At 41.8% G+C, this 72,089-nt stretch overlaps 2 protein-coding genes across 2 annotated transcripts; one reads left to right on the top strand and one right to left on the bottom strand.

The window, feature by feature from the left end:
• Positions 1-20,095: 20,095 nt before the first annotated feature.
• ITM2A (integral membrane protein 2A) lies at positions 20,096-32,549 on the top strand. The gene is made up of 6 exons (XM_024204763.3): positions 20,096-20,259; positions 24,589-24,720; positions 25,015-25,203; positions 26,846-26,956; positions 28,730-28,880; positions 32,159-32,549. Exons 1-6 carry the CDS (start codon positions 20,176-20,178, stop codon positions 32,245-32,247), a joined length of 756 nt encoding a protein of 251 aa, XP_024060531.1. The 5' UTR covers positions 20,096-20,175; the 3' UTR covers positions 32,248-32,549.
• A 35,143-nt stretch (positions 32,550-67,692) lies between these two features.
• Positions 67,693-68,673, bottom strand: GPR174 (G protein-coupled receptor 174). The gene has a single exon (XM_024204782.1). The coding sequence runs from the start codon at positions 68,671-68,673 to the stop codon at positions 67,693-67,695; it is 981 nt and encodes a 326-aa protein (XP_024060550.1).
• Between the last annotated feature and the right edge of the window lie 3,416 nt (positions 68,674-72,089).

The raw sequence follows: 72,089 nt of genomic DNA, 5'->3' as shown, positions 1-72,089 counted from the left end.
CATGGACCAGACTGGGTGATGGGAGGAGGCATGTTGCTCTTACCAGTTTTGGAAACAAAACTCCTCTCTATCTCTCTCTCTCTCCTGTGTTATTAAAATTGATTCAAACTTAGTTGAGAAATGTGAAACATTTTCCAGTTCTAAATCAAACAATTTTGAATCCAAACCTCTGGATATTCACTCTTTCCACATGTTCTGGGGAGCTGCTGACAATCTCTTCTTGGCTTCTTCAGTCATCAAGTTCAAGAGGAAATTAAGTCACATTAACTGATGAATGCGTGAGATGAAGGACGAAATCCTACCCTGGTCAGTCTAAAGTGCATGGTTAGTTCAAGAAAAGCTGTTGCTAAGAGCTGGCTGCGGAACTGACATCTCTGCCAACTGACCTAAAACCAAATATAAGAATAGTTATTTTGTTCTGGTGCTTGCTTTGCTTTGCAACACAGATGTAATTTTAAAATGGATATAAATTATGTTAGACAAGAGACCCCAGCCAGCACTGGACAACAAAACTTACATTTTAGGTGCAAGTAAGAAAACTATCATATAAGTGCACTCAAATGTAATCATATTAGACTGAATTGCATTAGGTGGGATTCTCCAGAGGTTTGTTGGTTGGACAGATGGTTTTTGCTGTTGCCTACAACAATCTTTTGTATATTTTTGCATTAACGGTTTATGGCCACATGCTCCCTTGGATGACATGCTGATAAGGACAGAGCTATTTGCTAGAATGGCTGCCTCCACATTCTACATACAAGCTACAGTCTCCTGCTGCTTAGGATATTGCCACTGGTTGCAACTCACAGTGCAAAGTGGCCGCAACCTGAAGATGATAAAAATCTTTGCAAATGCCCGGAAAAGGGGGTGTGGTCTGCAGAAATGAGGGAAGAGTGAAGGTGAACACAAAGTATTATACAGCCTGCTCTGGAAAACAAATAAGATCCTGATCCTGCAGAGGGATCCACCTATGCAGAGCCCCACTGAATTAATTGGGACCCACCACCAATTCTCCAATTACAGAATTAGAGCCAATGACTATCTGAGTTGTTCAGAAGTGACAAATGTCCCTTAACTTTTTTCAGCATGTTATTTGAGGACGTGTTACAAAATTTTCACTACATTTTCCATGTTCCATAAAATGTTCCAGGTCTGAAAAATTAATTCATTTTCATCTGAAATTCAGAATTGGACCATTAAAAATATTGTACTTTTCATGCAGAAACAAGACCACTTTTCAAAATCACAATAAAGTGCCAAAAACACTGAGCCTGATTTCCCCACTCTGCTAAACCAGCTGTATCTTGGTGTAAATCTTTTGATTTGAGTTACACCCTATAAATCTGATGTAACACAGACTGTAGGCCCCTGTTTTCAAGTAATGCTTAATTTCATTGTGAAATGTCTGCTTGTTTTTTGTTACCCCAAAACAGTGTGATAAGGCTTACCGTCTTAAGTGTGGGCTAGCTGCCCTCATAAATACCCAGGGTCCCAGTTGGGCTCGTACAGCCTGTGCAGAAGCCCATGCTTTCACAGCTTCACTGCTAGTGGTACTTACCCAAGCTAGCTTTAATCTAGCTAGTGCATGTCTACACATGCTGCAGTCACACCTCTGATTGCAGTGGAAACATATCCTTAGTGAGGGCTTCTCTAAGCCACATTAACTTGCTACCAACAAAAAGCCACAACTTGATATGGCAGAAAAGAAATATTTTTGTTACTGCCTAAGCAGATAGGAATCATCTGCAAATGGTGGGTGCATATCAGACTGCAAGGGGAAAATTTACTGTACATTACCATATTCCCTGGCTCCTTACTATGGATTCTACCATATGTGAAGCTGTGCAGGGCTCAGGACTCACATCTCATTGACTTCAGTGGGACTACTCATGCACTTAAATTTAAGCCCATGTGTTAGTGTTTGTAGGATCAGGTCTTAAATTATTATAGAGAAAGGAATAGAAAATGAGAAAACATAAACATTTGATCTTCATACTAGGTGAATTTGCTCTACTTTGCCACAAGATGGAGCCTTCAGATTAAATTGGATGCTTAAGAAAAAGTTGATTATTATACAAAGGAAAGAGGCCATTTTCAAAAAGCTAAATTAAAGGAAAATGTTTATTCATTTTTCTCAGATAATTGTCTGTGTGCCTTTATGAACCATGAAACTAATTTTCACCATACACTATAAATTAGAGGCTGGGCAAACTGTAAAGCCTCTTCCAAAAGTAGTGCACCTCTGTGGGATTATTCAGCAAGGAAACCACTGAACAATGTAGCTTTTGTTTATTAACAACAAATCATGCTTTGATATAATGACTTCAGGGGTAGGGAGGGGTGGTAGAAGAAAGGACAAAACTCCTGCAAAATCGACAGGAATGAGTGATAAGAGAGACATTTAGGGAGCCAGTGGACATTTTTCCCATTTGTTTTTCTCTTTAAATTTTGCATTTGCATGTCCTATTATTATTTCTGAACAGTGATTAAAACAGATATTGAAAGGGTTTACTAGGTTCTACCCCTTGTAAATCTTTCCGTAGTTGTTTCTACTGAACAATAAAACTTGAATCAAGACCAACAGTTCTCAGCTTTATCTATACATCCACGCATCCTTCCTTCTTTCCTTCCTTGTTATATTCTTACATGACTCCCATCACTAGGATATCTGGGCATCTCCAAAAATATAAAGCATACTTATAAGGATATACGGTATTTCTCTTTCTGTTTCATCTCTCTTCAGCCTTGAGGGCCTGGACAGTTTATTGTGTATGGTTTCTTTGTTGGTTGGGTGGGTGGTTGATTGCGTTATTGTGGGAAAGCTGGGAAAACAAGTGAAGTCTGGATTTCTCTTTGAAGGTGCTTGATGTTCCTGGTCATTCTGAGAGTTTGTGGGAGTGAGTTTCACAGTTATATGCCATCCACTGGGAAAAATGTGCATGTGAGTCTCGGTCTTGAGACTGATAGTTCCATTGTTCCAGGGCAACACAGCAGTTATGGGAGATGGTCCCTCAAATAATTTGGACCAATCACATAGAAGACTAGAAAGATGGTGTCCAAGACTTTGAACTTGACCCCCACCTCAGCACTCGTGTTTGGATCTCCGGGGAATGACCCCAGCTCCCGATTTGTAAACTGACCTGTCTCTTGAAAGAGACCCAGCAAAAACCCTGCTAGAGCCATATATAACATATATTTTGTCCTTGGTGGGAGAATGAGATGTCATATCAGGACACTAACTTCTGATAGCTATTGGACATGAATCTGATACATTGCTTTAGTGGTGTGAACTTTTTAATGTACTATAATTAGAGCTGCTGACCATTCTGTCTCCCATAATTTAGCAAGCCTGTAAACAGAGTATCATCTATTCCGGAAGGTGTTTGCCTAGAAAATATTTTATATTGAAAGTGAGATGGTTGCCTTCTGACGTGCAGACACACAGCTCTGCGTGGAGAAAGTGGATTACTCAGTTAGGATCTAGTCCTGCTTGCACTGAAGTTAATGGGAATTTTGCTATTGACATCTGTGGGAGCAGGACTAGGCAAGTTTCTTGCGAATATCTTCCTGCAACATCTAGCAATATGTGCAGTTATTGTGTAATTTTTCTTGTGGGGTAGGGTATTTTCTTATGTGGTGTGTCCACGCCCTCCCATGTGGTATATTGTAGCACGGGATAAAATGAAAAGATTTTTGTCTTTTACACAAAGATATTGGTGCACAAGCAATAATAACCCTGATATATTTGCCTGCTGAGGAGATAAATATGTTCTATATTTCTGGTTTAAATAACAAGTGCGTCATTATTTTTAAATTAATTATTTCAACAGTGTCTTTGTCTTCTACTGTCCATTTTGTGGTGCTTGGGCTCTTGCTTGCAATACAAACAAAGCACCAGAGGTTCTACCATGGGCAAAATCCTGACTCTGTCAGTCTGAGCTGCAGGGGGAAGCAAAGCAGTGACTGAGTCATGATGAGTCCCTCACACGGGGCAGAATGGCTCAGGGCTAGTCTACACTACCCGCCCGGATCGGCGGGTAGAAATCAATCTCTCGGGGATTGATTTATCGCGTCTCATCTAGACGGATAAATCGATCCCCGAATCGACGCGCTTACTCCCACCTCGTCAGGAGGAGTAAGTGCCGTCGACGGGGGAGGCGCGGCTGTCGATTTGCCGCTGTCCTCACAGCGGGGTAAGTAGAATAGGATACGCCGAATTCAGCTACGCTATTCGCGTAGCTGAATTTGTGTATCTTAAATCGACCTCCCCCCCTTAGTGTAGACCTAGCCTCAGAGAACATGGGGGGAACACATCTGACTGCTATTCCTAAAAGGAGCAGCATGCATCACCACCTCCTTAGAGCAAGCTTCTGACTGTAGTGCGTGCACAGTGCTGGGAGCCTGGCCGTGCCCCTGAGACCGGACCATCCGTGGGTGCACTAGCTGCTTCCTCAACCCAGCACTCAAGAGAGCACTAAGCTGGAATCTTACCCAGCTAATGTGTGGGTGGCTGGGGAGTAAGAGTGCTTGTATACTGCTGTGTCCTAATGTGGATCAGAATTCCACTTTTTGCTACTTTTTTTTTTTAGTGGGTTGTCTTCTAAGTGTTTGTATAGCACCTAGCACATGGTGCAGGCTACCATCATAAATTTTATTAAAAAACCCAGGTCTCACCTACACTAATGTAAATCTGTAGTAATTCCATTAACGTCTCCACTGAAAGAGACTAAGGGTATGTCTACACCACAAAATGAGGTCGATTTTATAGAAGTTGATCTTTAGAAAGTGATTTTATACAGTCGATCGTGTATGTCCCCACTAAGCGCAATAGGTCGATAGAGTGCGTCCTCAATACCATGGCTAGCATCGACTCACAGAGTGGTGTACTGTGGGTAGCTATCCCACAGTCCCCGCTGCCCATTGGAATTCTGGGTTAAGCTTCCAATGCCTGATGGGGCAAAAACATTGTCACGGGTGGTTTTGGGTACATGTCATCAGTTTCCCGTTCCTCCCTCCTTCCTTGAAAGCAATGGCAAACCATCGTTTCGCACCTTTTTTTCTGGGTTACCCATGCAGACGCCATAGCATGGCAAGCATGGAGCCTGCTCAGCTCAGCGCTGCTGTTGTGAGCATTGTAAACACCTCGTGCATCATCCTGCAGTATGTGCAGAACCTGGCTAGGAGACGCCAGCACAAGGACGATTGTGATGAGGACATGGACACAGATGTTCCTGAAAGCACGGGATGTGGCAATTGGGACATCATGGTGGCAGTGGGGCAGGTTGATACAGTGGAACACCAATTCTGGGCCCAGCAAACAAGCACAGACTAGTGGGACTGCATAGTGTTGCAGGTATGGGATGATTCCCAGTGTCTGCGAAACTTTCGCATGCGTAAGGCCACTTTCCTGGAACTTTGTGAGTTGCTTTCCCCCGCCCTGAAGCACAGGAGTACCAAAATGAGACCTGCCCTAACAGTTGAGAAGTGAGTGGCGATAACTCTGGGGAAGCTTGCAACGCCTGACTGCTACTGGTCAGTCAGGAATCAATTCGGAGTGGGCAAATCTACTGTGGGTGCTGCTGTGATCCAAGTAGCCAAGGCAATCAGTGACCTTCTGCTAACAAGGGTAGTGACTCTGGGAAATGTGCACGTCATAGTGGATGGCTTTGCTGCAATGGGGTTCCCTAACTGTGGTGGGGCGATAGACGGAACGCATATCCCTATCTTGGCACTGGACCACCTTGCCAACCAGTACATAATCTGCAAGGGGTACTTCTCAATGGTGCTGCAAGCACTGGTGGATCACAAGGGACATTTCACCGACATCAACGTGGGATGGCCGGGAAAGGTGCAAGACGCTTGCATCTTTAGGAACTCCAGCTGTTCAAACAGCTGCAAGAAGGGACTTACTTCCCAGACCAGAAAATTACCGTTGGGGTTGTTGAAATACCAATAGTTATCTACTACTGGTAGGGTCCCCTCCTAGAATGGCATGCAGCTGATCATAGAAGCGGCATGTATGGTGCTCTGACCCTGAGCGATCGTTTGCCTCTTTTGTCTTGTAGTAGGCTTGCCTGAGCTCCTTAACTTTCACGTGACACTGTTGTGTGTCCCTGGTGTAGCCTCTCTCCACCATGCCCTGTGCAATTTTGGCATATATATTAGCATTTCTTCTTTTTGATCGGAGTTCTGCCTGCACAGATTCTTCTCCCCATACAGCAATCAGATCCAGTGTCTCCAGTTCGCTCCATGCTGGAGCTCGTTTGCGATTCTGGGACTGCATGGTCACCTGTGCTGCTGAGCTCACCACGCTGACCAAACAGGAAATGAAATTCAAAAGTTCCCGGGGCTTTTCCTGTGTACCTGGCTAGTGCATTGGAGTTGAAAGTGCTGTCCAGAGCGGTCCCATTGGAGCACTCTGGGATAGCTCCCGGAGGCCAATACCGTCGAATTTCACAACGCTGCGTCTACACTACCCCAAATTCTACCCAAGAAGGTTGATTTTAGCACTACTCCCCTCGTCGGGGAGGAGTACAGCAGTCAATTTTAAGAGCCCTTTAGGTCGATGGAATGGGGTTGGTTGTGTAGACGCTTTGCATATAAAATCGACCTAACGTGGCTAAATTCGACCGAACCTCGTAGTGTAGACCAGGGCTAAGGAAATAGACTCCCAGCAGTCACATGCTCCCTGCTCATGCTGGCCTAGAGCCCTTATTCTCCCCCATTCCTGCTCAGGCATGGGTGGTGAAAGGGCTGAGTGCTGGATTAAATGGGTGACTGTTGAGTATGCTTGGTGAGTGAGTGAGCCATGGTGGGGGAGGGGCTGAGTGTGGAAAGTGGGTTCTAGGTGAATCAGGGGCGCACAGAAACACAGGGTGGAGTCCAAGGAGTTGTAGGTTGAGTGGATGGAACTGCTGAGATTATGTGAAGGGGAGTGTTAGGCCAGGAGCTCCCTGGACACACACCTGGATATGGTGCACACTACATGAACACACACACACACACATTTATTTCCACTGAGTTTGCTGTAAATACTCCCAAGTCTTGTATACAGATTAGGGCATTCATAGGTTTCTTAAATATTTTTTGGAGGTTGTAAACAATTCTCTTCTGTACTCTCTCCTTTATAATGCCAAATTTCAGTGTTTTCTTAGTGGAACACAGCCCCAAGGACAGAGATGTTCCAAACTTTTGAACTACCAAGGAAATAATTCATTAGCATAAACAGTACTCAGAAAAATCTCTTCATTCAAGTGATGTTTGGGTGACTGGAATAACTTGCACAAGGAAACAGAGGGGCAGAATGAATGTCAAAAGGGTGGCACATACGGTTTCTCTAATTGCTAGGCCCTTTTCCCTACTCTACGCCCATTTTCTCTGTTATCTTTCTTTCTCCACAAAGAGCTTCTAGGTTCTCTTTTCTCCTCTTCTCTCTGACACCTCCGTTCTCTTTATTCATGCTGAATAAAACTTGTCGAGCAGCTTCATTTAAAAAAAAAAAAAAAGTCTGTGCAATATCCTCAGCTGAGTGCTTGTGTTCAATGCCTGCATGACGGAATCCAGGCCTGAGACTGCACCTTCTCTTTTCAGCACAGGAATTGAAGAGAAACTGGCCTCAGTTAATATTAATCTCCAATATATTTTGAAATTGGCCAGAAACATTTCTGCTCATTAGGATGAAAGTGCAGTTGTATCTAACAACTACAGCTGTGCTCCTAGAAAACAGTCCTAAAGATATTCCTATTCATTGCCCTCTGTCACTTGATTATTCTCACTAGATTTTACAGGAGACAGTGGGGGACCCTTTAATGCTATACCTAGATCAGTGGCAGCTTTTCAGACTAAAAAGGAATGCCCAACCCTGTCTAATGAAAATAGCTAATATAGATGTTTCAAATGCTCTGTATAAAGAGGATTCTTTGGAAATACAGGTATTATCATAAGGGACACTCACATAGTAAACTACCATAAAGACCTGCTTTACCTGTATCCTCCAAAGATCAGGACTATCTGAAGAAAATTCATACCCATTTTTCTTGTAAAAGCTATGGTGAGATACTAAACACCCATACTCTATAATCTATATTGCAGTACTGAGCATTAATTATATACATACTGTCTGGTATTGCATGGGCCAGCCTACTGGAGTAGTAGCAGAGCAAAGCAGTGTCACAAGGAACAAATCCGTGATCACACCCAGAGCCCAATGCCTTGCTCCCTACACCTGCAAAGACTATGCACTCACTCTCTGAAAAGCTGTTTCTTGTGAGGGGCCATTTGGGTGACACGTGGAGCAGCACAAATTCTAGAGGGATCCTACGAACACATCCATTCTGTCCATCCTACGGTGTAAAAACAGAGAAGAGTTGCTGCAATGTAGAGGTGTGGGGAGTGGGGAAACCCTGGAGGACCCCTCAAAAATAAAAAGCATGCAGCTGCGTTGTGGATGATGAGCATGCATAAGAGAGACAATTATCCAAGTTCCCAGTCAGCTCTCTAGCAGGATCAGGACAGGCTGGCATGAATCAGTAGCATGTTCTTAGAAGTCAGGACCAGCAGGTAGCAGCAGAGTGGTGATATCTGAACACAGTAGTCATGATAAAGGTTTAGGGTTCAAGATAGCATGGTATCAGTACATCAAGGACAGGATATGCAATAAAACATGCGGATGGATCCACTGGGACAGAATGCCTTCCATAAATCTGAAAATCTATATTTAGGAAAGACATGGAAGGGAGGAGTAAAGTGACACTCAATCTTCCCCAACCATCCTCCTGGAGAATCTGAGAAAATTATGCTTAGACGACTTTAACTTTCCTGCTGAGCCTCCCTGGGCTGTGGAATCCCCGCCATATACCAAAGGCAGCTGTAGGCTGGGAATGGCTCTACCAAAGCCACACTGCCAAGGGCTTTGGAGAGCAGCAGAAATCCTGGAGCCAGTGCAGAGACTCAAGGCCTTTGTGTAAATGGCCCTGTATCTACAGTGAATCCCCAAGAGCTGTGCAAATTTCAAGGCCTTTGCGTCTTCTCTGTGTGTAAGTCAGGGCAGAATTTGGCTCTGTTTATCTGAGGGTTAACCACAGTCGAAAGTATTACAACACAGCTGCTGCTGTTTTGAGAGCTCAGAAGCATTTTGTGATGATGAAATCCCTGCAGAGACTGAAAAGCACAAACATTCTAACAACCTTGTATGGTACTTTCTTTAGAAGTAGGGAATCTCCAGGCCAACAAATGGGACTAGTCAGTGCAAATTATTTACGTTTTAGACACTGAGTTCTAACAATGCAACCAAAACTGCAAGAACCTGACACCTGCATTAGTTTATTTGCATACAGAGGTCATAAATCTCTACAGAAATCGCTCTGCATTGTGTATGATCTCTATATTTTCTATTTGCTCAACTGTGCCATGTAGGTAAATCCTGGTGTTAGAAGTGGTACAGAGTGGCAAACAGGGGAAGCATGGCCTCTGCTACACCCCTTCCAAGATGTAGCTTATTCCCCCTACTGCACCATTCCCACTCTGAAAACTTGTGTGGAGGGGAGAGGGCACTGCACAGCCCCTTCTCTGCACTCTTTGGAGCACAATGCGCCCCAGGGGAGTAGGGAGGGAGCAGTCCCTCTTTGCCTGGAAGGTAGAGATGGCAATTATGCCTGACCCTTACACAGGCTCTACAGTAGAGGAGACATCCACTTGCACACTTTATCCCCACTGCACACTCACGTAAGGTAAGGGCCAAGCACAATCTGGTTCTGTATGATCTTTGTATATCGACTAAATAAAGATGACATATGCCTCATGTCAGCAAAGTCATAAGCCAAAGTCAAAACTTTATTGAAATTCCAGAAGTAACTTTTGTCCAATATATTGCATGGCCTTTTGACTCTTAATTGTCTAGGTGTTCAAGTCTGACCATACAATATATGCATTCAGAATCTTCCAAAAAATGAAGTGTGTGTATATGTATACACACACACACACACACTTGCATACCTTTAAATACAGGATTTTTGTACTGAATTATATACATGTATATTCAGTACTAAACTCCTGTATTTAAAAGTATGATTTAGATTTTGAAACAAATCAGCAAAATACAGTAGATTCAGAGGAATGGGTGCCACAGAGCAGCTGTAATTTAATGAGGCAAAGAATGATCCAGTGTCCAGCTTAGCACAGCTTCTACAGATTTGGTAGAAGGAGGAGCTCCCTGGTAGATGAGAAAATTCTGCCCTAATACCAGATTGGAAAGGATGCTGCCTCAGACCCACATTAAAAGCTGATTGTTGGAATCATTAGTGGGCATGGATTTAAAATGTGTAAAAACATGAAAGAAGAGTAAATCATATCAGAGAAGAGACCATATGCTGCACTACTTTAAGGGGTGGCATAGAGCTGCACACCCCCTATACACCTTGAAGCTATGGGAGGCATTGCCACTAACTCCTGAGCTTCCGCTGGGCAGTTGCATCCCTGCACCGTCCCAGCACAGGGCCCCTAATTAAATAATATAGGTCAGCCCTTAGTATCTTGTAAAAAAATATTAGGTGGAGTACATACAGTAGAGATTCAGCCCTATTACAAGGAGCATTCTGTCTTTATTTATTTTAATTACATGGTCCACTATTAAGTGATGACTGCGATAATATTGTAATTTGAACCTCACATTTGATGACTTCCTTCTCAAAATGGCTGATTTGAGCATGGCATATATTCCAATAATACATACCCATGACAACCTAGGCCAAATTCAGCCCTGGAGATTAATTTTATCCATGGGGTGATTAAATGACTTGCTGAAGAATAGACAGCAAATCAGTGACAGAGGTGAGATTAGAACCCAAGAATTCCTGGCTCCTGCTCCTATGCTAGTCTACTAGACAACATTGCTCTGCAAAGTTCACACACATTCTATCTTTTGGCATTGATTCAGGACAGCATTTAATCATGTGCTTAACATTGACTTAAATGAGACTGACATACATTCTCAAGTGCTCTCCTTAATAGAGGCGCTTTCCTGAATCAGGGTCTTTATGCAGAAGTATGATGGAAGTAAACAGTAAGAATGCTCTAGATTTTTCTAATTCTACTCCTTCAAAAACCTAAATATTATGCACTATGCTTTCTGCTAGAGATGCAACACCTTTAAAGATAGCATTGAAGGGGCCTCATCAAAGACTTCTTAAATCACCAGGTGTTTCCTAAGTATGAAAACAAATTCTATGAAGAGATTTCTTTCAATGCAAAATTAAGATGCCACAAGTAACTTCCTGTATCATTATCTTGTATCATATGGTTTCAAAACACTTCCTCCTGCACTAAACTTTGTGGCCTAAAATGATGCAGACAGAGAACTTTATGTTATTTTAAAATTGGAAGCATACACAGGCTTATACTCAAAACAAAATTCAGTGTAAGACCTGCTCCTTCCCCTGTGCACTGAAGAGAGGAAACCTGAGCCATGCATGATAGCTTAGGTCTTAGACAACTGTTATCCTTACTCATGAACAGAAACCTGATTTTGTTGCGGCTTTGGCGCTCATCGCATTGTGAGTCTCTTCACTCATGGAGATAAATATCACATCAGAGTGAAGCCAACATACGTTCTGTTCCTTAACAGAAGATATGCACCTCATGTGCAACTTATTTTACTACGTGTAAATAAAAAGATAACAAATCCTTTTAACTGAAAATGGTTGTACTGTAAGCTGCTGTTATGACAGGTGTTCTCTGGTATTTCTATTTTTGACATTTCAGGTTTAAAACAGATTAAATACAAAAGCCACCTGTACTCTACAAAAAGCCCACATGAGCTGAGAAGGATAACCCTTCATTTTCCATCAGGGTTTCTTATTTAGGGGGGTCATATCCTTTCATTATTTAAAACAAAGCAGAAATGCAGTAAATTGGGGGTGCATTCTCACCCAGATACAAATAAGAAGGCATTAATGGACTGAAATTTGGTATTTAAATTGCCTCTAGAATTAAAAATATTCTTTAAAAAAGTCTTACAAATGGATTGTATTTGTATGGTACCTAAAAATTTGTTTACTTTTCTTCAAACACTTTGTGGGAAAACTCTACTCAAAAATTAACTGGAGACATGGAAAAATTGTCAGTAACATATGCTGCATGTTGAAGGGAATTTATTCATGTTGGCAGAATCATACAATGGTATTATATATTTTCCACTAAACTATATCCTTTTGATTCAAATATAGCTCTGTATGGCTAACAAAACATTTAGCACGCTCTCCTCAATTTTTCATCCCAGTTCTGCAAACTTCTCCAGCTCACTAGCTTCATATCATAGACTTCACAGAATGGGCTACATTGTAGACTGTTTCTCAGCTGTACTTGTAAATGAGGATGTATTGTGTGTGAAGTGTTGCAAACCAATAGATCCATCTTTAATGCCATATTAACAGGTATAGCTATGCAATATGCAAAAGAAGCAACACTGTGCAGCAAACTGGGAGATACAAGAATTGGACTAAATGAGAGTTCTTATTACTCAGGCTGCCTGTAAAGTTTTGACTACAATGAGAAAATTAACCAGTACTGATCTGAGTTTAACAGCTTGTAGACAAGCACAAACCATGTTCAGTGTTGTTTCAGAAAATACAGTCATACAATGATGAACGTGGTTTGCCCTTTTCTAGGCTTGCAGTTAAACCAAGTTCAAGCTGCACTAGTAGCTCAATTGCATTGTCAGCAACAGGTAATTTTCCTTGTGTAGACAAGAGAGGCTGGAGATTGCAAATACCTGTAGTGGTAGAGTGCAGGTCTTGTCACTTGGTTGCACTACATTCCAGGTGATTTGTGCAGCAGTTAAACAAAGTATCCACTCTCTGGGCTAAAGGTGAGACACCACATTGCAGTTGTTCAAGCAAGTGGAGCAAAAATATGACCAAGGATAAAGGGGTGGGGTTAACTCCACTCTCTTTCCCATTTAGGGAGTCCAAGAGGACAGGCCTTTGCTCAGCCCTTGGGCCAGGGGGTGGAGAGACACTTGGCGTCAGTCTAGAACAATCCCCACCCTGGTCAACACACAGAATGGTGTTGACGAGCCATGGAGTGAGCCGCGTCCAGCCCACTTCAGCCAGAGGGAGAATTGCTAGGGCATGGAGCTACTGAGGGTGGTTGTAGGGGGAAATGTAAACGAGAGAAAAAAAGGGGGACCTCAGAAGACACCCCACAATGCAAAGGTAAAAAACAATACGTGTCCACCAATGTGTATCTGGTCAGTTCAGCAGGAGAGATCTTGATCTTTTGGTGTTTCTTGGGTTTCCTCTAAGAATAACATTAGCAATGTTTATTTTGAATTGCCAAAAGAGATTCTAGACTTAATTCAACTCTGATGAAATTCCACTGACTTCATTAGAACTACATCAGAGGCTAATTTGACCCTGTTTATCATTACTGGTTGCTGCTTGTTCTGCAGATTTTTGGGAGTTTTGGAATCTCTTGTGGAGTTTTATCTTGTGAGTCAATTGCTGTGTGGGCAGCAGAGTTCCTATCCAGTCTTGAGTCTGAACACAGTAATTAGAGGATTTGTTTTTTCACTCTGTTGCTTCATCAGTAACCACCTCTTCTTCTGAGTCTCCTTCAAGCTTGCCCTTCTGGTAAACAATTCCACGGTATGTCACTGCATACAGAGAAAATGGACTCCTGTGACTCTCCCCTACATGTAAATAGGTTCTTTTCTCTTTAACTTACTTTTTTGTTGTGCTTCAATAACAATCAAAAGAAACCTATAACATTTTATGAAGAGACAATCAGTACAAATTATATCCACAAACTCCTTAAAATAATAATCATAAGCTTTTTGCCAAAAATATTAATCCACTCCCACTACAACAAAAAAAACACTCCACTTGGTATTGGTAATGGGAGTAGGTGGAGTGAAGGACACTCGGTAATTACTGCACAGAAACAGGCAGTGCTTAATTTGTAATGAAAAGGTGCTGGGCTCAAGCAACTAGGTGCTGCGGCTCAAGCAATTTTTTTTACATTTGTAACTGATGCGGCAAGTCCAGAGGTGCTGGGGCAATGAACTGCCAAGCCTAGAGGTGCCAGGGTTCAGCCCTGGCACAAATTAAGCACTGGAAACAGCTATCCTCAGTAATAGTTACAACTGGAGTGGGCCAGTAATAGGCCAAATTCATTCCAGTCATAACTTCATTGAAGCCAGTGGAAGTGATCTTCCCTGACAATAGCTTATATTTGAGAGACAATGTAGGTGAGTAATATCTTTTATTGAACAAGACTTCTGTTGGTGACAGAGACAAGCTTTTGAGCTTACAGAGAGCTCATATTCAGGTCTCTGTGTAAGCTCGAAAGCTTATCTCTTTCACCAACGAAAGTAGGTCCAATAAAAGATATTACCTCACCTTCATTGTCCGTCTAATATCCTGGGACCAACATGGCTACAACAACACTGCAAATAGCTTATATGGGCAGCCTTCACCATGATCAGTTTCAGATTCTAAAAATATGGATGGACTGCTTACTGGGAGTCTTGGATAAGTGAGAGAGAGAGAGAAAGGGTCTAGAGGCCTGGTTAGGGAATTAATAGAGAGAGAACATATCAGAGCTGGGCAGGAAGAAAGACAGAGTGAGGGGATGAAGCAGGAAAGAGAGAGAGGAAAGGCCTGGGAAGAGGGATGGAAAAGGATGGGAGGCAAAGACAGGTGAAACCTCAAATATCTGGATAAGCACAGATTGAATCATCCATATTTATTGAGGCTTATTTGTAGCAAATCTTTGAGGATCTCCCATTGCTAGGCTTACTAGTGTCCCTTTGATTTTCAGTAACTGGCATTTGCAAATTAATCACTGTTTAACATTTTGCTAATTATTCCACTTCTAAGGACTTTCAAATTATAACTATATCTTACATTTTAAAATAATTATTTATTATAATTGTTATTATTATTCATTATTTGTTTTGTGGAAGCACCTAGAGCTGGATTGAGCTCCCATTGTGTTGGGCACTGTATAGATCTATAAGAAATATTAGCCGCTGCATGTGTAATGTGCATTATGGATGCCAACATAGGTGCCGACTTTCCCTCTGCCCTGTGAGTGCTTGACCCCCGCTCCCACGGCCCCGCCCCTGCACCGCCCTCACCCTGCCCCAATTCCACCCTCTTCCCCAAAGTCCCTGCCCTGCCTTTTCCCACCCCAGCCCTGCCCCCTCCCCGCCCCATTCCACCCCTTCCCCCAAGTTCCCGCCCCTGCCCCACCTCCTCCCCCGAATTGGCTTCATCCCTGCTCCTCCTCCTCCCTCCTAGAAAGTCCTAACTGCCATCAAACAGCTGTTTGGCAGCAGGGGAAGAGCTGGGAGGGAGGGGGAGGAGTGGGGACGTGGTGTGCTCAGGATGGGGAGGGGGGAGGAGGAGGTGAGGAGAGGGTGGGGGGAGCTTGGCTGTCTATGGGTGCGGAGCACCCACAAATTTTTCCCTGTGGGTGCTCCAGCCCCGGAGTACCCACAAAGTCGGTGCCTATGGATGCCAATTCCATACTGATTGAATAAGCAGTTTGAGACCTAAATATCCAATGAGGCCCCAGTCCAGCAAAGTATTTAAATACACACTTAACATTAAGCATGTGAGTATCCCATTGGAAAGTTAAGCATGTGCTTAAGAGTTTTGCCAGACTGCAGCCCTACTCACCAGTGTTTTGTTTGAACTATAAAAATAAAAATTAATCAAGATTATGTATTTATATAGCATCTACTCAAAATCTCAATATTTTACAAACATTAACAAATGGTGCATAATACTATCTCTGTAAGGTAAGAAAATGTCTTCATTTTATAGATGGGGAAACTGAGGCAAGGGATTAGAATAAGTAAGAGTGAGTTTTAAGGCATGTGTCCTAAAGTGTTTCTAAAAATAGTGTAAAAACCCCTTCACACTAAAACAGTTTTAACACAGCTCAGGCTGACCAGAGAGGATGGGCCAAACCACATTCAACTTTTTTAAAAAACCATGCTTTAACTTAGATAATGACAATGTTTACAATCATCTTAAGAGACTCAGTTCTCATCCCACTGTGGGTCAGAAATGAGTCAGAAAAGCAGTAACGCTACTCGCCTACAATGCAAAATAAAATCGGTTTTATGTATTTTATATTGCAATGCTACTCTAACATCACAAACATCAGTTGGATTAAAGGGCTAATTTAGATTCTCTTGTATTTCAAGGGGATAAAGATGATCTCAGAGTAAATACCATTAAAATAGAAATAAGATATTTGGTAGAAAGAAAACCCAAGCTAATCTGGAGTTTGAAATAAACAGATGATAGAATCATAGAAGATTAGGGTTGGAAGAGACCTCAGGAGGTCATCTAGTCCAATCCCCTGCTCAAAGCAGGACCAACCCCAATTAAATCATCCCAGCCAGGGCTTTGTCAAGCCGGGCCTTAAAAACCTCTAAGGATGCAGATTCCACAATCTCCCTAGGTAACCCATTCCAGTGCTTCACCACCCTCCTAGTGAAATAAAAACTGGTCTAGTTATTGTGGGATTTTGTTGACTCCAGGATTGGATTAGAGCCAACAAATTGGGACAGTCTGAAGGAAAGTGGAACCAATGCCCAGTGGAATTATCTGATTCAACAACAGTTTTGTAGTCAAAATGCTAAGAGGTAGCTTTGGAGCTCTTTCACATTAAAGTCAGATCCCCAATATTAATTGATACAGTAGTTAAAGTAGGGCTTTAAGCACAGGCACCGACTCCGTGGGTGCTTCGGGCTGGAGCACCCACGGGGAAAAATGCTCCCCGCCCCCTGTGGCATGGGGCCCTGGACAATTGCCCTGCTTGCTACTCCTTAGCGCTGGCCCTGGATTTTATATGCAGAAAACCAGTTATTTTGGCACACGAGGGCCATGGAGTTTTTATATCATGTTTGGGGGGGCCTCAGAAAGAAAAAGGTTGAGAACCCCTGCCCTAATGTACATGTTCCTCAGCATGGGTTTGACTGCCCTAGTGCTATTGTCCGTTGCAAGTGCTTTACAAAATTTGATCAGATTAATTGGTTTACACATAGCTTCAGATTGGAGTAGAATTTGGTGGCTGAGCAGAGAGAGATTACTAGGTGTGTGTCAAGATGAAAGACGGGTGAAATGGTTGGATAAAATAAAAAATGATTTAGCTGAACATTGCTCATTTTTAGAAATTAAACTTTGTGGAAGTTCTGAAATGTTGAGATAAATGATTTCTTTACATTTGGTTTCAGGCATAGACTAGAAGTAGAAATGCCAAATAAAATCTCACAAGGAAGTTTGTGAGATTTCCACCTTAATTTTGCAAGAAGTTTGGATAAATTTCAAGAAGGCCTTTATACTTTTAGATGCTTACCTGAGTACTGAGCTTCTTGAGGTGCACCCATCTCAAGTTATGAAGAACATGGAATTTAGAGAGTGATCAAGTTCAGACATGCAAATAAAAGTCCAGATAAATTGCTTGTCTCTCTTAGTTTTATCATTTTGGAATTCTGCTGTTTTATCAAGAAATATAGGAGTATTCTCTCTCTCAGACAAAGATAATAGATGCTGAAGGAGAGATAGATAAAGCCAATTTGGGTAAGAAATACTAAACAAAGAAATTGTACTAGATAAAGGTTATGCAAATTATTCATATAAAATATAAAATTCCAGATTAAAAGTAAAGTACATGAGAGTGAGGCTTTGTGCAGGTCATACAATTGCTGCAAAAGGAAAATGAACATGGCTGTGGTACCTTTCTGTAACAAGATTTATCTAACCTGATTTTGGAGCTGTGTTTTTTATGAACGTTGAGGGGAACATGGCTGAATCCATTCCTGACATGCTAAAGCTAAGAATGAGAAATAAATCCTTAGCTAGTTACTTGGTGAAAATGAGGAAAGACTGCATTTTGTGATAGGCACGCTTAGCAGACCCAGACAGGTTAAACAGATATAAAGGATTTGATCATCCTCCCTTGAAGTCAAAGGCAAAATTCCTATAGATATAAAAGGAAGCAGCATTATGCCCAGGACCTTGAATGGAAATAACAGTGATACAGCCATCTGTAGAAAGAGAGGAATATGTCTGACTGTTGGAATGCACCGTTCATTTTGTTTACACTCATTTGTAGGCATTAATGATTGCAATATTTGCATAGTAATTAGTTCTGTTTAATTATGATTAACTTGCTAGGATGGCTCAGTGATCTAAGCGTTTGATTTGAAATACCTAGACTCCTTGCTGGAACCGTACGGTCAAATTCCAGCAGGATTGACTCAAACCTTCATCAGTCTAAAGTGGAGGAGTTCCATGTGGTTTGCGCTGTGAGGGTCTTTCGCATGAGGAATTGAACACTGAAGTCTTGTCTGCCCTGTGTGGCCATTAAAGATCCCTTCATGAGAAGGGGTGTCACAGATATATTTTGTCAAAATTTGCCCCCTTCTCTACATTGTTGTGCAGCATGGTGCCCTTCTGGTTGCCACCCACCCATGCCAGAGGTGTCTGCTTTTCATTGGTGAGTGATGTGATACCTATATGTCTATGTCCTAGTAACTTATTATATATGTGTGTGTGTGTGTATACTACCATACAATACTTAGGGCCCTACCAAATTCACAGCCCTGAAAAACATGTCACAGACTGTGAAATCAGACTTCCCCCCTGAAATGTAGCTATTGGAGGTGAGAGAAAGGGGCAGGGCTAGGGGTGCCCCAGACAGGGGCTCCTACTGTTTACCAGGCTCCAGCTGCTAGTCCCCCAGGCTGGGGAGGGACAGGATTTCCTCTTCCCCTGCTCTTGGGGGGAGATCAGATTTACCTCTGGTACCTTCCCTTCCTGCAGGCAGCGGAGCTGGGCTCTGAAGGCAGCGCAGAAATGAGGGTAGAAATCATGTCATTCCCCCCACAACAGCTTTGTGACCCCTCATGACCTCCTTTTGGGTCTGGACCCCCATGGTTGCACCATGAAATTGACCAATTTTAAAATCCTCTGGCTGTGAAATTGACTAAAACAGACCATCAATTTGGTAGGGACCTAACAATACTATACCAAAGAGCAGTATTGCTCCCAATGAATGATGTCTTCCTCCTGTTGTCTTGTCAGGACCGGAACCTTGTCTTCATATTTGCCTGTAAAGTGCCACACACAATTATGGCACTATATAAGTAAACGATACTTAATACTGATGAAAATGTTTGTAAAACACTCCTGCATGGGAGGAAAGTTGCTTAGACAGGACACTGGGGACCTTGCGAGTGGGTTGTAGGGCAGATGGAAGGCTCAGAACAGTATGCACTCCTCAAGGCAGGGAGGGGAAGAGACAAAATTCTGTTTTGTTAAACTGTTAAAAAAACAATCATATGGTGGTGTTATCTAACTAACTCTTAGTATGCCTACCTACCTAGCTGAGGGTTTCCCACAGCCAGCCACCCAAGTAAAATCAACGGTGACAAAGTCCCTAGTGGACTTCATGGAGTCTCAGGCCCATCTCCCTTTCGGGGTCAAAACTCTGCTTGGAGCAAGGTTTTCTTTGTTATTAATTTCCTCTTCTGGGGGTGGGGTTAGCAGGGCGCAGGGGCAAAGGGGGGTGGCCGTGTGGGGCTGTCATTCTTAGGGCCCAAAGGCCTTTCCCAAGGGGGACCCCCTTCCCCAAAGAGGAAGGTGGCAGGGCAGCGCTTAGGCCCTGGTTGAGAGGAGCAACTGACAGCGTCCTGGGCCTGTCCAGGCTGAGACGTGCAAACTAGCGGAACCCCGCCGCATAACTGAGCCAAACAGGTGGGTGTCTGACAGCCCGCGCTGGGGTAGCCCCGCCGGTGTCAGCAGCCCGGGCAGGAGACGGGGGGTTGGGGCTGTTTTAACTGGACTATGGAGTCTGGAGCCCATGAGGCAGCCGGGGCTACTCCCGCTCGGCCTCCCAAGGTAGCCTCCGGCACAGCACGGCACGCGGCAGTATTGTGACGCGCCCGGCCTGCAGGGGGCGCCCCCCGCTCCGCTCGCTTCAGCGCTACGAGCTCGCGGTTTGACTCACTGGACGCGCCGGGCCGCGCGCGCGCGCGCACGGAGTTTAGGGACGGGGCACGCGCTGGCTCCTCCCCCTGGCCGGGGCGGGCTCTAGTCAGCAGCTCGGCAGCGGCAGGGGGATTTGTGATCGGACGCTGCGCAGCTCGGAGCAGGCAGCACCATGGTGAAGATCGCCTTCAGTTCTCCCTTCGCCCAGAAGGACGAGCCCAAGAAGGATGCAGCCGAGGCACTGGTGGCTGACAAGGTGCGGGACGGGCTCTGCGGGGAGCGAGCCTCCTCCGCCGCCGGGGAGCGACGAGGGGTACCGGGCCGCCGCCATCTTCTCATAACGTCTGCTGGCTGGGGCCGGATATAGCGCCCCCAGCTAAGGGCTATAAGGGCTAAAATGGCGGAGGCTGAGGGCGCCCCCTAGGGAGGGGGCTCCCTCTCGACTCCCCCTGCCTTGCTTCCGCCTGCCGGGTGAGGGGGTCATCGCCCCTGCCGCGCTAGGGGGAAGAGGGGCTTCCTTCGGTCCGTACACGGGGGAGGTGCCTGGTCACAGGCACACAGCGGGGCCGGGGCTCAGTGGCTTGCCCGGTGAGCTGCCGCCGCGGAGCGGGGCGCTGGTTGCTGCGGTGCCCTTGTCCTGCCCGGGCCGCTCTTGCGCTTGCTCGGGGAAGCGGACGGGGAGCGAAAAGGAGGAAGGGAGGGATCCATTTTGTGTGTATCGGGTGGGGCAGTGTTATTGTTCCTGTCTCTAATGGAGGCCGGCCGGGGAGTGCAGGGCCTCTCCGCTCTGGCCTCCCCACAGCCATTTCCTTTCCTTTAACCCACTGTCTGTTTGGATGGCGTCACAGATTGCTGGGCCCCCCGCAGGGACCCGAGCTAGCCAGTGTGCGGCGAGCTCCGCTCAACCAATGAAAGCCCTGCTGCGCAGCGAGCGCCGCAGCTCCGGGCTGGGCAGCTAACGGGGGGCGGGGGGTGACTTTTATGGGAATGCAATCGCACATGTCCTGCTTTATGCTCTGTGCCACCCTTCTTGAGCCATGAATCCTCAACATCTAGGAGTACGTCCTGTTCCACCCTCTGCCAGCCCCGAAGTTAGCTTTAAAACCTCTCCTCGCTCCCAGTAAACAGTGTGTTCTCCTGCTGGGGAATGATTACACGGTAATTAACGAGCTGACTGGAGTGTTGTTTTCAAACTCTAATCTCTGTTTTAAACGTGGCACTCTTGCATAAGCATTCATAGTGAAGTTGGCAAAGAAAGTCTGGGAGGACTGAGCCAACTAGCTCAAGCAGTTTTGTATATTTTACCAAAATCATATTGCTGGTCAAAGCCTTTTTGTCACTCAAAATTGGTTCTGTCTGAATATGCAACTGCCACTGCTGTTATGAAAGCGTTGTTGCCAATTATTAGGAAAGATGGAATTGTTGTAAACTGTATAGGGTTATGGCTTGTGATCTGACCTACTTTGTGTTGACTGTATTCTGCCTTTCAAAATATTCTGTCAAACTAAACTACATACATCTATAGACAAACTCCTCAGTCCAACTCCAGGGTAAGATGGTCTTAGAGGTGTGTGAATACCATGCAAATCCACTTAGTCAAACTGAATTCACTTTTATTTATGTTCATTTCCTTTTTGCATTTGCTATAATAGTAGAAAGCAAACAAGTTTTCTGGCACAAATGTTTGCTGAAACAACACATTTTAAGAGAACACCAGAAAATAGTTGTACAGAAAACATTTTAACTCAGATGTCAGAGTTCACACACAGAATCTCTTTCTAAGATAAATAAGCAAACAGCAAATAAGAACATAAGAAAGGCTGTACCGGGTCAGACCAAAGGTCCATCTAACCCAGTATCCTGTCTACCGACAGTGGCCAATGCCAGGTGCCCCAGAGGGAGTGAACCTAACAGGCAACGATCAAGTGATCTCTCTCCTGCCATCCATCTCCACCCTCTGACAGACAGAGGCTAGGGACACCATTCCTTACCCGTCCTGGCTAATAGCCATTAATGGACTTCACCACCATGAATTTATCCGGTTCTCTTTTAAACTCTGTTATAGTCCTAGCCTTCACAACCTCCTCAGGTAAGGAGTTCCACAAGTTGACTGCGCTGCGTGAAGAAGAACTTCCTTTTATTTGTTTTAAACCTGCTGCCTATTAATTTCATTTGATGACCCCTAGTTCTTGTATTATGGGAATAAGTAAATAACTTTTCCTTATTCACTTTCTCCACATCACTCATGATTTTATATTCCTCTATCATATCCCCCCTTAGTCTCCTCTTTTCCAAGCTGAAGAGTCCTAGCCTCTTTAATCTCTCATATGGGACCCGTTCCAAACCCTTAATCATTTTAGTTGCCCTTTTCTGAACCTTTTCTAGTGCCAGTATATCTTTTTTGAGATGAGATCACATCTGCACGCAGTATTCGAGATGAGGGCGTACCATCGATTTATATAAGGGCAATAATATATTCTCAGTCTTATTCTCTATCCCCTTTTTAATGATTCCTAACATCCTGTTTGCTTTTTTGACCGCCTCTGCACACTGCGTGGACATTTTCAGAGAACTATCCACGATGACTCCAAGATCTTTTTCCTGACTTGTAGCTAAATTAGCCCCCATCATATTGTATGTATAGTTGAGGTTATTTTTTCCAATGTGCATTACTTTACATTTATCCACATTAAATTTCATTTGCCGTTTTGTTGCCCAATCACTTAGTTTTGTGTCTCATGACTTGTGTATAGTCAGCACAAACCAACATCATTGGGTTTTTTTTTTTTCTATTATTATAAATTGAAATAAGCACCCATCTAGATTACTTAGGGTACCTTAACAATTAGAACCACAGTATTCAGTAGCACACCAACATGTGATTTAAGTAATCACGTGAAAGGATGGGGAACTATTTAATGGTATATATGAATAGTATCAGTACAGTATCATGATCAAGATAGGCAGGTACAAAATTAAAGTGACCTCAATAAATGTAAGCTTTCTTTAAAAGATGTTTTATTTTGTGCCACAATCTAAATGTCTGTATGGTGAAACAAATTCTCACTACACATAAAATGTAATAATTTTAAAATGATCTTTTTCAACCTGCTACTAGTGGCCATTTTGCTGAAGCAATACTTGTTACACCAGTAGTATGCAAGCAGAATGTCCGATAAACCAGCATCTGACATGGACAGAATTGTGTTAAAACTGATTACTTAAGAGCTAGTTCCTTCCCTATGTGAATGTTCAAGTTTGCGCTCAGCAAAACATGGATATCCCTTTTAAAAAAGGAATTCAGTAATATTCTTACAAAAGGCCCTTTTAATGTGCTTGTTTATTTGTATTCCAGTAGTGCCTGGGGTGCTAATCATGAATTAGGGTCCCACTGTGCTAGGCACTAGGCAAAAACAATAGATGGTCCGTGTCCCAAAGAACTTGGAATCTAAGTCAATAGTAATCTCTTCCTGCACTAACTTGTCATGGGAAATCCAACCTATAGATGTTTTTTGATGCTCCATTTGCTCAGCATATGCTGTTGGGTGTGTGTGCAGTTGGCAAACATAGCTAAGGGACACACAGTCAGTTTAAGATAACACTTATCTGAGACGTTTGCTTCCATTTCTTAGAAGTAACATCTACTGTTACTTCTCTGAATAAAAATATTTTTCCCATTTGTTGTGCATTTGGCAACACTGTGTATAGAGCCCACCTCCTGGTTGTATGGGCCTCTTACACAGCAACAGAGGGAGAAGATCACTTAAAGAATTGGAAAAGGTTATTGAAAACTGGGGGTAATAGAATGACACTGAGATATTTACATAGCATCTGGTGGGCTTTGTTTTGATGCACTCTCTCCTGTCAGGAATAACTTACTAAAGGAGGTCATTGTATTAAACAAAAAACCAAGCTTTAAAAAAGCTTTGATGAAATAAAAATGATCTTGTCTGCTGCTTTAAAAGTTTTTGAAACTTGCTGGAGTTTCTTCAGTTAAGATATTTGAAGAAGGGTAGTTAGTTATACACCTGATAGACAGTTGAGAGGTGGCCTCAAGCTCATTAAATCTGTTGTACCTTGAATGTAAGACATAACAGTGAAATTTTGAATATTTTTCATATTGAGTTAAAAATGGCTACTCTTAAGGTTAGTGGAAATTTTTTTTTTTTTTGGTTTTTCCCCCCCCCCCCCCACTTTGAGTCTACTGTGAGCAATTATTTATTTTGAATATTCTGAAGTGGAATAGTTTTAACTTCAGAGAACGTGCCATTTTTGCCCAATTCTGGAATTCCAAAGGATTTTTGAAATTTCTGCTGCTAGCTATATTTTTACACTAAACACTTTCATTGCACGTGTTTTTTAAAAGGTTGGTCTTAAGTTGCCATGGCATCATACCAGGAAAACCTTTCTCAGATACAGCTTCTTTTTCCCAAGAGACATCTCTGCAAGTGTAGCCATGCCCATAGTGACACCCCATGTGGATCACAAGTCAAGCTTGAGCACTTAAACAGGTAGCAGAATAACGATGACTGTAAATTCTAGGCAACTAAATTGTGTCAAATCTCTCATTCCTTTTTCTATAAAGGATCCAGAAATTGCAACACATGGAAATGAAAATTCATCTGGAAGATGTTTATTGACGCTTTTGGGTCTTGCATTCATCTTAGCAGGGGTTGTGGTTGGTGGAGCCTGCATCTACAAGTACTTCATGCCTAAGGTAATGTGAATATTTATTTGTTTTGTTCAGAATAAATGTTTGGTTTTGTTAACTTTCATATTTTGACAACCCAAAATTCAAAATATTAACTAATTGTAAACAGTACGTTTATTACAGGATTTCTGTCATGGTATTGATAAAAATTCAGGCTTAATAACTGAAATGAGTGACAGGCCTTGATACTTGAAGCTTGAGTAGAAAAGAACTACACTAAATTTCTGATTTAGTGTTAGATTAAAATTTAAAAATAAAATGCAACACCAAAAAATAACAGAGCTGACTTTTTATTTTTAGCATAAGGTGTACCGTGGGGAAATGTGTTACTTTGAAAATGAAAATCAGGATCGTGCTCTAGAACCGTACTTCCTGCCCATTGCAGAAGAAGCTGATATTCGGGAAGATGATAACATAGCAATCATTGATGTTCCAGTTCCGAAGTTCTCGGATAGCGACCCAGCAGCTATTGTTCATGATTTTGACAGGGTGAGTTTAAAACAGGCATTTTAATGCTTTTAGAAAATGGATGGCTTTTACTACTGATGTGTCCTCTGGATGATAGCTTTAAATGTCAGCATTATGTGACTTTGTTTTTGAGACTATATCCTTTCAGTGTGGCACCAACAATTCTGCATCTCGCACTTCTAGTAATGAAATGTCTGTTGATAATCTGCCCCTTGGTGTTAACAAAGTTTACTAGTCTAGATGTAAACTCTAGCTACACTGCTCTCTCTTAAAACTGGAAGTCTTTTCAACCATAAAGTAAATGAAACAGGTTCATTTAACAGAATGGATCTGTCAGCTGCTGTGTGATTTGACAGTGTTGCCCATAAGAGATTTTGTAACTCCTGGGAATGAATTGTGCAATATGAACTGGGGAAAGGAGAGTTTTGAACCTGAATTGGGACAAGAGAGTAAAATCTCTCCCCCTCTTTAATCCCATGAAGTTAGCAGCTTTTGGCTGCTAAAATCATGTTGGGGTTGGGGAGGAAAGGAGAAGGATAATCAGCATGATGTGGGTGTTTTAAAGATGTTTCATGACCTGCTAGGTTTAGCAGGCCAATACAGTGCTTTCAAGCCAAACACTTTTTCCAAGAACGGGCTATAAAAGGGGCTTTCTGATAATGAGACAATTTTCCTCTTCTCTCTGGATTTGAGGGAGTCTTTCATGGTCATATTTCAAGGGAGAGACTGAAAAAGGTTACAACTGGGGTTTCTGTGTAATGAAGTCTACCTGGACTATTGTTGAACCTTTATTGAGAGCAAAAAAAATCATGCTGAAATGCCTAAGGAATTACTACTTACTAAAGACTTAATACATTTTTTTTCTCTTCTAACCAGTACTGAAACTCTCACTATTGTTTATGTATAAACATATCACTTCTATAAACAGAAATTGCTTTGAGTACTTAGCGTTGGCATCTACAGTTGTTAAAGATAGATTTTGGGGGGTTGGGTCAGAATCTTGCCATCAGTTGAAGAGACTAGGCAGCTTATGGTAACCTTAGTGAGGTTCTGCAAAGTATTATGCTAAATTATAGTTCATACAAATACTCTAGTCTAGCTATTTATATTAATAACTACACTGCCCCATGAGGGTTCTGTATCTTATCGCTAAAGGCATTATAATGTAACTGGAAAGTGACAAATCAGGGTATGTTTCCAGAAAACTAAGCCAGAACATGGATGTACTATTTCTGACTAAAGCCATATTTTAATTAGGCTCCTATAATTACAAGAAAACATCTTCAATATACCAAGTCCTCTCCCTGATATTAACTGTCATAAGATGCTCCTTCCTGGTAGGAAGACTCTCTTTTAATGTATTAAGGCTTATACTCCCGTGGTCTGTCTTTCACTTTGAGTTAGGAGGTTCTCTTATGCAAGGTAGAGCTGTAGCCTTTTTCATTTTCTGAAATTACCAACAATAAACTTATTTTTAGTTCCATCACTGCTTGGTCTAAAAATACTAATTCTGTTTTGATGTTTTTAATATGCACTGATCTTGGCCTGCTAGATACTTAGATTCTGTGAAACACAAAACTCATTAACAGTCAGTTGTAATCATCACAAATTAAGATAGCACTTGATTTATTGAGAACAGCTGTTAAACTTCTTTCCATAATAGCTTCTGACTGCTTATCTTGACTTACAACTGGGTAACTGCTATGTGATCCCTCTGAACACATCCATTGTTATGCCACCAAGGAATCTGATGGACCTGTTCGCAAAACTGGCGGTATGTACAACTTCTTCACTACTTTGAATAGTATAGCTAAAGGAGTGAATGGATAAAGAATAAAGAACTTGAGTTTTCAGGGTAACTAAATATCTAGCTTTAAGAAAGCTAAGAACTTGCAAATAACATCAGATCTGGCCACTATGGAGAAACGTGCAGCAGAATTTGGAAAACCGGTCTGAAATTGGAAGTTACTGCAATGGTTTGTGTTGGTTAAATAGAAACTTTCACAAAAGAACTGAATTCACTTGCTCTTCCAATTGTTGACCTCAAATCATTCACTGAAGTGCAGTTGTGAGTTTATTTCATGATACAAACTCAAAACCAGTTGCGTGGTAACTGTTAAATTCTGAAACAAATTGGCGCTTTCAAGGGACTCTGTTTTTTTATAGTTAAAGTAAGAAAAAACTGATTTCTGCCTCCAAATGTGACTTTAAAACGGGGTGAACTTTCCCTGGCTGTGTTTTTATGTAGATATTTTTTCAAAGCCAGTGTAGACTTCTGCAATTTGAGCCACAGATCAGCTTGTTAAATACAGCAATATAATAATTTTTCACCTTCATAAAGACATTAAACTTTCAAATAACCTAAACTTTATTTTTTTTAAATAAACATTTTTAACCCAACAGGAAACCGGTATTAAAATTTGACTTTATCTTAAATTTTAGGGTTTTTTTTTTTACCCAAAACCAAGAAAATCAGATGGCCTTTTGAAACCATTTAAAACTTCTAATATTATTCAGGCCCTCTGCAAACTAAAGAAAAACAATGTGTCATAACAAAGCATTGAAATCAATAGACTGTAGTTATCACCTCTGACCAGAGAGACAAACTTTAAAGGCTGCTGGTTTCTAGGTTTAGTTACATGTGTTGGAAACAGTAATAACTTTTGCTAGGAAGTGCCCATATCTCCATGGAAGCAGACTTTATAATCCTTTCCTATGTAGTATATGTGCGTTTTGAAAAGGAGCAGGCATGATAGTGTCTAATAGCTGGACTGAAGGAAGAGGATCATGTTTTAGCATGTTGCGCACTGCTCTTCTGGTCATGAACATTACTACACCTCTACCCCAATATAATGCTGTCCTCGGGAGCCAAAAAATCTTACCGCGTTATAGGTGAAACCGCGTTATATTGAACTTGCTTTAATCTGCTGGAGCGCGCAGCCCCGCCCCCGCCGGAGCGCTGCTTTACCGCGTTATATCCGAATTCGGGTTATATCGGGTCGCGTTATATCAGGGTAGAGGTGTACTTTTCCTTACGATACCATATGCTATAGTGGGCATGTGAAGCTGCTGCGTCTACAGAGAAGTTATATCTGTCATGTCATTAATATATTTGGAAGCAGTAGCTGCACTCTTTTGTGTATTCATGGTATTTGGAGATAGTTTGCCTCAAATAAGGAAAATACAGAAATACCACTTTTGAATAATGGTGGGAGGTTGAACAATTTGCTTAGACTGTCAGGCTTAATTCAAGCTAGTTGGGGTACTATATCAGGAAAGTTATAGTTAGAAGCTAGACCCACTCTCACAACCCAAGCACATCAAGAAATTAACAATTTGAATGTGACCCTCAATGATGGGTAGGTAATGTTAAAAATGAATCCTGTTTTTGTTTAACAATCTAATGAACAGAATTAACACTCAAATCCAGTGGTGGTCAAAATTATGTATTCTTTGTTATGTGACCATCCAGAAGATTAATACATTTCTTAACAGAACATTAATGAAGGAATTTAACTCCCTTTTCTTTTCTTTTTTTTTTTTTTAGACTGGTTCTTACTTGCCTCAGACTTATCTAGTTCGTGAAGAAATGGTGGTAACAGAAGAGATAGATAATGTGTCTGATTTGGGCATCTTCATTTACCAGCTTTGTGTAGGAAAAGAGACCTTCAGACTGCAGCGCAGAGATCAGAGAGCAGGTGAGTGTTTCCTACAGTATAGGAAATATACTACCTCAATAGAGAGGGGAAACCTAAAAACTTCACTCCAGAAACAGGTAGGTGTTAATGCCCCACTAAACAGGCTATTGCTACGTTTACCTACATTTTTATTTTAATATAGTTTTGTTCCCCTTTAGAATTTTTGAGTCTGAAGATTTTCTCCTCCAATGAGACATGGTCTATTACAGGTTACAAAACCCTCATTGATATGCCCAAAACACCAACCTGAACATGAGTTCACTTTCACTCTTTTGTTCTAGTCAGAGGTCCTGAGATGATAGAGTATTTGGAATTTGAGAAACTAGCTTGTGTATCAATCTTGTTTGCAGGGATGGGAGGGACATCCAAATTTAACAGTCTAGTGTTTGGATAATTGGCCTTCAGATAATAGGGGATTTCTCTTTTGTTTGTACAATTTGTCAGAATGTAACTATTTTAGATGCTCGTTGTCACAAGTAATGAATACTTCGAGGGAATCTTAAAAGGAAATCTGAAATACAGATGCCTAGATGTGCATGTGATACCAATTGACTTTCATGCTTTAAATCCTAAACATTTTGATGCAAGATTCAATTGCAACCAAACTAGAGCACTGCCATCTATTCAGGAATGAATTTGGTATCTAAGTGTTTGAAGTAGGTCTAAATACACAAATATGCCGCCAAAGCCCTAATGATACTGGGAGCTTTCTGGTCATCACAGCTCTTTAAAGCACTCGAGGGGTTTTTTTAATACTAGAATTACTGTATGTAGTTCACAGTATAGTTATATCAGTCCCTTCTAGAAATTAAACCTTTGCATCCTAATATGTAGGGGGTTGGTTAGAGGAAGTTGTTTGCCAAACAATGAACTTGTCCAATTTTCCCTCCCTCTGTGTGAGATTCTTTTTCCCTGCTCCATTTTACAGTGATCCTCCTGTCTGAAGTGATCTGAAAGGGTATTCCTTCACAGCCTGTTGGTGCTGCTCTTTGTATCTTAAATTTGCAGGTGCTTCTCATAGAATCATAGAATATCAGGGTTGGAAGGGACCTCAGGAGGTCATCTAGTCCAACCCCCTGCTCAGAGTAGGACCAATCCCTGGGCTGGCCAGGGAGCAAGGGACCCTAATAATATGTGCTGCTGTTAGGTAACTGGTACAACTCCACCTTGTCTCAACATTTATCTTTGTCTTCTTCCTGCTCCAAATCCACCGGATTTTGCGTGTTCCTTTGATATTGTTGCTATTGGCAGAATAAAACTTTGAAGGATCAGTTGTTTTGTTTCTGCTTTATATGCAGAAACAGGGGAATCTCTCAGTCCCCCTGAGAAGCTTACAAACGTGTGGGGGAGGATGTTAATTTTAACGCCCTTGGTAGGCACACACTTTTTTAGTTCAGATGGATGCTCTGTCCCAGTGAGTGGTCGATGCACTGAAGACTTTGCGTAGTGGACTGCACTTGCCTAAATACGAGATAATCCGTTTTCTTTTGCTCTAGCGTATTAACCCTCCATTAGTGTTGCTGACATGCCATGCTAATGCATTAGCATTGACTGCAGGAGTTCAAATCTGCCATTTACATGAGTTGCTTGCATGTAAATCTTTTCCAGGAAATAAGTAAAACTACTTTACTGCGGTACAGTATGTTGCTGTAATTAAGCTGGTTTGCCCTTACATTTTTTTTTTTTTTTTTTAGGGTTTTGTAATTGTACTGTTTAGAGAATTGCTTGGGTCTAAAACTCTCCATAGAAAAACCTAGTCTAAAAGATAATGTCTTGTTATTGATATGCAGTAAATGCTTCCATACCCTATACAACCAGGGACACTAAAACTGATGAAAATCAAATGGTATATTCTCATTTTGCAAACACTGCTTTTGGGGGAAGAGAAGAGGAAATAATGTGAGAAGAGACAAGAATCATGTACTTAGTAGACCTTCCATTCAACTGTTACTTCCCAAATGATTTCCAGGCCTGAGATTGGGGATTGAAGACACGGTGCCTTTAGTTAGAGGTCCTCGACTCTTGGAGTTCATGTCCTGGATTTTTTTGCCACTCATTTGTTGACACTTCAAACCATGTTGTTTTCCCAGGAAGTTCTTTGGGCTTGGGGAACAGAGGAGGAAGGACAGTAGTGTGTGGCTTGTTTTTGTTGTTCTAGTAAATTTTTAACTGAGACTCCATATACAGGGCAGTTTTATACCCAGTTACAGAACTTCCCACTGACTTTATAAACTTTCTACAAAAGCTATTTTAAAATAAGCTAAAATTCAAAGCGAAGGCCAACTTTCTTGTCAGTTTATCATAAAAGTATAAGCAGACTGTTAGCAGCTAGTACTCTGGGGGAGACTTTCATTGGAAACTCGTGTTCTGTTAAACTATCCAAACAAAACTGTTCCTAATAGTCAGCTTCTTAGCTTTCATGAGGTATCTGACATCACTGAGAGCACTCCACTAGGGAGACTGAATTTGATCAACTATTGCTTTGATTACAGTATTGCCGTGTTTCTCTTGTCCTTCTGTCTAATCGTTTTTCATTAAAACCACGTGGGAGAATCAATTTTGCTACGGTAGGGGTCTGCTGCTGACATGTACTGTTAGTGCTCTGTCAAGTTTTCAATGTATTTTATCCATTGTTAGCAGAGTGGCAATCAAGGGCACGATCATATTCCTATCAGTGAGTGGAAGGTTTGCTATTTTTTTTTTCTCTGGGACCAGGATTGGGCCCCAGAGGAGTAATCTCTGCAATGTTTTGGTGTAAGTGTATCTGGCTGAACAAAAAAGGATTGCGTTCCGCAACACCCTCTCTGCAGCCACTTCAGTTTTCTGAACCCTGGAGGGGAAAGAGGAACCAAAGGGAGAATTTTCCTCAGGAGCTTGGAAGAGTTATGAAGGGCTATGGTTTAGTAGAGGGGCTTATGGCATGACCTTAATTAGTTTAGAGACAGCAGCTTACAGTCTGAAGGGCTAAAAGGGTACTAGAAACAGAAGGAAATATACATTTATTCATAAGCGGTATTTAACACCTGTTTTGTTTAGCCCTAGTATAATGTCAACACAGCTCTGAGAATAGTGGCTTTTTATATTTAATCAGTAGAAACAAGCTTGTGTACAACCATAGTGACAACTAACTGAATGACCTTACACTACTATTGAGTACTTAATTGTATATTGCCAGACCAAGCTAGTCCATAAACTGTTATCTCCTAAGAAATACTTCTAGCTATCTGTAAAGAACACAATCTTGTAGCTTGCTAATTTTACTTTTTTCTTCCACCTAGGTCTCCAGAAGCGCTCAGCTGAGAACTGTCATACAATCAGACACTTTGAAAATTCTTTTGTGGTTGAAACAAAGATCTGTCAACAGTGAAAGACACTGGATGGAAAGTGACTATTTCACATCTTCATTAAAAAGTCTGAGCTTTACAGTTTGACTTCTAAATTAAAATGTGCAGTGATAATCAAAAGCCTTATTATGCATCTCCTGTGTATTGCTTGTATTACAAAACACAAAATCACCGTTTCAGCTTTCTTTGATCCTTGGTATAACAGAATATTTTTAGTTGTCTTACGTAAAACTGAAATTTGAGACCTTTAGAAGAAATGTGTTATCAACTTATCCATTGAATGTGTCTGACTTAGAATTTTTCTGGGAAAGGCAGAAAAAAAAAATGTTAATTGATTCCTTGGTCAGAATTACTCCTGGGGGAATTCTATACCACTATGCATGCACAGAATTTATGTCCCTGCAGATTTCTGTGTTTCCCCGCAGAAAAATGACTTTTTGACGGGGAAACAAAGGGAAACCACAAAAGTGGTCATGCGACCCTCCTCAGCAGTACATTTTGGGTGCCCAGGATAGCCGGCAGAGAGGTAAATCACTGTGAGGCAGGACTGGGGAAGACACAGCTGATGGCTCCTACCCTGCGCCAGGCTCAGCTGCTAGTCCTGGCTGGGCTGGGGAGGATTGGACTTCCTCTTCCCTTGCACGGCATCTGGGGCTGGGTCAGACCCACTCCCAGATTTCTCCCCTGGCTGTAGGAAGCTATACAAACTCTTTCCTCCTCCTCCTTCCCCCCCCCCCCCCCCCCACACACTTCCTGCACCCATTGCTCCTCAGCTGCAGGGATCACTGTACAGGGAGTTGCTTCCCCATCCGTCCATCCCTGTGCATTCAGGGCCCCTCACACCCAGACCCTCCCGCCAAGCCTCACCCTCTCTCCCCACTCTTGGATCCTGCCTTGCTGAGCCTGCCTGCCCGCACCTGGTGCATGGAGGGGTAGGGCTCTGGGGTGTTTCTCGAGCAGGCCCGGACCTTGCGCTGTGTCAGGGTTGGGTGCAGCCTCATCACTGAGTGTGTGTCCCAGGAGGGGGGAGCTGCACAGTGATCTCCCACTTCTGTGCAGCCAGTGGCCTGTGCTCCCCAATGCCATTCTGGAGCCTCCACATTTATTTGACCAAATTTGCAGAATTTTAAGATGTGCGCAGTTTTGTTTTGTTTTTAATTTTTTGGGCCAGAATGCCCTCAAGAGTAGCCGGAATCAATTCTTATACACCTTTTGATTTTTTTTTCACAGAATGATTAAATTTAATGCATTAATAATCTGTGGTTTGCACATTTAGTGTAGTTCTGTAGAATTGCTCTGCACTCAGTTTTCTGGTTTAAAAAACAAAAAACCAACCTTTCAAGATTTATCGTTAAAGGTTTTGTTTTAACTTCCAGGTGTGAAGCATGTAAAATCTAACCTCAGTGATTATAAACCTCTAACATTGCTTTTTTCATTTTGTGCAATTACTGTATTGAACTTGTATGTATATTTGGAACCTTCCCTAAGTTTACATTTAAATTCTTTATACTTTTGTTTCATTTTTGTGGTATTTAGTTGTCATAGATTTAGTTGCTGTTAATCTCTAAAGTTTGTGTCAGTATTTTGGTTATAAATTGGTTTATCTTGTAACTGCTTGTTTCATTAAACCTCTCTTGATATGGCCCACTTGTGGATGTGACTAGCTGTAAATTTAACAACTTTGGCTTGTACAACAAACTTTTTAGATCAGAACTTTTTATGAGCAAGTAGCATTATTACTGCAGTCAGAGTATTGTTCCTTGTGGAGAACTGCAGTATAAAGTTGGTAAAGAGTTGTTAGAGTGCTGCAGATTCAAAACTTGAGTCTGTTTTAATAAGGGACTTTATATTGGCATTATTCCTGCAACCTTATAATAAATGTTTCTCTAGAACTATGGTGTTGGTCTTAAGTGTCAATTAAAATGGTGGCTGGGTATACCATAACGAATGGGGAGGGGGTGTGTGGATTTAGTGTACTGTCATAGCATATTTCTAAAAAAATGGTAAATATGGATGCAGCCTTATGAAGGAAACGCTCCTTTATCTGCCTGATCATTCTTGTTCCTCTAATGTACTAGTGGGTACCTAAACTCAGTGTGGAAGTTTCCAGCTCTTTACCGGTTGTTTTTTCCCTTAAAGGTGCTAGTTTTTGTTTTGTTTTTGGAGGATACAGGGGAAGAGGGCTTCTCGTTGTGTTTTTTGTGTGTGTCCTGCAATTCGGTAGCGAAGAAAACTTTTTGGACTGTGAGCTGTAGTTGACAGCTCCAGTGCAACTAAAACCATAAAAATCCTTTCACGAGGCTCTTTGAGAGCAGGATTAATAAAGATAACTTTGATTTTTTTTATTTTTGGTGGGTACATTGAGACATACAAAGTAATATTCAGTAATTAAATTCCACGCTCCTCAACCAGACAATGCAGATATTACTGAAATTAACAGCACTGTAAGTGAGTACTGATGATAATCATGTAGACTTTGTGGCTTCACTTTGAATTGAGGTGTGTGGGGGTGTGTGTGTGTGTGTGTGTGTGTGCACGCACTGAAGTGTCTAAAATAAAAAGCTCACATAACTGTTATTGCAGAATTTCATTTTTATCTTGTAAATAGAAAATTTTGCTAGCACTTGAGCATGAGGATCAGCATGACATCCCTGAATTTTTACCGTAAGTTTAAGAAAACCCAAAACTGTAAATGAGGTTACATGTGCCACAACGTATGACACTCTGCTATACAGAAATAGGTAAGAGCCACTTTATAGTGGCTTTGTAAGCAGTTACTGTCCCTGTCACTCAATCCTGGTGTTGACTTCTTTAGAAAAAAATTTACCAACCCAGGTTAATGTAGCACACCTCTATAACACTTACATTTCACTTTGTTTGGAAAACGAAATGGTTACCATTCTGCAGACAGAACTGTGATTCAGGAAATGATTCTAGGTAAATGGGTGTTCTGGCGGAAGAGCTGGGAAGCAATTGGTGGTTCCAGAACGCGCTTTTTTTTTTTTTTTTTTTTTTTTAATAAGAATGCATGTTGCAGCCATATATCAGCAGAATTTAACTGCTGCTCAAGCAATGGGATAAACAGATACTGGGGAGGAGGGGGGATAACTTTCTGCAGGGACAGGCTATGAGTTGTGCAGACTTACCTATCAGGTTCCATGGAGCTGGTGATAATGGTCCTATCCCAGGGGGTGGTGAAAAGGGGTAGTGTGACTTTGCCCAGATTGACACTCCCAGAGCTGAGGTGTATGTATCACTGTCTCTGTAAGCAGAGGCTATGCTACAGACTCACAGCTCTCTTCTGCAGGTGTTAGGGCTTCTTTTCATATCATTCTATAGGGAGGAGCATGTGGCCCTGTATGGCTCTAATATTCAGTAAAGCACGGAAGGAAGCATGCTAAGTTTTAAGCACATGCTTCAAAGTGCTTTGAATAGAGAGAGAAGGTCATGCTCATCCTTCAAGCTTGTACTTTGCTGAAGTGGGGAAGAAGTCTGACTTTGTAGGATAGAGTCAAAAGAAGGGGATTCTATTTGTCCCTAGCCCAGACTTGTTAGGGGAAGTCACTCCATCTCTCCCTTGATTTTTTCCTCATGAGTAAGGAGGTGGGGGGCTAATACCTCAGGGGATGGATTGTTTAATTTGTTTTGACATGCTTGTGTGGAAGGACTTAGAATGTTTAATACCAGTCAAGTGGTTATGCAGCACTTAAGTCTCATCTTGCTCTCTGATCAAGATCTTGGTGAAACAGCAATTTACTACTCTACATTTCTAAGTACATTTCCAATAACCCACATTTTTCCAACTTGGCTTTAAGCAACACTGAAACCCACAGCTGTTGTACAATGCTAGCACTGAATCCATTAGACTTGTCACCTAACCTAGAATGCACTGCAAGAATAATAGAGCAGATGAGTGTGTCAAAATACCCAGGCAGCTAAAGCTTCCTCACACTTCAAATGGAGCTACTTACAGATCTAGGCAGACTTCTTTGCTTTGTTTTGGGCTGTCAGCTTGCAGCACATGCAGTGCAGTGGATGGTGCTGATAATCCAGAAACTTGGCTGTAGAGGACTATCTAACCCTTTTTTGTTTTGCAGGATTAATTGACATTTCAGCTGTACACTTCAAAATGAGGCTGGAGCTTATCCTAATGTTTGACAACTCTTGCCCATTTTGTATTAATTGACAGGTATAAGAATGGGAGGATCAGCCTCTAAGGCCTAGATTCACAAAGGGAATTTAATGCCTAACTGTCCCTTGAGATGCCTCAATTCAGCATCAAGCCACTGCCATTCACAAAAACCACTACTCAGCTGCTAGCTAACCCTGTAGGCACCTTAAGCACCTAATTTTCCATTGGTAAAATCCCCTAGGCACTTCAGTTTCTGGTGGTGGGCAGGTACAAAGCCACCTAGGAGGAATGCCTAGTTTGTGAATTCCCCCTAACCTCCCCTGTGGGGCCTGATCTGGTAGGTGTACTCAGAGCCCACCTTGACCCCTCCTCCCCAAAAAGACAGGAGGGCGGGTGGCCTCCTTATTACCAACAACTCAAGCGGTTAGAGCAGTGGTTCTCAAACTAGGGCCGCCGCTTGTTCAGGGAAAGCCCTTGGCGGGCCGGGCCGGTTTGTTTACCTGCCACGTCTGCAGGTTCGGCTGATCACAGCTCCCAGGGGCCGCGGTTTGCCGTTCCAGACCAATGGGGGCTGTGGGAAGTGATGGCCAGTACATCCCTCAGCCCACATTGCTTCCTGCAGCTCCCATTGGCCTGGAGCGGCTAACCGCAGCCACTGGGAGCTGCGATCGGCCGAACCTGCAGACGCGGCAGGTAAACAAACCGGCCCAGCCCGCTAGGGGCTTTCCCTGAACAAGCGGCGGCCCTAGTTTGAGAACCAGTGGGTTAGAGCACTCTCCTGTTGAACTGTTCCACTTTGTGTGAAATACTTAAAATAGTCACTGGGCCAGAGAGAGAGAGAGAGAGAGAGACTACACCCAATGGGTAGTGGGAAACCTGGATTGAAGCAGGGCTTTGGAGAGGAGCCCGGAGCAGTGGAGCTGCAGGTTTTTGCCCGGAGCTGGAGCAGAGCCGGAGTACAGAAAATCTTGACTGCTCCAGGTTTTTTTTTTTTTTTTTTCATTTTCAATCCAAAATGAATGATAATTTAGCAAGAAAGTCCTAAAGGTGCCAAAAAGTTTCAGATTGTATAACAATTGATATTAACATCTACTTTACCACTTTACATACTATGTCACAGTTATTCTCACTTCGGCTGAAATCAAGATTTAATGTACAGATACAAAATTACAAAGTTTTTTTGAGATGTTTTATTAAAGAATCAGATAAATTATCAGACATCTGGCAACACTGCAGACTGCTCCCACCCTTGTGCCAAGGTTAAGCGAGTACGTACTTGCGTAGATTAGTTAGATTAGTATGTGTTGATACTTCTTTTGTAAGGGTTGATCAACGAGATGCGCTGAGTGCTGCGATTACGGAAAAGTTTGATGCAAGACGCAACATAAGATATCACAAACAGGTATATTGCAAAAAAATGTTTTTGTTTATTAATATATTAAGATATCGCAAGAGATATTAACCACTTAAGCTCATATCTCACACGGGCTCCCATTACCGATACATTTGTTCATTTGTACATGCTCCCGTATCACTCTGGCGGACTTATTTTATATGTCATCTGTTCAATGGTCTTTTGGTAGCGTTGTTTGTAATTTTAAATTTACTGAAAAAGTCGTGTGCAGCAGGCATATAAATATACAGTAAACATTTTTGCATAAATTAGGAGTGATTTTTGTGAAATATCCAGAGTGATTGGAAAATGTCCAACACAACTTTGGGGGTGAATCCTTAGGTCATTTTAAGAAAAAACGTTTCTGTGAACACGTGTCCTAAAATTCTTCCTAAGGGAGCTACAGTCCTTTCAAGGAGGTAATGAAAAGTTAATTTTGTGATTAATATCTCAAAAACGCTTTAATATAAAGTAATGCAATTATGTCTGTGTCTTAGCGTTAGTATGTGCTACCATATTACATTATCCAAAATTATTTAAACCATAGGCATCCTGAACTGGTGGTTGGTCATTTTTATTTCTAATTTCAAGAAAGGCTTGTCATTGACTGCCCCGCGCTACGAGCGGTAATATTATGTTCCATAATGAGTTAATTTTTGGTTATTATTTATAATTACGTTTAAAATGTATGGTTCCAAAGTTGAAAAATAAGTAATAAGTAAAATTGTTTGTATCATTCTAAGCATCTAAGCAGATTAAAATTTTTAAACAGTTTTCTTAGAAACAGTTAATTATACAAAATAAATTAAGAGTACCATTTTAATGCATGATTTAGCATTAAATCATATTCCAGGGTCATATCTGTTAAATAGTCGAAGATTTAAAAAATATTAAATAAAATTGGCCCAGTCCCCCCAGTTCACAATGCCTGTAGTTTAAACAATTTTATTTTTCAACCTTGTAACATGTAGCCTCATTACTTCCCAACAGTTAATGTTGTAGAACGGCGATAGCACATACTAACGCTACGACACATACCAAATTTCATTGATATATCTATATTAAAGCATTTTTGAGATATTAATTAAAAGCTTGAAATATTTTGAATATTTTTACTGCAAAATTTCATAAGAAAAACTAACTTGCAATTTATAAATAAAAATGTATATTAATTATGTATGTTAAAAATACTTCTTACTTCATTAAAACTGAAAGAAACATGTTAAAATATTAAAATATACTTTAATTATAATTTTGTGTAAAAAGAAAATGCAATCATTTTTGTCCAGAAAATCCAAAATAAATTCGAAGTACCTTAAGTGGTTAACATACCACAAGCAGGTACATTATAAAAAAAATGTAATGCTTTTGTTCATTGCTTTTAGAAGATCATAACAAGAAACATTTGGATGTGGTAGCAGCACAAGAAGATTTGGCCATGGCTTCAACAAAAAAATCAAATCTGCCCCCCATGATTGGTAGCCGATTTACGGAAAAGGATCTCAACGACGTCTTTACTTTTGAATTTGAAAAGCCCAAATTTGGGCTTTTGGGGAAAAGCAAAGAAGAAATCAGCAACGTGCAAGGTGGAAAAGGAAGTGAATGGCGAGCTCAAACCATGTAGCTTCAAGAGAAGTGAAGCAAGTTCCGTGAAACATTTCAACCTTTGGCGGCATGTAAAACGTAACCATCCTGAAAACTATGTGGCTCTGGTTACAAAAAAGGGCCAGGAAGATGAGGCAAAACAGAAAGCTGACGCGGCTAAATGACGTTCATCTGGCTCTTTGAAAACTCCTGGAGAAAAGATTTTTTGCGGAGCTTCATTTGAAAAGAAACCCAAAATTGAGCAAACAAAACTTGACTCATATTTGAAGTCCTCAAAGGTTACAGTCACCATGGATGCTAATACTTTCCATGAAGGGCTAATGGAAATGGTTTGCTTGAGTTCAACACCTCTCACTACCTTCAGGCTAAAGAACAAAGGATTCCAAAAAATTGCAGGTGAAATGGGTCGGCAGCTTGGCGTTTCGACGGGGCACGATGCGGTTCGTCATTTAGTTGTCAGCACCGCTGAGTCTGGTCGCAAAGAGCTCAAGAAAGCTTTGGAGCAAAAATTGTGCTACCTGAAAATGGATGCGGCAATCCGTGGAAACAGAAATTTTCTTGCAATCAATGCTCAGTACTACGAAAAAGGAAAAGATAAAGCTGTGGTAAAAACCTTGGACATAATCGACACTGAAGGGCGTCACAATTCTTCGTACATGAAAAGTCAAGTAAAAGCTATTTTAGAAAAAATTGGGATCAGTGAAATGCAAGTGCTGAGCATCTGTGTTGACAATGCAGCAAACATGACGTGTGCCATCAAAAATTTCAGCGAGGACAATGAAACCATTTCTACCTCTGAGAACAGGGATATGGACAGAACTGAAGCTATTTTGCCTGATGAAGGAACTAAAGGAATGGATGAAATCGAACTCAACATGGATGCTGCTGCGCAATGGGTTAATGACCCTAGCCTCATACTTCCAACATGGCTTCATGAGGACGACTCAAAAGTCCAACTGATGAGGTGTGGTATTCAAACTCTTCAGTTGGCAATCTGGGATGGACTGAACCAAGAACATGCAAAGAAATTTCTGGCAAAAATTCAACAAGACGTTGTCAAACTACGAACCCCAAGTATTCAAACTGTTCTGCTTGATCTACATGGGGTAACTCAATCATTGGATACTGTGACTCGCTGGGGTTCAACATTTGCGATGACTGATCGGCTTCTTGTTTTTCAACCTTACTGTGAACAAGTGGCTGCTGCTGGAACAAGAGAATTCAAGTTAACAAAAGCTGAATGGGACAAAGTGAAGAACCTGCGAGACCTCTTGGCAAAGCCAAACCAAACAACTGTGAATCTTCAAGCTGTTGATGTAACCCCGGGAGTTTTAATGAAGGAATGGCGAAAACTGTCAAAATTCTCGCAAGAAAACGGTGGACAAATTGCAGAAGGAATTCTATCCTCCATGCAGAAACACGAAGAGAAACTTTTTGACAATATTCATTTCCTTGCTGGAGTTTGTTGACCCACGGTATCGGATTCTTCTTACCTCAAGGGAAATACCAAAGGCAAAGGAAGGGCTCCTTGATATTGCTCGACGACTCGAAAAACAAAATCTATTGCTACGTTTGAACTCGGCGAAAGAGGTTGAAGAAAACGAAACACAACAAAAGGAGTCATCAGTAATCGCATTTGCGGTTTCGGAAAGTTCACATCCTTCAGAAATAGCAGGCTGTTCTCAAACTTCCGTCTCCACTCAGAACTTGTTCGAGTGTCTATCCCTGAGACGTCTTCAACAATCACGGGGAAATGGAGATAATTCAAGCATCAATTCTTCAGAAGATGACGACTTCGAAAAGGAATTGGATAAACAAGAAAGATGCCGGCGAGTTTCTTCGATTCATAATTGTAATGAAGCATTATTCGAGAGAATCTTTCGGGAAGATTGTGAGGCGATGGAGTCTATTGGTAGGCTAAAAGTTAAGTCTGTTTTTGAGGCCATTCACAGCTACCTACACCGCATTCAGGCTGCCTGTAGAATTGCTTCAAGCATGCCAACAACTCAAGCTAGTGTAGAGTGACTGTTTTTGGCTTTAAAGTTAATTTTAAATGATTTGCAGCCGGCTATGAAAGATGACTTGATTGCTGCAATAATTTTTTACAGAATGTATTATGAATGATTCTAGTTTGTATCATTGTTGATGACATTTAAATTTTTAAAAGTCTGAATAAAAATGTTTTTTCAAAATTACAGTATGCACTTTTTTATTTAGTTAAAAATTAATTTGAGTCGGAGCGCGGAGCGGAGTCAGAGCGGAGCTGGAGCAGTCACTATTGGTGCTGGAGCGGAGCAATTCAAAATTTTGATTGCTCCAAATCCCTGGATTGAAGTCCCTGCTCTGAATTGGGCAGAGGAGGATTTGAAGCTGGGTCTCCTACATCCTGGGTGAATGTTCGAACTACTGGGTATAAGGTACTGGCAGCACCCCAATTTTCTTGAGAAGACCTTGAATAAGGCTCCTAACTCCAGGAGAGGATTGACAGCTAGGCATCCCAAGTGACGATAGGTGTCTAACACTCTTTGGCCTGGTCTACACTACGACTTTAATTCGGATTTAGCTGCGTTAATCCGAATTAATCCTTAACCCGTCCACACAACGGAGCCAGTTACTTCGAATTAAAGGGCACTTAAAATCGATTTCTGTACTCCACCCCGACGAGCGGAGTAGCACCAAAATCGATTTTGTTAATTCGAATTAGGGGTAGTGTGGCCGCACACCACTGAATTAATGTGGTTAAAAACCGAATTAATGTGCTTAGTGTGGCCGCGCACAATCGAATTTATACAATCTGTTTCCCAAATTCGAATTATCTAAATTCGAATTAATCTCGTAGTGTAGACGTACCCTTTGAGGCGTGGGCTTAAGGCACTTCCTGCTGGCTAGATTAGGTGATTTCTCAGTCATCTTGCTGGCTTTTGGGACTCCCTGTTTTAGGTACCAATGCTCCCCTTGCTTTGTACCAGCAGCTTGGGCACCTATCCTGGGGTTCAGAGTGTCAATGTGGGTGAGGTAATATCTTCTATTGGACCAACTTCTGCTAGTGAAAGAGAGAAGCTTTCAAGCTACACAGACCTCTTCTTTAGGTCTGGGCTTGTGTAGAAGAGCTCTACAGCTTGAAACTTGTCTCTCTCTCAAGCAGAAGTTGGTCCAATAAAAGATATTAGCTCACCCCCTTGTCCTGGGACCAACACATCTACAACAACACTGCAAATAACTGGGAATTGTCAGTTCCACTAGGTGACAAAAAGCCTAAAGGTTAGGCACTGAAATGTCTAATTGTCTATCTCCAGTCTCCATCTGCTTACTCTGTCTCCTATAAACCTTCTTTCAGGATTTCTTGTTTGCAACCAATGCATCAGTTTTGCTTTACTTTAAGTGTGCACTAAACTTTTATGTAGTAGTAAGTAAACATTTGACCAGTAGATGGCTCTTTAAGCTAATTTTTGTATTTGTTGAAGTCTACTACTAAAATAACTTAGTGAAAGTAATAGTCTATTTTTATGTACTTTAAGGTTTCCCAAACCTCAAGTACTTTATTTAATGTCTCAGTGCAAACATTCTGCTTTACAAACCATCTTACAGTGGTTCTCAAACTTTTTTACTGGTGACCCCTTTCACATAGCAAGTCTCTGAGTGCGACCCCCTTTATAAATTAAAAATACTTTTATATATTTAACACCATTATAAATGCTGGAGGCAAAGCGGGGTTTGGGGTGGAGGCTGACAGCTCGCGACCCCCTATGTAATAAACTCGTGACCCCCTGAGGGGTCCCGACTCCCAGTTTGAGAACGCCTAGCAAAATAAAACATTAGCATCCCTATTTATATATTGAAAGTATAGTGATCTCTCATAATATAAACCGTTTGATACACTGTTTTGGTTTTTAAAAGAAAACTGCTTGTATCTGACATTTATACAGTGTTTTAGCAAGCATCCCATTATCATGTATGACTTTTATCCCTGTTAAAGAATATTTTGTAGAGTGAATGTAAACTACAATGTAACTTCTTTTTAAAAAACTGAACTAGTTGAGACCATTCTTCAAAAATCAGTGTAGTAAGTGAAGTTTATAACTGAAATGAAAACTCTACTCCTGGTCACAGTCATTATTTTATATTGTAGGTCCATGTCCACCAAAACATCTACTGTCAGTGGGAAACCACTGCCCAGGGGATAGGCTGAGATACTTGCTTGTTGACAAGTTGTCTTGATGCTAATATGCAGGCTACATGCCTGACCCCTTAAAAATATCTTCAACTAGTGCTAAGTTTTGAAAATCCATATGCACGCGGGAGGAAAATGTTATGAAATTGCCAAGAAAACTACCTCATGTGCTCATAAATCCCATGTAGTAGATGACTCATGATCTCGAAACCTACTTTTGCACTATTCTGTGTATACTAAAGGAAAGAAAGCTGCTGCTCATAGCAAACTTAAAATAGTTTATGTAGCTGAGGTACTGCTGACCTTTGCAGCAGCCTCTAATAAGTTTCCACTTAACATCCACTTGTAAATGGCCAGGTCAGGCATGTGCTGTTAGTAGTGTTTGTTAAAGCTATATGTGTGAATCTGTACCTTCATCAGAGTGGGTGTTAACCTCATTACCATGTAGGTGACTGTGGAGGTTACAGATACCATAAACTTTTGTGTGCTAAAAGTCACTTCATCAGATGCATGGGGTTTTTTCCACTCCATGCATCTGATGAAGTGGGTTTTAGCCCACAAAAGTTTATGCCCAAATAAATTTGTTAGTCTCTAAGGTGCCACGAGGACTCCGCGTTGTTTTTGCTGATATAAACTAACATGGCTACCACTCTGAAACCTGTCAAAATTATCATATCTTTAAAAAGTAAACTGCCTTGGCAAAGGAAAATTGATGAATCCATGCTACCTCTGTGATCAGATAGAAACTGAACACATCTTGCAAGAGAGTGTGGTCTAGCTCTTATAGCCAAGAACAATGTGGGGACAACTAAAATCAGTGACCTTGACAAGTGAGTAATGTATAGCAAGAGGAAGATCAAAGTGTCTGATGAAATGCTAGGTAGGGGAACCTCACTGAGATAATGGGAGTGACAATAGTCCTTGCATAGGGGACAGACTGGCCTTTACTCTACATGCTACTCCTGATAAAATACCTTTGGCGGAAATGGTGAAGTAACTTCACCCTGATAGAATAATGAATTCTAGGAACTGAGACTTGTTCATAAGCAGGTTGGGTGAAGGATAGGGGGACTTCTTAATTAGGGTGACCAGATGTCCCGATTTTATAGGGACAGTTCCGATTTTGGGGTCTTTTTCTTATATAGGCTCCTATTACCTCCCCACCCCCTGTCCCGATTTTTCACATTTGCTGTCTGGTCACCCTATTCTTAATAGCGAAGAGAAACTATCAGGCTGAACAGGGTCTGCAGTTGGAAAAAGGTGGGTTTTTAAACGTATTGTTGCTTACATGTTAACTAATGGGCTAAAAGCCTAGTCTAGACAAAAGGTTGTAATTAGCTGGCCAAGTTAAACCCTATAGCAGGGATCGGCAACCTTTGGCACACAGCCCGCCAGGGTAAGCACTCTGGCGGGCTGGGCCGGTTTGTTTACCTGCCACGTCCGCAGGTTTGGCTGATTGCGGCTCCCACTGGTTCGCGGTTCGCTGCTCCAGGCCAATGGGGCTGTGGGAAGTGGCGCGGGCCGAGGGATGTGCTGGCTGTGGCTTCCCGCAGCCCCCACTGGACTGGAGCGGCGAACCGCGGCCAGTGGGAGCCGTGATTGGCTGAACCTGCAGACACGGCAGGTAAACAAACTGGCTCGGCCCGCCAGGGAGCTTACCCTGGCGGGCTGCGTGCCAAAGGTTGCTGATCCCTGCCCTATAGCCTTGTCTTCACTCAGCAAAATAAGATGTGTTCTTAACTCAAGTTAAAACCCTAGTGCAGATAAAGCAGTCAGTAATTTTCACGAGTTAGCAAATCAAGGTTAAACCATAGACTCCCCCACAGTCTTTAATTCAACCTTCTAATGTGTTTAAACTACAAACCACTATGTCTTCACTAGGATTTTGCCTTGAGTTAATTAACTCTGTTTTTTTCCTAGTGAAGACACAGACTGGGGGACGGGGGGGGGGGAAGCCTAGAGTTTACCTTGCCCAGCTAACACGTTAATAGATTTAAAAATGTTGTTAAAACTAATGTAAAAATTATATAATACACAGGTTAAGAAAAGAGTGTCTGTACATCTGGGTATAGTGCCTACAACTGCCTTGTCTACACTAGGAAGTTAACACATGTTAAAAACACAACTTTTTTCCTAGTGACGATGAGGCCAATCTGGCCAGAGGGGACTTAATTTTTGAGACGTAATATTTTATTTGCTTTTCTTTGTGATTAAGCAAAGGGTATCTAACCTCACTGGGCTTTGCAGAGTATTCTGATGAGGTACATTATGCCAAGCATTTGTTCTGTTTTACCACCATGCTCTCTCTCTTTTTAATAAATGTTGTTTTAATGAAGACAACTGTCACACTGGATAATTTCACACAGATCACCCCCAAAAGAGATGAAAATTCCTCACCTGCAAGTGGCAGCCTCTTTAAAGAAATTATTTTCATCATAATTAAGCTTAAGATCAAAGATAAAGTATTATGTAAGAGAGAGAGGTTGTTTGGAAAGGTGTTTAAGAGGAACTAGCTGAAGTTATGAAACTCGGGCATGTTATTGTTTTTAAGTAAAGACTCTATGTTCTGGTTTAAACCACTAACAGAGAGTATGCTCAAAAGATTAAAAAATGGGCTAACTTATATACAATGCACATAAAAAATAATAATCAGTGAGTAAAAGACATTGCCAGATGTGTCAGGGAAGTGCTAGAAGGTCAGGCTTATTTAAGAACAGTATCTGGAACACTGTTTTGAACAGAGGAGAGTAATGTTACAATTCTGGGTTGAAGATAAAACTTACTTGAATAAGAGCTTTCACTTGGGTAAAAAGAACAGGAGTACTTGTAGCACCTTAGAGACTAACAAATTTATTAGAGCATAAGCCCACGAAAGCCTATGCTCTAATAAATTTGTTAGTCTCTAAGGTGCCACAAGTACTCCTGTTCTTTTTGCGAATACAGACTAACACGGCTGCTACTCTGAAACCGTTCACTTGGGTAGTATCTCAATATGATCACCTCATGTTTAACTAGTATCACTTCCATATCTTTAGCCTACCAAGAGAAAACTGATACTTGGTTTTACTTGCAAATTTGGATGTTTTATGAGCAGGACAATTGCACCCTCAGGAACCAATCAAGGATGGGTCCTCATTGCATTAGGCACTGCACAAACCTATAGAAATCACAACCCCTGGCCCAAGGAGCTTACAATCTACTTTGTTTATTAAAATACTGTTTTTTTTTAAATATGAGCTGCAAAGTGAAAAATATAGGTTTGTTCTTTTTTTGCTGCTTTATGCTTTAAGGAAGTACTTCTTCACACAACACGCAGTCAACCTGCGGAATGTGTTGCCAGGGGCTGTTGTGAACACCAAAAGTATAACTGGGTTCAAAAAAGTTCATGGAGGATAGGTCCATCAACGGCTATTATCTAAGATGGTAAGGGATGCAACCCCATGCTCTGGGTGTCCCTAATCCTCTTACTGCCAGAAGCTGGGACCGGACAGCGGGATGGATCATGTGATAACTGCCCTGTTCTGTTCATTCCCTCTGAAGCATCTGACACTGGCTATGTCAGAAGTCCGGATACTCAGCTGGATGAACCATTGGTCTGACCTAATAGAGCTGTTCTTATGGCAGGCACAGGAAGATTGAAAAGATTTTTTTTTTCCTCCAAAAAATGTTTCTGCTGATTATTTTACATTATCCTGTTTTTTCCTGGAAGACAATATGAATGACTGGAGAACCAGTAGGATTATTATGACCAAACTACTACACAAGTGAAATTAAATCAAACTGAGAGCAGGAGGGATTTTGATTAAGATTGTTTAGAACTCTTAGAGAATGTAACAGGGTGGCACCTGTCTCTTTAAAAGGCTGTCTGAGGATTTTGCTATTCAGAACCTAAGAAACATCCTGCACCTGACACCATCTCTCTTTGAGACCAAGCAGCTGGGTTGGCTTTTAAAAGAAGAGGTAGCTCCAGCCCAGTCAAGATAAAAGGAAATAGAATGTATTAATTTTCCCACCATGGAGAACAGGAACAAAAACTGAATTTCAAAGGGAAAAACAAAGGAAAAAAAATCCAACAAGTCTTTTAAGGAGACAGACCACACTGTCACAGAGCTGAATTATCATTGCAGCTGAGATGATCTTAGTGGGCCTGAGAAAGGCAGAGTCAAAGGTGTCTTTCTGTTACGTTTGCATCTACTAGGACTGTTCTGTACATGATCTATACAGAACTTAACCTGCTGTGGAATCCAGCATTAGGGACCTAACGCTAGCAATAACTGAAACTTTAAGTCTAGCCAAAATAATTAAATTATATGTAAATATAATTATTATATTAAAATTAGCATCTTACAATGTGTATCTATTCTTGACACTACTTAGACAATGTTAATGGGTGTGTTTCCTGTCTGAGTCAAATAACACAACTGCCATGTTATTGTTTTATCTCAAAAGGAAGTTATTCTGATATAATTTACCCTATCTTTGCCTCATCATATCTTCTATCCTTAAAATACCTTTCATACTTACTTTTGTGTGTGTCAAAGTAATAACATACTAACAGAGGCATGAGGATTACTATCCAAGAATTTCTTAGTCTAACTATAAATTTAAAACATTTGTTATAAGATTTTCTAGAGACAAATTAGAAGTCGTTCCATGTTAAGACTTGTCTACAGGTGAAGTTGTTCTTGATTAAGTCCATGTGTGGACACACTTATTCTGGAATGAGAATGCCTTGATCCTGTTTAGCTTAACTCCCTTTCAAAGTGGATACTCTTAGGCCTGGTCCACACTAACCCCCCACTTCGGACTAAGGTACGCAAATTCAGCTACGTTAATAACGTAGCTGAATTCGAAGTACCTTAGTCCAAACTTACCGCCGGTCCAGACGCTGCAGGCAGGCTCCCCCGTCGATGCCGCGTACTCCTCTCGCTGAGCTGGAGTACCGGCGTCGATGGCAAGCACTTCTGGGATCGATTTATCGCGTCTAGACAAGACGCGATAGATCGATCCCAGAAGATCGATCGCTTACATCCGGACCAGGAAGTAAGTATAGACGTACCCTTATTTTGGCGTAAGGGTGGCCACACATGGAGTTAATCAGGAACAACTCCATGTGTAAACAAGCTCTTTTTGACTACCATGAGCTTCTCATTTGTATCTCTCATTGGAAGGAGGCAACATCACTAACAACACTCCAGTTGTACTCTTTCACACAGGTAAGTAGTTTAGTACTACCATTACCAAGTACAGACTCAAAGAATACAAACCAACTTTTAATATCATAGTTTCTCAAACACTTCCATTTTGGAAATCTAGCCTTCCCCCAAGGAAGAAGTAAAGGGGAAGTAGGAGTCTCCATCCAGGGAGTTCCAGTTTTAGCAGCAGAATGACTTTCATGCTTGTAACATGTACTCATCTCACAGATTATGTAAATATCCCTGGCAGTTAACTTCTCTGCCTCCTCACCAAGTGCTAATTAAAGAAGGGAAATGAACCTCCTTACACTATGTAAATGACAGCATTTTCACGCTTGTGATTCAAACTATAATTGTCAGCCCCTTGCAGCCATGACACAACTATTGAAATGAACACCTCCCTCTTTGAACTGATACTGCACTACAATGCCCCGTTGCACTGCTGCTCTCCTTTACATCCTCCAGTCCCTGCTGCTCTTTTCACCACTACAATATATGATCACTGTTGACTTTTGAATGCAACAACTGCCAAATGATTCATGGGATGGATTTCTAAACAGCTTCTAACCACGCGTGAAAATCCTTGGGCACTGTTTGGAAATATGTTTCATATGGAAAAAATTTGTTGGGATGGAGGTGGTAGCTTTGTAGAATTGTTCTTGTATATATCCTTATATGCTAACCGGTGTGTCTCATACTCTGATGAACAGTGAGTTGGAAGCCCTAGCGTGTATTATTGAGTACTACAATTAGATACATGTACTCTAGTGTCCATCAACACTTCACCAACTTTTGTCTTGTGTTTAGACATTTTTTACTTGTTCAACTCGTGTTTTCTTCTGCCGTTCTTTCTAAAGCATTGTCTAGGTATTTGTTTTATTTCACATACCAAGATATTTCATGGGGCTTAGGTTTGCCTACTGACATTGATGGGAGTGGAATGGATTAGATCTCCATGCTCTTTAAGTGATGCAAATTTAGGTCCTTGATCCTGTATTTGCGTCTATGCAGCGCAAGGGTCTATTTGAGCAAATCCGAATGCAGGATCAGAATCCCCATGCAATGTCACAAATGGAACAGCATTTTATGATGGGATTTTTTAATTCAATTTTGCAAATCTATACTGTTTGTTGTCTACTGCTACAGGGTGTAGTCCCTTTTCAGAAGCCAGACTATTTATTATTTGTCTGGGTCTCTTTAAAGGGCCTTTCTCCAATGGCTATAGGCCCTTTTGCAACTTTAAAAAAAATATAAAAGTAGGGACAAAAATCCAACCCATCCCGTTCTTATGAAAACCTGTCCATATGAAAACCAGCGTGGGAGTTTTTTCCCATGTGTTTTATAAACTTTAAGAAGAAAAATAAAAGTGAATGAAATCTTTTGTGAAATAGCCCACTCGATCTCAGTTCAGCAGAAATATATGGTACTCTCTCATCCTGTGTTTGTACTAATTTCCAATTATATCCTTCTATGGAAGTAGTTAATCCTTTGGCTTTTACTGTAGCTCAATGTAATTCACTTCATTAATATATAAATCCTCTAAGAATAATCCTAACTTAATAGAGTCATAGACAGCAGATCCAGAAAAAAAGAACACGTGAGCTAGTCGGGCTGACCTTCAGCCCTGAGACCAGAAAAAAAACCAGTTGTCTCGTAGAGATGATTTTACTGGAAATTGTGGAGATATTTTTAAATGGTTAATTTAAAAAGGGGCCTGCTTTTTGGAAGTGAGGCCCTTAGTTCAGGGTACATGGTAATCGCCTCATCTCACTTCACAGCACTGCCATTTGCATACAGGTGCTTCATATTCTGCAAGTTAAAAATAAAGAAGTGTTAAACCACAATGTGCATGCTTTTATGAAACGGAGTCCTAAAGCCTATGTTGCTTTAATCTAAGGAAGAGGTTTTCGGAGGTCAGCATCATGAGCATTTCTGTAAAAAGCAATGTGGTAGCGTATGCCTATAAAATACATTGTCAGGCCTTGAGTGTGCTGACACCTTTTTTTTTTTAAACAATGTCCATTAACCATTTTCAACTACAAGGGTTTCTAAAATGCAAAGCATCATGCTGAATCTATCCAGGTTGGGGCAAATAAGACTTCATGCATTTCTGCAATGATTGACCTATAGCCAAGATAAATACAGCTCCCTTTGTGCTGGCCCGGCAGAGCAGTTGCATCTTGAGACTTTTGACTATGACAATCAGTAGGAGACAAAAGGGTCAATGCTGCAAAGGTACTAAGCAATGGTTTAGCAAAGCACTTAAACATGAGAGTAATTCTAGTGAAGTCAATGGGGACTGTGATCATATGTAATAAACTGCTCCATAGATTATTAGTAGGGTTAGAACCTAAATCTACTGATGTGTTTAACATTCAATATGCTTATTTCATATGCCTGCAGTCCCATTGACTTCAGTGGAACTACTCACATGCTTATGTGTTTTGCTGGATTAGGACTAGAGTACTCAGCACTTTGCAGGATCAAGCTCTCGGGGAGACCATGGTGATGAGAGAAATGGGAAACCCATAGATAGATTTGATGGGAGATTCCTCTCATTAAGTTACCGAGACCAGGTTGAGCTGATCAAAAGATTTTTGAATGAAAAAGGTTTTTGCTGAAAAAAGACCTTTTATTCAAACTCAGACATTCTCATGAAAAAATTGTTCGAAATTTGTCCATTTTAAAAATGGACTCTTTCCTCTTCTGTTTTCCTCACTCCCATTCAGTAGCAAATTGGGGGGAAATATTCTAGACTGGAAATTTCCTATAAAAATCTTCTCAAATGTTGAATACATGAAAATCATTCTTTTGCAGAGCAAAACTGACTTTGAAATTTGTAGTGAAGAATGTTTCCCCTTTTTCAGCCAGCTCTCCTTAACGGTGAGCTACAAAGGCAAGAAACAATTATTTGTGCCTATCCTTTTGTTTTGTTATGATGAATTAGGGACCTGAAACCTTCCCCCCTCCTTTTTATTTATTTATTTTATTTTTAAGGAAGTTTGGCGTAGGATTGCCAGGTGTCAGGTTTTCGACCAGAACGCCCTGTCGAAAAGGGATGCTGGCAGTTCCGGTCAGCACTGCTGACCAGGCCATTAAAAGCCTGGTTGGTGGTGCAGTGGGGCTAAGGCAGGCTCCCTGCCTGGCCTGGCTCCATGCTGTTCCCGGAAGTGGCTGGCATGTCCCTGCAGCCCCTAGGCACGGGGGCAATGAAAGAAGCTGTGTGCATTGCCCCCGCCCTTAGTGCCTGCTCCATAGCTCCCATTGGCCGGGAACCACGCCAGTGAGAGCTGCAGAGGCGGCACCTGCAGGCACGGGCAGTCCGCACCGTGCAGAGCCACCTGGCTGCACCCTCCGCCTAGGGGACATACATGCCGGCTGCTTCTGGGAGCAGTGTGGAGCCAGGGCAGGCAGGCAGGCAGCCTGCCTTAGCCCTGCTGCATCACCAACCGGGAGCTGCCTGAGGTAAGAGCTGCCCAGCCGGAGCTTGTACCCCAAATCCCCTGCCCCAGGTTGAAACCCTCTCCTGCACCCTAACTCCCTCCCAGAGCCCGCACCCCCACCCCAATCCCCAGCCCTAGGTTGGAACCCCCTCCCACACCCTGAACCCCTCATTTCTAGCCCCACTCCGGAGCCCACACCCCCAGCTGGAGTCCTCACTCCCTCCTGCATTCCTGCCCCAGCCCAGTGAAAGTGAGTGAGGATGGGGGAGAGCGAGTGACTGAGGGAGTGGGGCTGCAGTGAGTGTGGGTGGGGCCTCAGAGAAGGAGTGGGGAAGGGGGTGAGGCAAGGGTGTTCGGTTTTATGCAATTAGAAAGTTGGGAACCCTAGTTTGGTGCCATGTTTCCAAGAAGTCCCTTGACCTCTGCTTGCCCTGGCCCTCTTTCCCCCTCCTCAGTTCTGCAGTGTGAATGGGGGAATACACAAAAGTTATTGAGGGAGAAAGTGCTTGATGATTGCCATGGTGGTACTTTATGTCTGCTGAGGCTGGGAGATATGTTGATTCAGGGATCTCCCCATGGAGGGACTGCCTCTCTGTGCTGTTCTGCAGGCTCTTGGCAAGCACCCTACTTCCAAAAGGGTGTGAGTGTGTTTAGAAACAAACGCTGTTTCCCCTTCTATTCAGCTGTAGCTTTTCTGATAACCCTCCAAACAAACAATATGAGTAGTTCAGCTGCATCGACTTCTCCCTTAGCAACGGTTACAAATGGGTTTATGCACAGATACAACCAGGAAGTGGGAGGGTTATTTGGGGTCTGTCTAGTAGGTCTAGTGGCTTAGTGACATAATTGCTTCATCACATGCTCCAATGGCTGCTTCCCCATCTGGGGAACACTCTGGCATTTTATACCCTGCTATGTCATGGCCATAACTGTAAAACAGTCACGTGCAGCACACAGTCACTGTGGTAAGATACAGACCTCCGCTTCCTCTTAAGTGACTGATATAGCTACAGTACCTCACTCTTACCAGCAAAAGGGAACTTCTTGACTTTCTTGGCCTATAGATTCCAGGAAAATCTCTTAGCGGCTTCTCTGAGGACTATTCTTTGGACATTCCCATTCTGCAGCTAATTCCTCCACCAGCACATTTTATGCCAGGCAACTTTCTTTGGGGATGGTAAAATCCAAGCTGCAAACATTGATAGGAAGGAGTCCAGAGCTTTCAGTGCCCTCTGGAGAGAACTCTGACTCCCCTTCAGCTTACTGGTGTCCTTAGGGAATGGTGAGCCAGAAAGCAGCTGAAAGTACATACATGAGAGGAGTCAGGTACAACTGAGCCTAGCTAGAGAGGCTGGGCTTGGCTACTTTCATGGGAGTGAGAGACGTGGGGTTGCCAACTTTCTACTGGCACAAAACTGAACACCCCTTCCCCACCCCCTGCCCTTTCTCTAAGGCCCCGCCCCCACTCACTCCATCCCCCAGCCCTCTGTCGCTCACTCTCCCCCATCCTCACTCACTTTCACTGGGCTGGGGCAGGGGGTTGGGGTGCGGGAGGGGGGTGAGGGTTCTGGCTGGGGGTGCGGGCTCTGGGGTGGGGCTGGGGATGAGGGCTTTGGGGTGCAGGGGGTATGGGCTCTGGGATGGGCATGTGGGCTCCAGGTGGGGCCAGAAATGAGGAGTTCAGAGTGCAGGAGAGGGCTCTGAGCAGGGAGAGAGGTTTGGGGTGTGTGTGGGGGGGTGAGGACTTTGACTAGGGGTGCAGGCTCTGGGATGGGGCCGGGGTGAGGGCTTTGGAGTGCGGGAGGGGGCTCAGAGCTGGGGCAGGGTGTTGGGGGTGTGCAGGGTCACAGTGGTGCTTACCACGGCTCCCAGGAAGCAGCTGCCAAGTCCCTGCAGCTCTTAGGCGCAGGGCGGCCGGGAAGGCTCTGTGCACTGCCCTCGCACCGGTAGGCACTGTCCCCACAGCTTCCATTGGTCGTGGGAGCTGCAGAGCCGGCACTGGGACGAGGGCAGCGCCTGGAGCCTCCCTTGCCACTCATGCGACTAGGAGTCGCAAGGATATGGTGGCTGCTTTCGGGAGCCGCGCAGAGCCAGGGCAGGCAGGGAGCCTGCCTTAGGCCCGACCCCCACTGCCCCAGTGCCAACCGAAGCCACCAGGGTCCCTTTTTGACTGGGCATTCCAGTTGAAAACCGGACACCTGGCAACCCTATAATGCTAAGCAGAATCCAGAGCAAGGAACTCTGTGTACATAAGAGCTGCCCAGTGCGCGTTTTGTGTGTTTGTTTTTGTTTGGGTTTATGATACTGGTTTGGATTTGACTGATTGTTGACCTGCAGAAAAGGAAGTGGCCAGGGACTCTGCTGGTTTGTGCTATTTTAGTTGAACAAGAAACCTCTCAGTAAACTGGAAACCCAAGATTGAGTGTTTTTTGATATTGCGTTACATATGTCTCCTGGGAACTTTCTTGCTAGATGCTCAAGGAGCAGCCTGACCACAAGGACTTGCCATTTCTTTAAATATCTGCTTTGTGTCATGCAATAGTCAAGGTGTTCTACATTTAAATCACAATAATGGCTGTGAGACTTATTGTGCGTTCCAAATATTTGAAATTTGCTAGTAAGCTTAACAAAGATAATGTTTTTAAAAGCACCACAAAACAGACTCTTTATTGTGATGCATAATTCATTTTTATTGCTATTATCAAAGATACTTCATAGTTTACTACTAACTGTAGTGTAGTATATTTTGTAAAAATTAATGACATTTTATCCCTGTGGGACCTCCCTACCACATTCCTCTATTAAATCACCGTGGACTGAGTTTGCTGGAGTGAGAACTATTGGGCTGACAAATTAACACAGTTGACACTTGTTAATTCTTATTATAAGTCTCGCAAACACACAGTCATGTTCAGTCAAACCCATACAATCCCTTTAACTTCATGCCTACATGTTACATGGGCATAAAGGAAGTTGATTTAGTCTCCAAAATGAATGCAGGCTGTGATGATCAAGACACCATTTCTTATTATTTGAGTGATGCTGTCTAAATGATGCAAAGGATGAAAAGTTTCAAACTTCATTTCACTGGCCAAAACCATAGTTTCATAACAGGGCCTGAAAATTGTTCACAAGTGTAATTAGCTTCGGTAAGAACACAAAGGGGTAGCTATTGTGATGCTCCTAGCTGTACCATCTTTCATCTCTAGCCTCTAACATGGTAGAAGTGCAATAGGGTGACAGACTGGTGTGTTGCTTTCTCGCTCATGCCATGTTTGTGTCTGGTTGAGTGTTTTTAGTCTTCATATAAGCGATGGGATTAGCCTGTAATGAACATTGCACCAAATTCAACTGAGTGACTCCAGAGAAGGTTCTGGTCCATTCCTTCCACACCAGGCAGGCCAATCTCACTCAGTTAGGACCTTATCCGACTCACTTCAATCAGTTATGTGGGAAGATAAAGAAATACTGTAGCAGGAACTATCATTAATTACATCTTCCTCCCTTATTTGAGGGGTGAGAGCTGGTGTTTTTCTTCTCTATTTAAATACTTCAGAGCTGTTACCTTAAGTATTTGAATATATAATAAGTATAAACCAATTAATCACTATGAGGGGTTAGTAGAATAATTTAAGCTCATTGTAGATGCTGGAATTTTCGAAATATTTATAACAGAGGGTGGTTGTACAACAACAGGCATTGCACATACATTCATTGAATGTTTCAGTCTCAATGACTTAAATAACTGTACCTTACTGCATACTCTGATCTAGACGCTTAATCGTTTAATAACTCAGTGATAACTGACTAGCTGGAATTTAAGCCAAAAAAACACTATACCACCATCTGGCTCAGTGGGGCCTGCTTTTGGGATAATCACTTGAATGAGGTGTTGTAGGGCTGCAGGACCCCTCTCTAGGAAGCCCCAAATGACCTGTACACTCCATCACATTCATAACAGAACATTTTTTTGCAGAAAGAAGCTACAGCAAAGCTGGGCTTTGCCCATCCTGAAAGAAAGCCAAAGGGTAATGAGACACTGTCAGCACTTAAGCTAGCATTCATATTTTTTCCTCTGCTTATACTTCTCGTCCCACAATCCCTGCCCACCTTATCTTCCAACACAGAGAAAAATGCTTTTGATTTACACATTTTACAACACAGGGTACAAAGATAAAAGTGGCCTCAGTTTATTTGCATCTGAATTTCATTAATTGACACACAGCTTTGTATGAGGGGATATTTAAAGTCATTGCGACAGATAGTGCAATCCCATGCAGTATCTTTGGGGGAACATATTGTATTGTTATGAATAGTTTATGTATCACTGCGGGCCAGGGATTGTATGGAGCTCCAGCAGGGAGGGTTACCACAGCTCCTCCAGGAACTAAAAACAGTGGGGTATGATTAAGATGAATCACTCAGTTGTAAACCCCTCTAGAGAGGCACCATCCCTGAGGAGGCTTGCATATACTGGTTCAAATTGGGTTTTACAGACAAAGACATGGATTTTGGCATTAAAAGGCTAAGGTTAAGCAGACTCAGCCTTCTTTCTGATCCAGCAAACAGACAGGACCGTCTGTCCAAGGGCCCCAATGCTTGCAGAAGGGTTGGAACTACTTTGGCCTACTAGGCCGCATAAGACTGATGGGTGACTCCTGGTATTTGAACACACACTAAACATCTGCTTATAGTTTTGATTATGTTTCCTCTGTTATGCTTTTACCTTAAGAATAGATGTTCTTGCTTAGAAAGAGCTGCGTGGTAACTTGTAACTGCTGGCAATACACTGTTCATAGCCTTTGGAGAGAAAGCAAAGCACAGGCTCTGGCCTTGAGGCAGACAGTCTTGCTGGGGATATTGCAGGGTAAGGCAGGGAGCTGTGCAGCCTTAAAACCCCCCCACTCAGAAGGGACTGAGACAAGGGTCCCTACCCAGAGACAGATGATGGCTGGCTAAGACCTGACTGGAAACTGCGGGAGTGCACCACTGCAGGGGGAGACAGTAATACAGCTGCAGTTACCCTGCAACTGTGACAGTCATGTTTATAAGTAGGTCAGTTTGTCAGAGCAAACCCAGTATCACCATTACTGCACCAGTTAAAGAAAGGTGGTAAAGAATATGAGAAGTGTGTGCTATGCCCAATATGAGCCAGAAACTGAAATATTTTTGTATCTGACTCCAAGGCTGCAGGTTAATGACTGCATTTAACTAACAGGATTTTATTTTGATTGTTGTTAAGTTTTGGTAGGGTTGGCCTGTATGTGGGTCAATCATTTTTGTTCTTTTTCAGATTGTGACATTTGAGGAATGACTTATACAACAGTATCTATGGTACTTTCTTCTGAATTTTCCTCTCCAATGCCCACACAAGCTTCCCCTTTTGCCACAGTCTCACCCATTTAGAGAGATTGCATTGGTGTGTGGGTTGTCTGCACAGTTCCAGAGGCTGCAAAGCAGTGTTGGTGTCACTGACAGCCTCTCGTAGGCAAGAAGTTAATTTTTCAACCTTAGACAATAAATGGCAAAAAATGACTAATTCTTCCATTCTCCCAGCACATTCCAAATGACATGATATTTACTGTTTTTAAGTCCTGAAATTCCAAAAAACTCAGTCATGTCTTGTCTTTTCCTTCTAACATATTGATACAAAGAAAGGAAGCTGTGAGAAAATGCAGTAGACACATGATGAAATACCTTCCAGCTGTTGAGCCAACATACGCTGTCTTTAGAGAGTGCGATGTAGCAGGGAAACTGTTGTGTGGGAGTCTATGGAAACAGAAGCTCAAGGGGCTGTGCTCTGAGACATAAAGAAACCAACCTGTGAAGGGTAGTTCTATCTATAAACTTCCGTGTCTGCTAAAACTGAGAACCCAGTTATTTGACCCAAAGGCATGTCATGCAAATGTGTGCTGTAGTACTAAGTTTCCCTCAACGCCCATCTTCATGGCTTTGCCTGAAGACATTTTTAATGTGTGAAAAGATGGGTGTGATGGCACCCTGTGCCCTCCTAGACACAGGGTTTTTCCCATGCCCTGAAGCTGACTTCTCTCTGAACCACCCAAACAGTGATTGCCTTGGCTCGATTGTGCCCACCATCTAGCTCCAACAAAAGTGGCTTTTATTGGCAAATTACAGAAATAGAGAGAGATACACACAAAATAAATCAATGCACCTAGTCTGATGCTATGGAAATCATCATCAAACTCACATTATGCAGTACTGAAACTAGGGCCAGTTGAAAATTTTTTGTCAAAACTTTTTTTTTTTTAACTTACAAATTGGATTTTTGACAAAACAAAAAAGGTTCATGAGAAGTGTCTGCTGTCCTTGAAAATTTTCATTTTTTTGTCAAGATCCAAGCCCCCCTTTTCCCCGCCGCCCCACACAACTGAAAATTTTACAGATTTTGGCCAAAAATAGAAACATTTTTATTTGAAAATGGAAGAGTCAAAATTTTCCATGGGGGGCGGGGAAGGGTATATCACAGCTAACTCTGATGGAACCTTAGCTAGAGTATAGCAAAAGCAAAAGTCCTTTTCCACTCACACACTCTATAGCCATCTCTCAGTCCGAAGGTGGTCTATCTGTCAGTGTTCCAGTGGGTCACATGCTCCAAGGAAATGTACACCCATATGCAGGGGCGGCTCCAGGCACCAGCGCTCCAAGCGCGTGCCTGGGGCAGCAAGCCGCTAGAGGGCGGCCTGCCGGTCGCCGTGAGGGCGGCAGTTAGGCTGCCTTCGGTGGCATGCCTGCGGGAGGCCCACCGGTCCCGCGGCTTCTGCAGCAATTTGGCAACAGGTACGCCGAAGGCGCGGGACCGTGGGACTTCCCACAGGCATGCTGCCGAATCCGCGTTACCAGCAGACCTCCCGTTGGTGCGCTGCCGAAAGCCACCTGACTGCCGTGCTTGGGGTGGCAAAATACATAGAGCCGCCCCTGCCCATATGCATCTGTGGCCAGCCTTTAAAATGAATGATATGGCTCCATTCTTCACCATCCTTTTTCCAAACCTCCCAATAGCAACCCCAACTTAAATGCTCAAGTCTGTATCATCAAATGCTTAGTCTGTATCATCAAAAACAATGAGTCCTTGTGGTACCTTAGAGACTAACAAATTTATTCGGGCATAAGTGTTCTTAAAACTACAATACCTATCTGGAGAAGTGAAGAAACAGATTGACAGAGCCAGAAGGGTACCCAGAAGTCACCTACTACAGGACAGGCCCAACAAAGAAAGTAACAGAACGCCACTAGCCATCACCTACAGCCCCCAACTAAAGCCTCTCCAGTGCATCATCAAGGATCTACAACCTATCCTGAAGGACGATCCCTCACTCTCACAGACCTTGGGAGACAGGCCAGTCCTTGCTTACAGACAGCTCCCAAACCTGAAGCAAATACTTACCAACAACTACACACCACACAACAGAAACACTAACCCAAGAACCAATCCCTGCAACAAACCTCATTGTCAGCTTTGTCCACATATCTATTCAAGGGACACCAGCATAGGACCTAACCACATCAGCCACACCATCAGGGGCTCGTTCACCTGCACATCTACCAATGCGATATATGCCATCATGTGCCAGCAATGCCCCTCTGCCACGTACATTGTCCAAAACGGACAGCCTCTACGGAAAAGAATAAATGGACACAAATCAGACATCAAGAATTGTAACATTCAACAACCAGTAGGAGAGCACTTCAACCTCCCTGGACACTCAATAACAGACTTAAAAGTGGCCAACAAAAAAACTTCAAAAACAGACTTCAATGAGAAACTGCAGAACTGCAATTAATTTGCAAACTTGACACCATCAAATTAGGCTTGAATAAAGACTGGGAGTGGCTGGGTCACTACAAAAATAATTTTCCCTCTGTTGATACTCACACCTTCTTGTCAACTGTTGGGAATGGGCTATATCCACCATGACTGAATTGGCCTCATTAGCACTGATCCCCCACTTGGTAAGGCAATTCCCATCATGTGCTGTATATTTATACTTGCCTACTGAATTTTTCACTCCATGCATCTGATGAAGTGGGTTATAGCCCACGAAAGCTTATGCCCAAATAAATGTTAGTCTCTAAGATGCCACAAGGACTCCTCGTTGTTTTTTTTAAATGTTCAAAGCTTTCTTGCTTAGCAAGACACCAGGGGATATAGCAACACCGTAGTCTGTTTGAACATGACTGTGTTGAAGCCTAAATGCAGCTTGAAAGCACTGAGATTTTCAAAGCTATGTAAGGGATTTGAACACACATCCTCCATTAATTTTAATGTAAAATACATGCCTAATCCAGATGGCTTTGAACATCTCAGCGCAAGGTTATTTGAGTTTGAGGTTATCTAAAGCACAGGTAGCCTCAAACACTGCTCCTCTCCTTAATGTTGATCATAGTAATGTATGCTAAAAAAAAAAAATCACACACAATGACAGTTAATTTGTGTATGTGCACACGTGCGTGTCTTCTGAGAAAGTCTGAAAATGTCACTTGTAACTGGCATGGTTAGATTATTTTTGTTAGATGCAAAGCACCTTTTTTCTTCAGCACAATCAGCCTTTTTTCCTTTTGCCATGAACGCAACCAGAAGTTCCTGCTGACGTGGGTGATGGATAAAAGAGAATTTGAAAGAACAAGAACAAAGATTTATGATTTTTTAGCCCATTAGAATCTTAGGTGTTCCATACACAGGGCAGCTGTAGCATTGGGCTCTTTTCGTTAATGTGGTATTGATGTTTGATCAGGCCATATTCGAAATCATCTAAATTGTGAGGCATGAATTAGGGAATCAGAGGCAGGTTCACTGTTTCCATCCTTTTGTAGACTGGGAATGTGCTTGGAAATGTTTGGGGAGAAATGATTTTCTCATTTCAGAAGAATTTTCATTTCTGCAATATGCACAGGTAGAATCTACCCAAAGAAAACCCTTTAAGTACTGTGCTCAGGCGAGGAAGGAGGCAACACTTATCTCTCTTGTGAAATCAACTCAAGTGGCATACTGAACATATCACACTCTTTTTCCTGTAAAAAGAAACCGTTATTTTAATACTAATATGAATAAACCACATTGCTATTTTCGCACCCACATTATTTTCTAGGGGCGAAAAGTTAGCAGTGTAGATTTTTCAAACCACTCTCCTTTTTTAATTCTCAACCTGGAACTGAGAGTAGATTTATTTTACTAAAGCCAAATTTTACATTCCCCTTTCAGAGAAAAGGGAGCAGTGGTGGGATCTGGTGGAGGGCATGGAAACGTGGAGTGCCCCATGGCACATCCCTCCTCACCCTGAGCCTGTGCAATGACATTCCTACCTGTGTCATTGGCTCACACTGGATCTTTGGGCATGTCACAACTGGCCCTTATTTTTTGACTCCCTTGAATGGTAAGTGCCTAGCTTTACCTTTCAGAACTCTGAGTACCTGCATATCCCACTGGCTTCTGCTGGAATTGTGGGTGCTTAGCACCTTTGAAAATCCAAGCTTATGTGTCTAAAGCTGGAGACCCCAAAACCGAGGCAACCCAAATCAGAGGTCCACTTTGGAAAAATTGACTTTAACCCCTCTGTACCTCAGTTTCCCCTTCTCTAATATAGGGAGAATCTTATAATGTTTATAAAGCGTGTTCCTAATTAATAATTCTGTAAAGTGCCATGAGTTCCACAGTTGGAAGGTGCAGTAGACATGCTGCCGAGAATTATGGCAGGGCTACAGAATTAAATTACTGTAGTATTTTATCATAAGAGCTGATAGTCTGGTGAAAGTGAGCCACTAGAATTGTTTGGTATCTCAGAAATGCTAGTATGACCCTGAGCAGGGACGTTCACACCCAGATCAGTAGAGTATTCTTTACTTGAGTGTAATTAAATGATTGATCCTTTTGCTTTTTTCCTCCTTTTTTTCTTTCAATCTCTTTCACTAAACAATTCCACACAAAAGGAACATACGAAGATAAGCATTTTGCAAGACAATAGTTCAGCAGGCAGACCGCTTGTTATACAAAACAAAAATACTTCCGCCTCCATCATCCAAAATTGGGAAACCATTCTATCCCTTGTACACCGGGAAATTAAACTAGCTCAATCCATCATGTCTAGAGACATTTCTCAGTAAAAATTTAAGTGGATGCTATTAGAATGAACAGAAATATGATCTGAATGTATTTTATAGTAGATCAGTTGAACTGTGCAAATTACTTCAACATGTTTTTCTTTAGAGTCAACAAGTGAACACAGATGGTATTTAGAAGCGGGGTGTGAATTTCTGTATAAGCACTTTTCTCACTCTTATCTCCTATCAGTCGGAGGGACGTTTTCTAAAAATATCCCACTGCTACTAACAATAGTCCAACTTCACTGGAGTCAGCAATACTGGGAGCCTCAGTGTAGTGCTTCTGCTGCCATTTTAAGCACGGTGTCATCTAACCCTGCTCAGATCAGATCTGTCTAATTGACATGGTTCTATAACACAGTGGCAGCAGCCAGCAACTCGTCTGCACTATGGATCCCAACATTGCTGACCATGCTGGAGCTGAATGAATGTTACCAACAGTCTAGGATAGGCAGGCCCTGAAAGATTTTGGGCTTGATCCGCTGAGCCCTTACTCCGATGACTAGTACCCCTGATTTAATGGAGAGGATTGGATCTGGCCACAAAGAGCAGGCAAAAGGAAAAACATATGCAGAATATGAGAGAGAGAGAGAGAGAGAGAGAGAAATTTAAATGAAAAAAAAATGAATTCAGTTGCTATGCAGGGTACAGTCTCTGTGTATCTCTGATATATGTCATGAGCTATGTCCTTCACTTCTCTAGATTTCCCAAGGATCTCTCTCTTCTATAGGTCTCCCATTTAGATCATGGGCCCTGCCCAAAGATTATATTATTTTTGTGGCCTGTACAGCATCTAACACATTGTTGGTGCTAAACAAATAATAAGATTCCCTCTAGCTAGAGATCACGTTTTCATCGGGGGTTGTTTTAAATGAAATCACCCTTAACATCAATTGCAGTGTCAATTGCAGGAAGAAAAGGTCTATAAATGCTAAACCTGGCCGGGTACTACTGTGTTATGCCAGAAACCCGCCACTGAGTCTTAAGGCAGTGTACTCCATCTCAGTGAAGGCAAGCACTGTGCCTTCCTCAACAGTGGATCTTCTGGTCAGTTAAGAACAGCATAGATTTGCTCCCACTTTTCTACTTGGTCAGAATTCTTGCTCGCCACATTACGTTGCCCACAAAAGAAGTATTAACCCAAAATTGATGAAGGGGATGTGGAGATTTTCAGGGATTCCTAAGAGGTGCTAAGGTCCATCCCTCACTTCCATCTATAATTGGAGAGGGGAAAATGTAAACCCTGCATTATGCTCCTTGCAGGGCCTTATCACTTGTGCTTTCATAGAATTGTATGGAAAATCCCTCATTAAAAACATGCAGAAATCCCCATGGAAAAGTATAGCTACAGTAAACCCATATTTATGGACTTCATGTGAAATTTGTCAGTTGTGGTTGAGAGTGGTTCATATGAAGCTTTGTTTTGTATATGTTTGTGTCCTAGAGTCTTGTTTTAGTTTTTGGCTTAATTAAAACCTCAAAGTGAAACTTGCTGCAAATTGAAAATTGATCAGCGTTTTGATACAAAGCTATACATTAGCCCTGGTTTGCTCAAAACTGATCTGAGACTCACTGAGAAGGTTTTCTAAGGCTCACTGACGTTTTGATGAACAAAGACTCATTTTGGGGTTCGTTACCAAACCGAGAACCAAGCAAGTGGCACTCACTTTTTGTAAGCTATGCTGGGTGTGATAATGAAACACAAATGGATAGACAGAACATGGCTTACTGACACAGTGCACTTAAGTATGTGATGATCACAGAGTTCTGTGTAGCTGTTAGCATTTGGTCCTGTGTGTATATCTCACCATATGTCTTAACAATTCATAGATATCAGACTAACTGGCAATCTAACTGCTCCATTAGCTTCAATGGAATTGTGCCCATTCTCCACAGGGCTACATTTTGTCCAAGGTATGTAAAAGAATTATGCTTCTCCATATGCTACACCCTAAAATAAGTAGAGAGGCAGAGATGGCAACTGAAGTTGCAAGATGGCCCTGTGAGGAGATCATATAAGATCCTAGATGGATTTGATGCAAGGGTGTGAAAGCTGCATGTAGGCTGGAGGCAATAATGGAGACTTGTATCTTAGCAACATTTGAAAGAAGATGTCAAACTCCTTTCGGTGCTCAGTGGAGAACATGAAGGAGGTGGTGGAGTGGGGAGTTACTAGTTTGAAACAAGCAGTGGGCCCAACTCATTGTTGGGCTTACATTAGCAAAGTCAGTAGAGAAAGAGGAGGAATAGATATGGCCCAGTGTGGATAACCAATAGAGCTGGTGAAATATCTCTCTCACACACACACAAACAAACAATTATTTTTAACAAAACTGGAAAATGATTTTTGTCAATTTTCTGTCTCTTTTTTTCTCCCCTTTCACTCTTTTATTTCTAAATTTCTACTCTCTCCCCCCACTTTGTTTCCACTAGTGACAAAAAGAAAAACTGGTGAAAGAAGAAAAAAGAAATAAGAAAATGAGGAAAGAAACCAAAAAACCCAAAATACAAACAAAAAAACTGAAAATGAAAATGTTTGTTTGAATAAATGGAAATCATCCCTTTTTGGGACCCTTGGGATGAAAATGACTTTGACAAATCAGCTCTAGTAACCAGTGCCTTCTGTGATGACTGACCAGAGAAAGTGGATCTTTGCTCTCTACAGAGCTATTTGGTCCCTGTTGAGCAGGGTTTTCCACCGGTCTCTATAGTGCCATTGACAGGCAGGTGTCAGCAGCAAGATTCAATTTCCTGGAGTTGGTTTTTATAGCAGGGTGAACAGGTGACGTAAGAGGTTGCATAAATTTGGAGATGAGCTACTTTATAAAAATTGGAATTTTTATTTAATTATATACAGTCAGGTATATTATGTAGATGCTGGAAAATAGATTATTTTCCATTTCTAATGACAAGTTACAATTTCCATGAAATACCTGTCTAGCATTATATACTCACACAAATACAGACACAGGCACACTGACTCATGCATATGCATGTACAAAGGGATTATTGAGTGCGTGTGTGTGTGTGTGTATATATATATATATATAAAACGAGCCTTATGTCCTTACACATCAATCAGTTCAAAGGAAAGTAAACATTTTATAAATTATGTCCTTATCTAGCAAAACTACATTTTCATTAAATTAAAACTCTACATTTTCACAGTATTTTTAACATTAAAAAAATATATTTTCATACAAAATAAATGTCACAGAAGGGTGCCAGTGAAATGCAGGGTTAAGTCCAAACAGCAGTCCCAGGATTTTGATATTTAGTATTAAATAAATTGCTTAAACAAAACAAAAAACAGGTTTGAACCATCATTGTAAGAATCTCTCCAAGGCTATTATATAATATCTTTGCTTCTAGTTACATTAATCTTCTGCATTAAAATAACACTTTAGTTTAAAGTAGTTTACTTTTAATAACAAAATGTAAACCAGCAAAATTCAGAGAGTTTAGACTCCTCTGGCCATATCTTAGCCCTATTGCAGTCAGGGATGAAGCTCTCATTGGTTTCCACTTGGCTAGAGTTTGGCATTTTTAGAATTACAGAGAGCATCTTCTCAAATCAATCATGAAATGAACAGAGGGCTCGTAAACCTGGACTCCCATTGAACATTTTGCAAAATGCACCTGCAATGTGACTGACAACACAGAAGGTAGATATTATAGTCACAAAAAGTCAGTTGTAAGTAAGAAATCATTTCACTCTGCACCTTCAGCAAGGGGTGAGCCTTAAAAGATTTGTTTGACATTGGGTTTGGTACAAATATCCTGAAGTGTGGAGCCTTTTATTGGAAGCTTACTCAAGTCTGCAAAATTAGCAGTGAAATCTTTCTCATAGTATTTTGGCATTTCTATCTCTGAGCCAGAAACAGGCAGTGGGGGAAAAGAAGGCTTTCTGGACATTTTAGGACTTTTGATTATAGAAACAGGTAAAATTACAAGTCGGTCCTTACTTTTTTCTTAATAGATTAACCCAACCATATCTTAGAGCCAAGGCGATGGAATATATAACATGATCTACTCAAAAATATGAGGCAATGTTAATTAATTTTTAAATTGTAAACTTGTTGAGGCAAGAACTTCCTCTTCCTCTCCATATGGTTAGTATTGCATTAAGCAGACTCTTGGCACTCTATACAAATTAAATAATCATTATGTTTTAGTAAGGGGCCAAATCTGGAAGTCCTTATTTAGTGAAAATTCTCTTTTAAGTCAAAGGGAATATTGTCTGAGTAAGGAGCCCAATGACATCAGGGATTGGCCCAATATGAATACAGTTTTACTTAATTCAAAGTTTTGACAACGTTTCTGAATTCAGTGTTCCTCACAAAAATAAATAATATCTTGCCAAGTGCTTCTTATTTTAGGGACAAATCCAGGCCACATAGCAAAATCCAAATCAAAGAGCTTTGCTGGGCCATGCTCAATCCCAGCCAGCAGTCACCAGCATGTGGCAGGATAGCAGATATTACAGAAAGGTATGGAGATGGGTACTGGATGTAGACTGTTGCACCTAATCTGCACAGAATTTGCACTACACAGGGCCTCACAGGCCATGCCTCCAACATATTACTTTCTCCTCTTTACATAATCCACCAAAACTGTACTGTGTGGCTTCTCCTCAGCTAGGTCTATTTGTGCATTGTAGCCAATTGGTTTTTGCTGGTGGGGGCCCTACCACGCTTGTCTAACCTAGGTTTAGTTTTGGGGATTAGTGGCCTCCTAACCATGAGCCAAATACTGAGTCTTCTCAGTTAAGGTGCAAATTAGCAGAAATGATGCATTTCTTCTGCACTGTTGGCCAAAGTAGCAGAGAATTTTCTCAGACGGGCATGTGAACATACATGAGATATCTCCTGAGGGCCTCTGCAAAGCATTGCAGAGTTGTAGACGTGGACGTGTTGTGGTTGTGACCAGGGAGACAATGTATATTGTATATCCCATGGCTGAAAGCTGATATAGGAGGGTAGTGGCAGGTGACATCCTTCAAGCCCCTGTTCTATACACAGCAATACCTGGATGCAGAATTAGTGCCCTGGCCCTTACATCCATTCAGCAAGTGAAATCCCAACCTCACACTCCTCAGTTTCACATGAACAAAGCTATTTTATTCTGGCTTGGCTAGTTCTGGCTTGGGCACTATATCAATTCTTTTTTATAATATACATAACATGTTGTTTAAATTCAATATTCACAAAAAGATTGCAAGAAAAAGGTCAAATCCTCAAGTCCTTTGTCAGTTTTTTAATCAGTCCAACGCTCATTGAAATCAACAGATGTTTGCCTGAGAAAGGATTTCAGAATTTTCCCCAATATGCTGGGCCACATGAATATGATGTTGAACATCCTTTTAATCATTTCAGAAAGTGCAATATTAATATTCCACCACTTCACCTTATTACACAGTTCTGGAATGTTTTTTTGCATAACCTCTGTTGTGTAACTGAATACTGTCTTGCAAATCTTGTCTTGAAAGTCGTCTTCTGAACTCATCTGTAGTGAAGTAGTATATGACTGGGTCTACACAGGAATTCAAACTGGCAAGACACAAAGCCACTGCATGAAATATTGAAATCACATTTCGGGCACATTGGTTTTTTATCCGTCTTGATTTAACAAGGAAATCTAAAGGAAAACTGATATGATAAGGTGCAAAGCAAATCAGAAATACCAAAGCACAGGTGAGGATCATCTTTAAAGCCTTTTTTTTCTCTCCAAAGTCATGGGAAATGGAATTCTTTTCTTTTAATGATAGGATAGTCTTCCATGAGCAATACAGAATTATCAGCAGAGGAGTTACAAACCCAATCAGCTCACCTAAGGTCATCATCACAATGGAGTTGGAAAGGTTAATGTCCTTTATGGGAAGATCTGCAAAGCACGTATTGGTATTCATCTTACTAGAGTTAAATCTTAGAAGAGGAAAAGGCAAACAGCCAATGCAGACTACAATCCACCCAGCGATACTGATGTACACATCATATATACGTTTGCAGTCACTGAACTTGAAGGGGTACATAAGAAACAAAAATCGTCTTACACTGATGCAAACCAAGAAGTAGATGCTTGCATACATATTTACATACTTAAGGTAGAAACAAAATATACAGAGACCTTCTCCAAAGTGCCATGTTCCAGACAAGTAGTAGAAAATCCTTAGAGGAAGGGATAAAACTTGTGCTAAGTCAGCAATGGCTAGATTGATCATAAATATCACAGCCCTTTTAGTTTCTTTCATGTAGCCATAAAAGACCCACAGAGCTAAAACATTCCCTATTAATCCAGGGACCAGAATCAAAGTGTATGTTATTGTATAGTAATGCTTAACATCAGTATTGTTGTAACAGGTTGAGCTGTCTGTCGTCATGTTTATTTTCATTTAGCACAGATGTGAACTCTAATGAGAAGTTTACGTTACCAATGGAATTTCCAGCTATCGTCAAATTTCCTATATAGGTAACAATTAAAAAATACTGGAGAAGCTGCAAACTTAAAATTTACTTGTCTTGTTCCTTTGCATCCCCTTGCTTTTTTGTACAGCATTATTTTGCTCTTCACGGTATCTTGTTTACTTTGTGTTCATCTAACTAAGTAAGATTGTTGCTAGCAAGGCTTGATAACATTATTCCTCTAAAGCTTCTTGCTGACCAGATTGTCCTGAGGTAAAAACTACACATGACATTTCCTTCGGGCTTCACTTTTACGTAGGTTTCAGTTTCTATGTCATCTATTCTGATTTTGGAAGAAACTTTGTCCTGTGGTGAGTAAGTCACGTATGACACTGGTCACGTTCTTTCTCAAATGCCTCTTGAATATAATTGCTTGTGGTGCTGATAAAATGAAGCTCAGCATGAAGGCAGGGTGCAGGTGGGAATAAGGAGCATTCACTATGTGGTGCTCTAAGTAATAAACACATGTGCAATAGCATCCTCAAAATCATCCATCTGGAGGTATTTCACAGCCAGTTTTCTCAGCCCCCAAATGTCAAAACAGATGCAGACCTGCAGCTGAAAGAAAATGAGGAAAATTACTGACTAATATAATGCCATATAGGAGTATGCTTTTTTGAAAGCCCCCCCCCCCATATATAATGTGTGTTTATGAAATCTTGGAAGAAACTTAATTTTTATCCAAGATGGGCCTGCTTTTTAAGATGCTGAGCACCACAGTTCCCATTGTCTTCATCAAGATCAGTGAGTGCTCAGCACTTCAAAAAATCAAGTCCTTTGTCATCTTCAGTGAAAGTGAGAGCAAAGCCACTGCAGAATAAGAAGAAAGTATAGAACAGCCTAATCACTAAACCTGCATCATTTAATCCAGTGTTATGCATCTTTAAGCAGAACTCCTCTCTGACCCAAGTACATCCTTATTTTTTAATAACTAAGTGGTTTTATCAAATTCTCTCCCACTAACTGAGGTATCTGCTCAAAAGGAAGCACCTTCTTATGCCTAATTGCACCTGTTGGGGGCAGCAGACATCCTGACAAGGGGCCTTTGTACCTTGCATCACTATGTGTCTTTAGGTACTGATTAGGTAGGTAGATTGGATAGTTCCTATGCCAAGTAGTCATGCCTGGGAATCTGCAATGGAGTCTAGCGTGTTGCATGACTAATAAAGTAATGAGCCCTTCAAGAAGTGCCTATGTGTTCCCTTATGTTAATAACCACATTGATCCAAATACATCCCTACTGTAACACCACTGAAGTCAGTAGAGTTGCACCAATGTTGAATTTGGTGCCTAAGACAAATTCTTTAAGTAAAAATATTTTATTGCCATAATTTTGCAATGATAAAATAACCTAAGCTGCCATAAATGTCCAAAATTTAAGAAACTTTTCATAAAAGTCATCCACAGAAGGAATTTTTGATATTTACCCAAAAGAAGGAACACTTCCTTTTCTTTTCTCATCTGATTGAAACCATATAATTACAGTTCGTATGAGCTGCAAACCTCTAAGGTCTCAGGCTACTGCCACACTGAAGAAAAGAATCTGTTTCTCATGTAAATGAGGCTGATATATTAATCTGAAAATGTGACCTTTCTGTCAGTGCAAATGCTGTTATACTAAACCAGAATTTCAGGTCACAAAATGGCAGCCTTTCCTCCTAGCCAAACTCCATTCTAGGGAAAAATGCTATTTTGTGTTTTGTGAACATGGTTTTTGAGAAAAGTTCTTCCATTAATTTTTCACACTTGTTCTATCAGTTACTTCAGCAGCCAGTTAACAGGTTTCCCCTTGAAACTGAAAGTAAAAGAGTGGCTACATGTTTGCTTTTCCTCACAGTTGATATCACTATAATATCTTGCATATCCAGCCTACCTTCTCACAAGAAGGTGCTGATACTAAAGTTTATAAAAATGTGACTTTTTTGCTAATAGATGAAACATCTCACAAAAAGATCTATCACACACAGCCAGTATTTTGTTGAGGTAAAGGCCCCTGCAAATGACAAACCGAGCAGCTGAAAGCATCTTGAATATTCTGTTAACATATAAGTCAATGTCTACAACACCCCAAATGTCTTGGGACCTTCCTACACGAGAAACCACCTCTCCTCTTGAGTCGTACTGTGGCAGCTGCAATCAGCAGAGGCACTCAAACTGGAGCACCTGTGACTTACAAGAGAAAGGACTGGTAGTAGAATGTTCCCTGTGAGGAGTGGGCTGACAGCTCTGAGATGAACTGCCTTCTCTTGTGGTGCAGCATAGCCTAGGTTGTTGGCCTTAAAAGCACTCTGCAAGGCATGTCTGTTTGTGCCGTCTGTTGTGGAGGATGCCATTTGAAGAGAATTTGATCTATGGGGCGGGGAAAGTTTTGTGTTTTGGAGTGAGTTCAGTATTATGGGCCAGGGGAATGATAGAGTCATAGAGTTTAAGGCCAGAAGTGACCATCTAGTCTGGCCTCCTGTGTATCACAGGCCACTAACACCCCCCAGCACCTGCACTCTAGCCCCAACAACCGAAATAAGAGCAAAGTAAATGAGACCCACACAGGAGACTACACTAATATGTGCCACAGGCAGAGAATAGGAGGAACCCAGGTGCACTGGCTGCTCAAGGGCCCTGCAATGGCAGGGAAATGATTAAATGAGATGTTTTTCATTTAATCCTGACAAGTGACCCCCACTCACACACCACAAAGGCAAAAAATCCCCAAGGTCCCTGCCAATCTGAATTGGGGGAAATTCCTTCCCAACCCTACATATGGTAATGAGCTACACCCGAAGCATGTCAGCAAAAACCAGCCAGCCAAGCACCTGAGAGAGAGACTGCTCAGTGCCATCTCAGGATCCCTGGCCTACCCTGCCCAGTGACCCATTTCCAGCAATGGCTATTCCTGATGTTCAGAGGAAGGAGATTTTTAAAAATGGGGGAAAAATTCATTTCTTGACCCCTGCTAGTGGCCGGCTGAAATGCTGAAGCATGAGAGCTTTAGGAACATAAGATGTAAACCAGACATGAGCCTCTAGGCTGTTGAGCTCTGCCCCCTACCATCACAAACAATCTTCTCATACAATTGCACTCATAAATTTGTCCAGCTCTCTCTTAAAACTAGTTGTTTGCCCTCACAACTCCTAGTGGGAGGCTATTCCAGGCTAAGCTTCTGTTTAGTTTACTTTTCATTTTTGTAATGGGTGTTGGGGTGACTGAGAAAGGCCCCCTCTTTTTATTATTGTAGAACTCCAATTAAATAAATATCCTATGTCTGTGCTTCCCACCCAGTGCCTTTGCCTGCTTTCCTGAGCACAACAGTAGCATTAGATAACAGTGCTCAAGACATAAAATAAGGCCT

The sequence above is a fragment of the Terrapene carolina genome, unplaced genomic scaffold (assembly GCF_002925995.2).
Source record: "Terrapene carolina triunguis isolate 2854851 unplaced genomic scaffold, T_m_triunguis-2.0 Scaffold131, whole genome shotgun sequence".
NCBI classification, from domain to species: Eukaryota; Metazoa; Chordata; order Testudines; family Emydidae; genus Terrapene; species Terrapene triunguis.
The sequence above is the reverse complement of the archived record's forward strand: the minus strand, read 5'-3'. Positions and strand labels throughout refer to the sequence as shown.

Excerpts from the sequence above, each read along its gene's own strand:
- ITM2A (XM_024204763.3), top strand. The coding sequence starts at position 20,176 with ATGGTGAAGATCGCCTTCAGTTCTCCCTTCGCCCAGAAGGACGAGCCC. Across the intron at positions 20,260-24,588 it reads AGGCACTGGTGGCTGACAAG|GATCCAGAAATTGCAACACA; the intron begins GTGCGGGACGGG and ends TTTTCTATAAAG. Across the intron at positions 25,204-26,845 it reads TTGTTCATGATTTTGACAGG|CTTCTGACTGCTTATCTTGA; the intron begins GTGAGTTTAAAA and ends TTTCCATAATAG.
- GPR174 (XM_024204782.1), bottom strand. The coding sequence starts at position 68,673 with ATGAAAATAAACATGACGACAGACAGCTCAACCTGTTACAACAATACT.